Source organism: Hypanus sabinus (assembly GCF_030144855.1).
Source record: "Hypanus sabinus isolate sHypSab1 chromosome X2 unlocalized genomic scaffold, sHypSab1.hap1 SUPER_X2_unloc_26, whole genome shotgun sequence".
NCBI classification, from domain to species: domain Eukaryota; kingdom Metazoa; phylum Chordata; class Chondrichthyes; order Myliobatiformes; family Dasyatidae; genus Hypanus; species Hypanus sabinus.
The window spans coordinates 79,873-151,961 of NW_026778997.1; the positions used below are offsets into that span (position 1 = coordinate 79,873).

General features: G+C 45.5%; 2 protein-coding genes across 3 annotated transcripts; both read left to right on the plus strand.

Moving 5' to 3' along the window:
* Positions 1 to 18,260: 18,260 nt before the first annotated feature.
* LOC132385840 (zinc finger protein 420-like) lies at positions 18,261 to 34,835 on the plus strand. 2 transcript variants are annotated; one of them, XM_059958068.1, is made up of 2 exons: positions 18,261 to 18,310; positions 27,212 to 32,645. In XM_059958068.1, exon 2 carries the CDS (start codon positions 27,681 to 27,683, stop codon positions 29,430 to 29,432), a length of 1,752 nt encoding a protein of 583 aa, XP_059814051.1. In that variant the 5' UTR covers positions 18,261 to 18,310; positions 27,212 to 27,680; the 3' UTR covers positions 29,433 to 32,645. The 2 variants fall into 2 exon arrangements, 1 of the variants encoding a protein (XP_059814051.1); XR_009509311.1 differs by lacking the exon at positions 27,212 to 32,645 and adding an exon at positions 34,487 to 34,835 and having other exon boundaries at positions 18,270 to 18,310.
* A 9,357-nt stretch (positions 34,836 to 44,192) lies between these two features.
* Positions 44,193 to 56,972, plus strand: LOC132385838 (zinc-binding protein A33-like). Its single transcript, XM_059958067.1, has 7 exons — positions 44,193 to 44,750; positions 45,192 to 45,287; positions 45,689 to 45,922; positions 48,618 to 48,640; positions 48,715 to 48,833; positions 55,462 to 55,592; positions 56,967 to 56,972. Exons 1-7 carry the CDS (start codon positions 44,340 to 44,342, stop codon positions 56,970 to 56,972), a joined length of 1,020 nt encoding a protein of 339 aa, XP_059814050.1. The 5' UTR covers positions 44,193 to 44,339.
* The last annotated feature ends 15,117 nt before the right edge of the window (positions 56,973 to 72,089 follow it).

Sequence of the window (72,089 nt, forward strand, 5' to 3'; positions counted from 1 at the left end):
CAAACACATCACTGTCCCTAATTCCTAATCAGAATCAGAATCCTTTATTATCGCCGAGTATGAGGACACACACAGGGAATTTGATGCCGGTTTCCCTGAGCTCTCACTGTACAGAATTAAAAACAAACAAAACAATAGTGCAAATAGTCATAAACTCTACGCAATGAGGTCCACCTAGTTCGGGGGTCGGCAACCCGCGGCTCCGGAGCCACATGTGGCTCTTTTACGTCTGTGCTGCGGCTCCCTGTTGCTTTGGGAAATAATTGGTTGTGGCGACCCTTTTCCTGGCACATCCGAACCGACTCACAATAAGATAGCCTACGGGGGTTTGCGAGCACAGAGCTTTGGAGCCTCTGCGCCATTGGGGGGGGGGGGCAGGTTGAGGGAGGCTTAAAAGTGAGGCTGAAGATTTCGAATAAAGTTTTTTCCTTCGACTGCAGTTACCGACTCCGTGTCGTAATTTTAGCGCTGCGTGTAGCACACCGCTACATGGTCAGTATTTAATTAAAATGTATTTTATGTTAGTTTGTTAGTTTTTGAAATGTAAATCTAAATTTGAAGATTATGGTGATCTTGTACAATCTAAATAAGACGTTGTGGCGACTCATTTCCTGACACATCCGAACCGGCTCACAATTAGCCAGCGCTCAGGCTAAGGGAGATAGCCTACGGGGGTTTGTGAGTACGTGTCTTTTGCAGCATCCGCGCCCATGGGGGGCGGGTTGAGGGAGGCTTAAAAGCAAGGCTGTTTAGTTCGAATAAAGCTATCTTTGACTGCAGTTTACTGACTGCGTGTAGCAACCGCTACAACGTGTTTTTATCGCTGGCTGTCCAGAGGGGAGGTGCTGAAACGCTTTGTCGCGCGTCTGGAAGAAGTGAAAACTTCCCTGGGCAGCAAAGGGCTCAGCTTTCCTGAGCTGGAACAGCCAGAGTGGCTGGAAAAGCTACACTTCATGGTAGACATGACAGCGCACCTGAACACGCTGAACACAGCTCTTCAACGGGGTAAGGACGTACAGCCCTGCACATGTTGGAGGATGTTTTGGCATTCGAGCGCAAGTTGACGTTGCTTGCCAGAGATTTACAGAAAGGCACATTGTCTCACTTCCCCAATTTGAGAGAGTTCAAACAATGTCACGACATGATAAATTCGGAGTATTTACATTCTGCAATCATCGCAATGCAAACATCGTTTGGGAAACGCTTCTGTGAGTTCAGAGAGGAAAAAAAACACATTATCCTTCCCGGTCACTCCCCTAAGCATCGATCCATCCCTACTGAATACGACTGCATTATCAGGTGTGAGTCAACCTGAACAAGTATGATAAATATTTTAATTGCGTATTATTTTACGTATATTCATATGTTTTCATTGTTCAGTGAAATAGTCCTTTTATTTTTCAGGTTGACAGCTGGCTGACGTTATTTTTGGTTTGCTGCTGGCGGCAAATTTAAGTTTGGCGTTTTTCATAAATACAAGAAGGACTCAAATAAACGTTGAGTATTTTACTTAAAAGTAACCTTCAACCCAACGTCTTTTTTTCGGAGTTCAAAATGTTTTTGTTGCATGCAGAAATGTAATTTCGTTTTCTCTGCAGGAGTTCATCAATTTCATAAATGCAACACATTATAGTTTGTTTATACATAGCATAAAGGCAAAACAAAACGTTGTATGCAGTGTTATTTCATTTTAAATGTCAAACGGGTTTTGCGGCTCCCAGTGTTTTCTTTTCTGTGGGAAACGGGTCCAAGTGGCTCTTTCAGTGGTAAAGGTTGCTGACCCCTGACCTAGTTGAATGTACGGGTGGACTTGATTTATAATATGCTAAACGTCAAGTCTTGATAAGACTGATTGCATACGGACAGAAACTGTTCTTGTACCTGTTTGTCCTGGCATACAGTGATCTAATGCGCCTACCAGAAGGAAGGAGTTGGAACAGGTGATGTCCAGGGTGTGATGGGTCTACAATAATGCTGCTTGCTATCTTCCTGACTCTAGATGCATATAAGTCCTGGATGCAGGCAGCTTCACACCAATAAACCTTTCCGGTACTTTGAAGTCTATTCTTGTCTTGTTTGCTAACTGATCCAAACCAGGCAGTGATGGACGAACAGAGAGCAGACTGGATTATTCCTGAATAGAATTGAATCAGCAGTTCCTGAGGGAGGCTGTACTTCCTGAGTTGACTTAGGAAATACAACCGCTGCTGAGCCTTTTTGATAAGAGTGTCCGCGTTGGGTGTCCACTTCCGGTCCTGGGGGATTGTGACACCCAGAAATCTGAAGGTCTCCACAGCAGACACAATACTGTTGAGAATAGTGAGTGGGGGGAGTATTTTGGGGCTTCTCTTGAAGTCCACTGTCATCTCCACAGACTTGAGCGTATTTAGCTCCAGATTGTTCTGACCACACCAGACGGTCAGCCGTTCCACCTCCCGTCTGTATGCAGACTCATCACCGTCTCGGATCAGGCCAATGACAGTTGTGTCGTCTGCAAACTTCAGGAGTTTAACAGATGGCTCCTGTGAGGTGCAGTCATCACTGTAAAGGGAGAAGAGCAGTGGGGAGAGCACACTTCCCTGGGGGGAACCGGTACTGATTGTCCCGGTGCTAGAGATGATGCTCCCCAGCCTCACTTGATGCACCCTGTCAGTCAGGAAGATTGTGATCCACTGACAGATGGCGGGGGAGACAGAAAGCTGGGTGAGTTTGGAGTGGAGGATTTCTGGGACGATGGTGTTAAACGCCGAGCTGAAGTCAAACAAACAGGACCCTCACAGATGATCCTGGGTTGTCGAGGTGTTGTAGAATGTCATGCGGTCCCATGTTGACCGCATCATCCACTGACCTATTTGCCCGATAAGCAAACTGCAGGGAGTCCAGCAGGGGGCCCTGTGGTGTCCTTCAGGTGAGCCGACACTCGTCTCTCAAAGGACTTCATGACCACAGATGTCAAAGCAACAGGCCTGTAGTCATTTAGTCCCTTGATAGTGGGACCACTATCTGACCGCTAACACGTCGCGACCCTGCCAAAATCATCATCTCAATTCTAACTTCAATATCTGACGTCTAACGCTTCATGTGACCTCGAACTACCTGACATCGCTGTCCCTAAACCACATTGTAAGCTTTTACTCCACACATCCTGTCCCTAAACCCAAAATGATATCTACCTCACCCACATGCTTGTCATTAAACCAAATCCGATACTTAAATCGTTCACAAACCTGCCGTCTGCCTAACCTGAGTTCTAACACCCCAAAACCCCCAAACCAAACATGAATCTTTCCTTCCATTAATTCCATCCCAACCCCCGATCCTAATCTGCACTGTAACCTCCTTCATCCACGCCCCTTACCCTAATATGAAAACTAACTTCCAAACATCCCATTCCTTAAATCCTGAAGTGAACTCTAAGTCCCCTCAACACTGTCCGTAAACCTCAATCTGAACTCTAAATCCCCTCAACACTGTCCCTAAACCTCAGTCTGAACTCTGAAAACCTCCGGCACCCCACATCTCTCAGCCTAAACTCGGAATCTAAACAGACCTCCAGCACCACACTTCCCTCTCCATAAAACCTCACCAGACATCTAGACCACCACCACCATTTCCCCAAACGCCAATCTGACGGCTACTTCCCCACATCCCTGACATAAAACATAAGTGACCTATAACCCAGCCACATTCCCGTCCCTAAACGCTAATCAGCCCTGAAGCACTTCACATGTTTGACTATAAATCATCATCTGAAATCTAAATCCGCAGATTCCTGTCCCTTACAGCCCCCTAAGTCTCAGGGCTTAAGAGACATCGATAGTTTAGGGGAATGGGCAAAGAAGAGTCAAATGAAATAAAGTGTTGGAAACTGTATGGCCATGCACTTTGATGGACGAAATAAACGAACAGACTATTAATTAGATGGTGAGCGAATTAAAAATGCAGACATTCAAAAGGGACTTGGGAGTCCTTGTTCAAAATACTCTAAACGTTATCCTCCAGGTTGAGTCGGTGGTGAAGAAGGGAAATGTAATGTCAGCGTTTATTTCTAGTTGTGTAGAATATAAAAACAGCGATGCGGTGTTGATGCTCTACAAGATACCACATAAAATAATTCAAATTAAATAATATTTGGCAAAAGAGCCCATCTTCTTTCTAAATCGAACCGGGGATCAAAAGTTCTACTATTTTTTTTTCCAAACTGAGACATACCAAAGCTTGAGAAAACCATTCAATAAATGTAGGGGCATGAATCCTTATTTTAGAAATGATATACTGATATCGGAGATGGTTTAGAGAATATTCACGAGAATGATTCCAGGAATGAATGGGATACCGTATGAGCAACGCCTGGCAGCCCTTGGGCTGTCTTTCCTGCTGTTCAGGAGAATGAAGGGGGATCTCAAAGAAACATTTCAAGTGTTGAAAGTTCAGAACAGATTAGATATGGCAAAGCTATTTTCCATGGTAGGGGATTCTAGGACAAAAGGACACGACTTCAGGATTGAAAGACGACCTTTAAGAACGGACATGGGGAGAAATTACTTTAGTCGGAGGGTGGTAAATCTGTGGAATGTGTTGCCACGTGCACCTGTGGAGGCCAAGCAAAAGCTTACCTGACCTCTGACTCTCCACATCCCTCACCTTAAACATAATCTGACCTCATCCCTGTCCCTAAACGCGAATCAGATCTGTAACGCCCCACATGCCTGACCGTAAATCATAAACTGAAATCGAAATTCGCAGATCCCTGTCGCTAAATCCTAATCTGAACTAACGCTGATGCATGGGCCAGGACATCTTGGTAGGGTTGCGTAATACTGCATTTCGAGTGACGTGATCAAGAAACACAAGGGATGATTTTCCCACTGCCCCCATAATCACAACCGAATCAGGCAGTGACATGCTCTTCATTTTCCCAGTCAGTGAAAAAGCCAAGATACCAAGAAGGCGAGAGGGATCCGATTAGTTAAACCTGAACCACAGTAAACAAGTTGCCCTAAACTCTCAGTGACAGGGTGGAGTGACTCTGAATCTCCAGTAAACCCTGTTGATTTAAACCGGGCGACCCACCACACCCAGATGCAAAATACAGATTACCGTAAACTTAAAGTAAGGAGGTTACGTCTTACTTTGAGATGAAGCCTCAGACCGAAATTGTTAAAGTAAATTCAAATAAAGAGATCTGAAATAACTTAAACACGGGATGTCATGGTTCCCATTATCTTTGCCCATGGGAGTGTCACAAGCCTGGCCTGAGCAACCCTGCTGGGTCGCCCTGGTGAGGGCATCGAGAGATTAAAGTCCTGAATTACCCCCAGCGAAAACAGTTTACGTTACTGATGATGCGTTCCAGTACACACCTGGTTAATTAAGCCGTGTTTTTTGGACTGGGTTAATGAAAGGCGTGGGGCACATAAAAGTTGTTCCGCCAGAGCCCAACATTCCGTTTTACCCTAAACTCTATAAGTCTGTCTCCCCAGCCCAACATGTACATCGCTAGCCTTACCGTTAACCATAATCCTACAACACAAATATCCCGGACTGCACCCCGACCAACTCTGGCCACAGCCCCACGAACAAGCTCACTTAACACCAGCACTCATTCACCCCGCTCTCTCCCCTAGTGGATAGTGGAGACCTGCATCTCCATCTCCCGACCCTACGCTAAACTAAGACCTTCTCCCCTCCTACACACCCGGGTAAACCCGAACCCACACCTCGACACTCATTCCCTGCAATCCAACATCATCCCCCACTTCAATCACGTAGTGATCCTATCACCTTAGCATATTCATAACAATAAACCTGAAAATTTGTATAACGGGGAGGAATACTCATTAAGGCAGTGGTTAATCGCGGGCCAGAGCAAAGCGGCAGGTTTGAGTGACTCTGAATCCCCAGAGAAGAAATTATTAAGCATAAGAGTGATGAATTTCCCTCCACCCGAATAACAAATAACTATTGCATTGTGGTGAGCAGGTGTGAACAGACAAATGGATTATGCTTTACTCGACACATGGGACACAGAAGAGTTCAGCACAGGAACCAGCCATTCGGCCCACAGTGCTGCGCCGAGCCAGATCCAAAGCAAATCAAAAACACCCGAATACTAATCCATCCTACCTACTCCATGATTATTTCCCTCAACTTCGGGACATCCATGTGTCTATCCCACACGTCTCTTCAGAACCTCTCATGTAGTTCCTTCACACCACCACACCAGGCACCCACGAGTCTCTGAATAAAATTATATGTTTGCACACAGAAGACAGAATGCAGTGATTGAAGGGACTTATTGGAGCCGGAAGCCTGCAATTAGGCTGCAATTCACCAGGGTTCTGTTCTGGGAGCTCTGCTGTCTGTGATGTATATAAATGACCTGGATGAAGATGGAAATGGGTGGGGTGGTAAATTTGCCGGTGATACCAAGATCTGTACAGCTTTGGATCGTGTAGGAAACTGGCAAATAATTCAGCACAATATAGATCGGTTGCAGATAATTGCAGAGAAATGGCAGGTGGGAGTTAACTACGATAAATAAAAGGAGATGGTGCATTGTAAAGGCAAGATCCTCAGCAGTGTTGCTACGCAGAGAGACCTTGTGGTCGAAAGCAATATCTTGTTGAAAGTGGCTGTACAGGTCGATGAGGTGGTTAAAAAGGCTTATGGAATTCGTGCTTTTATTAGACCAGAAATTGAGTTCAAAAGTCAGGAAGTAATGCTGCACCTGTGTAAACCTCTGATTATGCCACATCTATAGGTTTGGATACAATTTTGATCACAACACTATAGGAAGGATGTTGAGGTTTCGGGGAGGGTGCTGAGAAGGTTTTCCAGGGTGCTGCCTGGTTCCGAGGACATGTGTTATCACGACAGTCCGGATAAACTTGATTTGACTCTTCTGGAGCGTTGGACGCAGAGTGGAGATTCGATGGAGATAAGATTATGAGATGAGATTATGAGATTATGAGAAAATGGAGATAAGATTATGATAAGATTATAATCATAAGATTATGAGAAAACATAGATAGAGTGGACAAAATCTATCTCTTTCCCAGGTTTGAAATGATTAATACCAGAGGACATGCATTGCAGATGAGAGAGGGTAGGTTCAAGGAGAATGTGAAGGGTGAGTGCGTATTTGGAGATGCACACAGATTCTGGAATGTCAGCAGATCCAGGGTTGTGCTGAATATCAAAATTGTACAAATTCTACATACGTTGATAACAAATATACTTCTAACTTTAAACTTTGCTCTTGCCATTTGCTTGACGATGGAGGAGGCCATGTTGGAAGACTGTACTGGCAGGCCTCCATTTTGAGATCAGTTTGAACGGATTCTTGCTCTGGGATAATCTGATGTGGATTTGGGTATCACCCGATAAGGATCTGTGCTCTCTTGCGGATGCTGAGAGATTCGGATTGTGGGCGGATATGGGGTGTGCATGGATAATATAGGTGTCGGCCTGTTTGGGGGGTGTCGGAGGATGAGAGATTTAGAACAGTAATGAAGCTTCTCCAACTGTCTTGGTTGTTGGCTGAAACCAGTTTCAGTGTGGGTCCCGGCGGTGGTCACAACTTCCATTATCGTGTCAATAGCTTTCACTCAGTTCACCAGTGAGCTATGCAAGTCCCTGGTGGAGACAGAGGAATACCAGCGCACACGGATGTTGGAGTGTTCTTCATTGCCGTTTCTGTGACTGTTCTGTTTGGCCAGCCCGGGTTGTTAGCCCTGAGCGAAACTCTCAGCAAATATTTAGTTGGAAAGCTATTGGAAGTTATTCTAAGGACCCGGATATATACGTCCTTACAGAGCCAGTGCCTGACTGGGGATAGTCAATATAGCTTTGTGCGTGATGCGCCCATGTCTAATCAATCTTCCAGAGTCTTCAGAGGTGTTACTAAGAAGTCTGATGGAAGAAAGTCAGTGGATGTGGTCTCCAGGTAATTTAGCAAGGCCATTGCCGAGGTCCCGCTTCCGACTTGGTTCAGAAGATTCAGTCACTGGGCATCCGGAAGGAGGTAGTGAATTGGAGGAGGTAGAGAGTGGAAACAGTGGGTTGCCTCTCTGACTGGAAGCCTGTGACTAGATGAGTGGCGCAGGGATGTTGTTGTTTGTCATCCATATCAGCAATCTGAATGTTAATGTGATAAACTGGATCAAATTTGTGGATGTCATCCAGATTGTGTTGTGTTGTAGACAATCAGAAAGGCTATCAAAGTTTGCCAGGGGATTTGGACCAGATGGACAAATGGGCTGAAACATTGCGGATGAATTTTAATACAGACCAGTGTGAGATGTTACACTTTGCGTGGACAAATCAGGTGATCAGTTCAGCAACGGGGAATGCGGTAGAAGAGAGTGATCTAGGAATACGGATTCATAATGACTTGAATGTGGCGTCACAGGTCGATAGGGCCCATCGGCATTCAGAAATCAAAGTACTGCGGACAGAAGACGATGTGGTATGTTGAAATTGGATAAGATGCTGGCGAGGCCGCATTCGTGGAGCTTTTGTCACGAACCTACAGGGAAAACATGAATCTGATTGAGAGAGTGCAGAGAGAATTCACAGGAATGTTGCTGGGAATTGAGCAACTGAGTTGTAGGGAAAGATTGAACAGATTAGGAAGTTATTCCCTGGAGTTTAGGAAAATGATGGGAGATTTCAGACAGATGTGCAGTCATTTTAAACTTGTTTGGATGTGTTACACGCGCAACCTCTCAGATTGTGTTGTGGTGCCATAAGGTGGTCCCCTGTTTCGGATTGACCGGCTGGAACGGGACAATGACTCTTCCGGATGCGATGGTTCAAGTTGATGTGAACGTACTGGAATGATTCGAGGGGCAAAGAAATGATGATTCTGTTAATTGTGTGGAAACGTCACAGGAAGAGAGGGTTTAGTATTGCGTGGATACGATTTAATAAATATGATTTAATAAATTCCAAGGATTCTGTTATGACTGGGAGTCTTTAGGGGTCATCAGCATTTTAAAGAAAATCATTATGATATGTTAGCCATTTTTAAAGGTGTTTCTAAAAATACTTTTAATGGGAACGTTGGTGTGACCGTTTTTGCGCCTGAATTGCAGAGACGATAAAGAAACGACGTACTGACCATTTTCCAGTTTGTACATCAGAATTAGTTGCCGTCATTTTAGGCTTAACGTGGGTGAGTGAAACGTCCTTGCAAAGTTGTAATTTGATTAGATTCCTTTTCGGTTTTGATGAGTCTTTAAGATGGTCATTCTAGCAGATCGGGTTTACTGTTGGAAGCTCAGCCAACATAATCTCATATACAATGTATTGGATTAACATGTCGATTTCCCTTGGGTCCCTGCATGTTGCCATCAATCAATGGGCTGATTGTTCTGCTACAAAAGCTGAGTTTGTCTGTACGCAGATTTGGGGGTGCACGCAGATTAGAGAGCAGCATTGGGTTCGCGGGTTGCCCTCCGATTTGGTGTTGAAGGCTGACATGAGGGTGCAGACGGGTTTGATGGTGCGCTCGGGATGGACTGTGTGCATATTTGGGGTGTACGCGGATTAGAAGGACGCACACAGATTTGAGGGTGCGCACGGATTCGAGGGTGGGCACGGATTTGAGGGTGTCGGCAGATGTGGACGTTCTAAATGAATTCCCTAATGTGTTACAAGTTAGCTGCAGCAATGGTAGTATTACTGATGTAGGATTTTCCTTCAGTAAATTTAAGAAATCTTTACTTAATGCAGGTCAGGTGTCGGCAGGAAAGAATTATGTGTGTTGCTGTATATGCCCTGACAACGCTCTTGTGATAATATTTCAATATATGTTTTAATCGTATTTGGAAGTTAGGGCATCTTCCTTTCTGATGGAATCTGGCCAATTCTAGTGCCGACTCTGAAACCTGGGAGCTCCCCGTCTGATTCTTCTGGTCAGAGGCTAAATCGTTCATATATCATTGATGTAAACTCATGGAACTTATGGTGATAGAGGGTTTGAATTATATTCTGGAAAGAGGTGGTACAGCATTGTATCAGAGTGCATTTCGGAAGTGTAGAAACCATTCGATTCAGTTTTATATTTGGAAGACTGTTAAATGAAGATGTTGTAACAGCAGTATTTTTTGATACTGTCTGAGATAGGTACCGGGGTTGGTAAATCACAGTATGTAGATGATGCAGTTTTATAGATTAGCGGTAAGTAAATCGATTTTGCTTCATTTAGGTTGTAATTAGCAGTTAATCCATTCGAACATCAGGTAAATCGTTCCGGATTTTAGACTTCAGTAGCTAATACACACATTGTGTGTTTTTGAAATCGGATGAATAGACCTGCACTTGATTTGAATTCTATGCTCAGACTCTTGAAGCCGCGTCTGTGGCAAGATTTCTGGTATTGGGAAAGGAACCTGGTCAGGCGTCAGACCTCTCGGTGGGAGAGTATTTTAGAGGTAGCGACAACAACTCTATCACCTTCACCATGGCGTCTGGAGAGGGATAGGAGCAGACAATTTGGGAAAGCATTTCACTGGGGTAAGGGGAAATACGATGCTATTGGGCAGGAACGTGGAAACATAAATTGGGAGCAGATGTTCTCATGTAAATGCACTGTAGAAATATGGCAAATGTTCAGGGAATATCTGTACTGCATTCTGCATAGGTATGTTCTATTGATGCGAGGGAAGGGTGGGAGGGTTAAAGAATAATGCTGTACAAAGGATGTAGCAAATCTCGTTCAGAAGAAAAGAAAAGCTAACAAAAGTTTCAAGAAATAGGTACTGTTGAAGCTCTGGAAAATTACAAGAGCTAGCAGGAGCCATGAGAAGGCCTTGGCGAACAGGATTAAGGAAAATCCACAAGGCTTTCTACAATAACGTGAAGAGCAAGGGGATGAGCCGTGTGGGAATAGGACTATCGGGTGCAATCGTGGAAACATGTGCATGGAGCGGAAGGAGGTAGCGGGGGTATTTAATGAATGCTTTGCTTCAGTATTCACCAGTGAACAGGATCTCGGCAGCTGTGGGGATGACTTACAGTGGACTGAAATGCTTGAGTGTATAGTCATTAAGAAAGAGAAGTGCTGGAGCTTTTGAATTATATTAAGTTAGATAGGTCGCCGGGACCGAATGAAATGTACCCTTGACTACTGAGGGAAGGGAGGTAAGGGATTGATGCTGGAGTGGTGATAGGTAGGTCATATCGAGAGAAGTAATTGCACCCAAGGTCACGGCACCAGATTCTGAGTGACCGTCAGGAAGGAGAGTGCAGCGCACCCCTGTGGTCTGCCCCTAAACAACAGGTATATCACTTTACACACCGGTGGGATGGGGATGACCTCGCAAAGGAAAGTCACAACAGCGCATCCCTGTGGCCATGCCTTGAACAACAGGTATATCGCTTTCCACACCGGTGGGATGGGGATGACCTCATAAAGGAAAGTCACAGCTGTAGGGCCTCTGGCGCTTGGTATGGCTCTGAGGCTCAGATGGGAACAAGGTTCTGCAAAGGAAGTTCAGGAAGTGAGGTGCAAAGTAAAGAGACAGCTCATACTGGGCTGTGATCTCAAGACTGCCATCTGTGCCATGTGCCAGGAATAGGAAGTATACACTGTTTAACACGTGGCGAAGGAGTTGGTGCAGGAGGGAGGTCATTACATTTGTGGATCATTTGAGCCCACAGGGATTGCAGTGTGCACAGAGTATGAGTGTGTTGGTGGAGAGAGCACATCGTTGATGGAGGGTGAGTGAGCATGCAGGTCTCTCTCTCACACACATACACATGCATTGGAGTGTGAGGGAGGGGAGTCAGGAGGGAAAAGGGGAATGAGGAGGATGGAGTTCCTTCACAAAGCCCCAGAGTCACAAAACAATTTTCCTCTGGAATTGGCCCCATTCCCGATCCCAGGCTGGGCAATGCATGACACTGAGTTGCCTCGCCATCGAGAAAATGAATTGTTCTATAGCATCTGGTTAACACTCTTTGTTAATAAATTTACTTTGAGCTTGATCATTGAAATGTATTGTTTATAAAACATGTACTGATGAGAAATGGTCTCAGTGAAGGTCCGAGAGTGGAAAACGAACCGGTGTTCAGCCCCACTGCTCCGTGCCGGACAAGAACCCCTGTCGGAATCTGTCCCATCTGTCTGTGCTTGACACGTCTCACTCTAAAGATTCCTCTTCCTGTACCTGTCCCAGTGTCTGTTATTTCCCTTCTCAACCCCGTTCCCTGACTTCTGCCCATGACCTTCGACGCCTTTAGGAATCCAGTACTGGTCAGTACTGTGATCCGGCCTCTGAACGGTCCATGGCAAAGAATTCCACAGCTCCCTCAACTCTCCAAATGCATGATCTCCGGGGTTAGACATTGTGACCCGGAAGGTGAAAATGGCAGCTGTCTACTATATCGAGATCTTTCGTCATGTGACCAAGTTCCGTCAGGTCACACTGAGCCTCCTCCACTCCAGAGAAAACAGCCCAAGTTTGTCCGAACTCTCCTTACACAGTAGTCCATGCCTCTAATCCAGACAACATCCCGGTGAACCACTTCGACTATCTCTTCATTGCTGCCCCAAACACCAGTGGGGTAACGGGCTTTACGTAAGTAAGTGATGTGTTGTTGATTGATAAGGGGGCAGTGTGGGGTTTAGAGGAAACATCCGGTAGCCATGATCGAATGGTGGAGAAGACTCGATGGACGGAATGGGTATTTCATTCCAAGACTTGTGGTACAGACGTAAGATGGCGAAGCCGTGGAGAGTGAGGTGCATGTGCAGGTAAGAGGGAGGGTCCAGGTAGGAGATGGTGTTGAGCACCTTTTCACTACGTATTGTCACCGAGAACAATTTACTCAGAGTGGATGAATATTAAGAGCGATTATGTATACTTGCAGCAAGGGAAGAGCAGCACTGCCCAAGAGCTGGCAATAGCTTTGTCAAAAAGAAACAGTACTACCACCCCTTTGAGCATCAGTTCAAGGACAGGGTGCATTCTGCTGAATCAGAGTAGTTGGCATTCTCCCACTGACACAGCTGCGGGTCTGCACTCAAGTGCTCAGGTACCATGTTGCACGAACATCTCTGATACAACACAGGTTCCAGCTGGTTACAGGCCATTTTGGTGTGACACCACTCGCCCCCTGTGAAATCCCTTCCAACCCCTGCACCACTCCCCAATTCTGTTAACACCCCCTGTGATAACCCTTCCAACCCCTACAACACTCCCCATTTCTGTTAATACCCCCTGTGAAAACCCTTCCAACCCTCACACCACTCCCCATTTCTGTTAACACCTCCTGTGAAAACCCTTCCAACCCCTACACCACTCCCCATTTCTGTTAACAACCCCTGTGAAAACCCTTCCAACCCCTACACCACTCCCCATTTCTGTTAACACCCCCTGTGAAAACCCTTCCAACCCCTACACCACTCCCCATTTCTGTTAACACCTCCTGTGAAAACCCTTCCAACCCCTACACCACTCCCCATTTCTGTTAACACCTCCTGTGAAAACCCTTCCAACCCCTACACCACTCCCCATTTCTGTTAACACCTCCTGTGAAAACCCTTCCAACCCCTACACCACTCCCCATTTCTGTTAACACCTCCTGTGAAAACCCTTCCAACCCCTACACCACTCCCCATTTCTGTTAACACCTCCTGTGAAAACCCTTCCAACCCCTACACCACTCCCCATTTCTGTTAACACCTCCTGTGAAATCCCTTCCAACCCCTACACCACTCCCCATTTCTGTTAACACCTCCTGTGAAAACCCTTCCAACCCCTACACCACTCCCCATTTCTGTGAAATCTGAATGTGCGCAGCGTACTGCATAACAGTGATGCAAACTTATAGCACAATGTGATTTGTATACATCACTGTATCGTGGCTAACAGAAAATTATAACACGGACCTTAACGTACAAGGAGACACGGTGTTTCCGAAGGACAGAGAGGTAGGCAAAGGGGGTAGGTGGCCCTGCTCGTAAAGATGAAATCAAATCATTAAAACTATTGATGACACAGGATCAGAAGATGTAGATTTTCTGTGGATAATACCCTGAAGGAACTTATATACAGACCCCAACAGTAGAAAGAATGCGGTCTGCAGATTACAACGTGAGACAAGATGTATGTCAAAAGGACAATGTTATGACAGTCATGGGGTTACCAACTGGGAAAGTCAGGTTAGTGTTGGTTACCATGAGGGGAATTTGTTTCGAGCAACTGGTGGCTGACCCCACTGGGGATCAGATATTCCGCATCGTGTGTTGAGCGATGAACCGGAATTGAGCCCTGAAGAAATGCTAGAGCAGACTCAATGGGCCGAATGGCCTGACTGCTCTCCTATATCGGATGGGGTTCTGGTCTAACAAACCCCTGCAATGCTGAGTGACCAGGGTTCAGTCCTGGGAGTGAGGAGCTGCTACTGGAGTTTAAGCAGGTGGGATGACTGAGTAAATCTCTGTGCTCACTCAGGACAGAAGTGTGGCCTCGAACTTACTGAGTTTACTTACTGTAAACTCGCTGGAGCCTTTCAAGGTGGGTCAATTGAAAGAAACTCTTCCCACACTCCGAACAGCTGTACAGCTGCTTCTGTTGCGTGAAATGTCTGGTGTTTACATTGCTCAGGTAACTGAATGAATCCTTTCCCACACACGGAGATGGTGGACGGTTTCTCCCCACTTTGAACTTGCTGGTGTATCTGCAGCTACAATGACCTTGTGAATCACTTCCACGATGAGAAAAGGAGAATGACGTCCCACCACTACCAATAGTCCGCCGTTCATTTCCGTCTTTTATCGGGCATGTACACATATTCGGGTTCTCCATGCCACAGCTGTGTGCTGTCTTCTCCAGTATCTCCTCCTCCACATTCGAGGACTGCCGGCATTTAAGTACCGGTGAACTTATAGACACAGCAGAACAGACGTGCTGTCCTGTTGGACACTCCCACACACAAACCCTTTTCCTTCTTCCGCACCGTCAAAATTCTGCAAAGTTCGTCAGTGGATGAAAGACAGCTACAATACTGTTGGCCTTAATGGTGACCTCTGGTATCAGACTGTTACAGCAAGGCTCAACACTGGTCGGAGGAGGAATACCTCATCTTCTAACTGCGCACAATTCAAGCATCCAGGCACAACATCCACAAATACGGATGCTATCACAAATGGTCCTGGCACACAATAATCCAGAATGACACGCAGAACGACATAAAATAATATGATAAACAGCAAAACGTAGAAGTTGCTGCAACTGGTGCAGCGCCATCTTAGAGAGTGAGTACAGGAGTGTCCAGTCTGACAGTGACTGGTGAGGGTAGGAGACAGCCGGAGAGACTACATCTGCTGACCCGTCTGACAGTGACTGGTCAGGGTAGGAGACAGCCGGAGAGACTACATCTGCTGACCCGTCTGACAGTGACTGGTCAGGGTAGGAGACAGCCGGAGAGACTGCATCTGCTGACCCGTCTGACAGTGACTGGTCAAGGTAGGAGACAGCCGGAGAGACTACATCTGCTGACCCGTCTGACAGTGACTGGTCGGGGTAGGAGACAGCCGGAGAGACTACATCTGCTGACCCGTCTGACAGTGACTGGTCAGGGTAGGAGACAGCCGGAGAGACTACATCTGCTGACCCGTCTGACAGTGACTGGTCAGGGTAGGAGACAGCCGGAGAGACTACATCTGCTGACCCGTCTGACAGTGACTGGTCAGGGTGGGAGACAGCCGGAGAGACTACATCTGCTGACCCGTCTGACAGTGACTGGTCAGGGTAGGAGACAGCCGGAGAGACTACATCTGCTGACCCGTCTGACAGTGACTGGTCAGGGTAGGAGACAGCCGGAGAGACTACATCTGCTGACCCGTCTGACAGTGACCGCAGGTCAGGGTAGGAGACAGCCGGAGAGACTATATCTGCTGACTCGTCAGACAGTGACTGGTCAGGGTAGGAGACAGCCGGAGAGACTACATCTGCTGACCCGTCTGACAGTGACTGGTCAGGTAGGAGACAGCCGGAGAGACAACATCTGCTGACCCGTCTGACAGTGACTGGTCAGGGTAGGAGAAAGCCGGAGAGACTACATCTGCTGACCCGTCTGACAGTGACTGCAAGTCAGGGTAGGAGACAGCCGGAGAGACTACATCTGCTGACCCGTCTGACAGTGACTGGTCAGGGTAGGAGACAGCCGGAGAGACTGCATCTGCTGACCCGTCTGACAGTGACTGGTCAGGGTAGGAGACAGCCGGAGAGACTACATCTGCTGACCCGTCTGACAGTGACTGATCAGGGTTGGAGACAGCCGGAGAGACCACATCTGCTGACCCGTCTGACAGTGACTGGTCAGGGTAGGAGACAGCCGGAGAGACTACATCTGCTGACCCGTCTGACAGTGACTGGTCAGGGTAGGAGACAGCCGGAGAGTCTACATCTGCTGACCCGTCTGACAGTGACTGGTCAGGGTAGGAGACATCCGGAGAGACTACATCTGCTGACCCGTCTGACAGTGACTGGTCAGGGTAGGAGACAGCCGGAGAGACCACATCTGCTGTCCCGTCTGACAGTGACTGCAGGTCAGTGTAGGAGACAGCCGGAGACTCTACATCTGCTGACCCGTCTGACAGTGACTGGTCAGGGTAGGAGACAGCCGGAGAGACTACATCTGCTGACACGTCTGACAGTGACTGGTCAGGGTAGGAGACAGCCGGAGAGACTACATCTGCTGACCCGTCTGACAGTGACTGGTCAGGGTAGGAGACAGCCGGAGAGACTACATCTGCTGACCCGTCTGACAGTGACTGGTCAGGGTAGGAGATGTCGTGGTTTCTCCTGCCCCAGAAATGACCAAGAGACGCAGAAGATTCTTCAAGAAGGGTTAAACTTTAATTTGCAAATCAAAGCTGAGACAGTCATTGAGCTAGTCGCTGATTGCCCACCGATCCTTGTACATAACATTTTTATAGCAATCTCTTGGTTTAGTTGCATTAGCATATCTGATCGGTCTACAGTTGCGTATCACAAGTACGTCCACCACTATTGTTTCTACCCATTGATTTAATCATGTTCTAAGCTACATCTCTTAGCTACCTCTCATTAACACACCATTGTCTTCTACATTCTTAAGATTTCATTCTCCTACTAAATTGGGTACATGTACTCAGCTCCGATGTCACTATTGGAGTATAAAAGTATAAATTTTGCTGTGTAACCAAAACTATGAAGTCAGTTTTGAAACTTGCTATTTGCTATTCTCCTAGTAGAATGAAATCTTAAGAATGTAGAAGACAATGGTGTGTTAATGAGAAGTAGCTAAAGAGATGTAGATTCGAACATAATTAAGTCACATAATCCTAGGACGACTAATTGCTATGCATGTATCCTAAAAATGCAGAAGACAATGGTGTGTTAATGAGAGGTAGCTAAAGAGATGTAGATTAGAACATTGGTCCGTTCTGAGTTTGCTATTTGCTATACATGTACCCAATTTAGTTGGAGAATGAAAATTTAAGAATGTAGAAGACAATGGTGTGTTAACGAGAGGCAGCTAAGAGATGTAGATTAGAACACGATTGGGTCAATGGGACGTACGTTTAGTACGTGTGAAACTGGACCAGGGGATTGATATAAAAATGCTGTGTCCGGGGATCGGTGGGCAATCAGCGACTAGTTCAATGACTGTCTCAGCTTTGATTTGCAAATTAAAGTTTAACCCTTCTTGAAGAATCTTCTGCGTCTCCTGGTCACTTGTGAGGCACGAAAAACCACGACATCACAAGGATTGTTACAGAAACTCTTTCCCACCAAATGTAATCAGAATACAACCGTTCATTTACTGCAACAGGAGAACACACATCGTAGTTCAATAGTCTCTGCGTTATTATTTAATATATAATTATTGTGTATATTGTAAATCTTTATTTTTAGTAAAGTCTGCACAGTGCTAAGTATGTTTTTATATGTTGCTGCTGTAACGAAAGAATTCCCCACTCTGGATTAATAGTATTTAATAATAATAATTCTTCACCCCTTTATCACTCTCACCAATCAACTTCTCAGCTCTTCACTCCTCCCCGTCTTACTCCCTCCCTTCCTTTCCAGTCCTGAAGAAGGGTCTCGGTCTGAAGCGCCGACTGTTCTTTCCTCTCCATAGTTGCTGCCGGCCCCTTTGTATTTCCTCCAGCATTTCCCCTCTTTTGCTTTGGATTTCCGCATCTGCAGATTTTCTCGTTTGTTCAAATGCGCATGCGCAGAGGTCTGAGGTGGTACGACCTATCGCGCATGCGCTCAGTCGGCGTGAGGCTCACAAGGACCGGCTGCAGGTAGGAGGGGCCTCCGGGAGGGAATTAATCTCCGGTGTCTGAAACGCGATTGAAGGGCTATTACTGTGAGCTCTTGCCGCACTGGTCCTGCATCCCAGGACAGCCCCGGTCCGGTGCCTCTTCCTCAGCCCCACGAACCGTACCCGGGCCTCGGGGAGCTGACGAGCGCCGGAGCTGCCGCCATCTCTGCGGCGCATGCGCATCGCGAGAACGTTCGGTGGCTGACAGACCGGTTTCTCGTTCGTGCGGCCTTCTGGGTAAAGCGGCAGCCATGCGTGACTCTGCCAGCGTTGTCCCAGTACAGTCGGAGGAAATGAGAGCGAATGTCTCTCTCAAACTCTGCCGAGGTCCAGCTGTATACATGCAAAGATTAGTAATTCGGAACAAAAATATGTTTTCTAGTTAATTTTGGATGAAAAGCCTGCCTTCCAATCAATTAAATTGTCAATTAGTGCTGTATGGCAAAAAAAAATCCTTCCGTCAGATTTAGTTCCCTCTGGGTAAGTAACCCCTTTGTCCTCGAGGACAAGTGACTTGTGGCTTTCACATCACAAAAGTGCCACACTCCAATGAGAATAACTGCTGCCCTCCCATTCAGGATTGCTGGCATTGACATTAATGGATTCATCACTATCAATCAGCTGGGGTGGGGATCCCAGTAATTAGGTAATCTCTGGGATTCTATGTTGTGACAAGTATTCTTGGTAGTGTTGTGGAGCATGGCCAGACCTTGAAATAATCCCAAAGGACAGAGACAAATTGAGCCAAGTCAGAGGTTGACTGAACGCAGAAACATCCTCGTACAGACAGGAATACAGAGAATTTGATGGTCAGCCAGGATAACTGATCCGTGCCTTGTTAGAAGATGAGGAGTTCATATAGAGACAGAAATCCACAGTGTAATTACAATTTCCCTACCACATAGCCCATGTACCTATCTAAAAGTCTCTGAAAAGTTCCTATTGTACCCACCCTTTGTGTGAAAAACATACCTCTGACATCACCCTTGTACCTACTTCCAAGCACCATAAAACTAACCCCCCACCCATGTCAGCCATTTCACTCTTGGGAAAAAGCTTCTTGCTATCCACACGATCAATGCCCCTCATCATCTTATTCACCTCTATCAGGTCACCTCTCATCTTCCTTCGCTCCGAAGTTCACTCAACCTATTCACATGAGGCATATTCTCCAATCCATGCAACATCCTTGTAAATCTCCTCTGCACTCTGTCTATAGTATCCACGTCCTTCCTGTATTGAGGGGACCAGAACTGAACACGATACCAAAAGTCAGGTCTAACTCAGGCCTTATATCTGTAAATGTCCTCTGCCCTCTGTCTATAGTATCCACATCCTTCCTGTATTGAGGGGACCAGAACTGAACACAGTACCAAAAGTGAGGTCTAACTCAGGCCTTATATCTGTAAATGTCCTCTGCCCTCTGTCTGTAGTATCCACGTCCTTCCTGTATTGAGGGGACCAGAACTGAACACAGTACCAAAAGTGCGGTCTAACTAAGGCCTTATATCTGTAAATCTCTTCTGCCCTCTGTCTGTAGTATCCACGTCCTTCCTGTATTGAGGGGACCAGAACTGAACACAGTACCAAAAGTGAGGTCTAACTCAGGCCTTATATCTGTAAATCTCCTCTGCCCTCTGTCTATAGTATCCACATCCTTCCTGTATTGAGGGGGCCAGAACTGAACACAGTACCAAAAGTGAGGTCTAACTCAGGCCTTATATCTGTAAATGTCCTCTGCCCTCTGTCTGTAGTATCCACATCCTTCCTGTATTGAGGGGACCAGAACTGAACACAGTACCAAAAGTGCGGTCTAACTCAGGCCTTATATCTGTAAATCTCCTCTGCCCTCTGTCTGTAGTATCCACATCCTTCCTGTATTGAGGGGACCAGAACTGAACACAGTACCAAAAGTGCGGTCTAACTCAGGCCTTGTATCTGTAAATCTCCTCTGCCCTCTGTCTGTAGTATCCACGTCCTTCCTGTATTGAGGGGACCAGAACTGAACATGGTACCAAAAGTGAGGTCTAACTAAGGCCTTGTATCTGTAAATCTCCTCTGCCCTCTGTCTGTAGTATCCACATCCTTCCTGTATTGAGGGATCAGAACTGAACACAGTACCAAAAGTGAGGTCTAACTAAGGCCTTATATCTGTAAAGTTACCTCTGGCATTTGAACTCGGTCCCATTGTTGATGAAGGCCTTCTTAACAACACTGTCAACCTACCCAGCAGCTTTGTGTGCACGATTGACACAGACCCCAAGGTCTCACTGGTACTCCACCCTGCCAAGAGTCCTAACATTATTGTTGTATTCTGTCTTCAAATGTCACCTACTGAAAGGAACCACTGGGTTGAACTCCATCTGTCATTTCCCAGCCCAGTTCTGCATCCTATTGATGTCTGGCTGTAACCTCCAGACTATCCACAACAACCCCAACATTTGTGTAATCGACAAACTTACAAACCCACCCTTCTAGAAACGTAGGAAACCTACAGCACGATACAGGCCCTTCGGCCCACTTAGCCCTCTATTTTACTAAGCTCCATGTACCTATCCAAAAGTCTCTTAAGAGACACTATCATATCTGCCTCCACCACCGTTGCCAGCAGCCCATTCCACTCACTCACCACTCTCTGTGTAAAAGACCTACGACTGACAACTCCTCTGTACCTACTCCCCAGCACCTTAGACCTGTGTCCTCTTGTGGCAACCATTTCCGACCTGGGTAAAAGCCTCTGACTATCCACACTATCATGCCTCTCATCATCTTATACACTACTTCCTCATCAAGGTCATTTGTAAAAGTTACAAAGAGGAGGGGTCCCGGAAAAGATCCCTGCTGAACTGCACTGGTCATCATCCTTCATACAGCATCTACATCCACCCTTTGCCTTCTGTGGGCAAGCCAATTCTGGATCCACAAAGCAAGGTCACCTTGGATCCTTGCCTCATTAATTTCTCAATGAGCTTTGCTTGAGGAACCCTATCAAAAGTCTTACTGAAAGCCACGTCCACTACATCCAATGCTCTACCTTCATCACTGTGCTTTGTTGCATCTTCAAAGAATTCAATCCGGTTCGTAAGGCATGACCTGCCCTTAACAAAGCCATGCTGACTATCCGTAATCGGATTATGTCTCTCCAAATGTTTGAAGTCCTGCCTCCCAGGATCTTCTCCAACCACTTGCCCACCACTGAAGCAAGACTTCATAAGACCATAAGATACAGGAGCAGAAGTAGGCCATTTGGCCCATCGAGACTGCACCGCCATTCAATCATGGGCTGATACAATTCTTCAAGTCATCTGCATTCCCCTGCTTTCACTCAATACCCTTCAATGCCCTGGCTAATCAAGAAACTATCTATCTCTGCCTTAAATACACCCAATGACTAGGCCTCCACAGCCACTTGTGGCAACAAATTCCATAGATTTACAACCCTCAGACTAAAGTAATTTCTCCGCATCTCAGTTCCGAAAGGTCGTCCTTCAATCCTGAAGTCGTGCCCTCTTGTCCTAGACTCCCCTACCATGGGAAATAACTTTTCCATATCTCATCTGTTCAGGCCTTTTAATGTTCGGAGTGTTTCTATGAGAACTCCGTCATTCTCCTGAACTCCAGGGAATACAGCTCAAGAGCTGCCGGACGTTCCTCATGCGGTAACTGTTACGAACACAAAAGTCTCAGCAGCAGTGGAATGCCTGGAGTCTGGTTTTGCTGTTAACAAAACGCTATTTTATTAGTAACTACATCATTTAGTAACTTAAACCAGGTAAATCAAGAGGTAATGCTGTTATGCATATATAGGTGTAAATGCATAAATCCCCGAACTTCTTCAAGCTTAGGTGGTAAATGATACAGTCTTACGATGGTGTGGTAAGGAAATTCAATTTGGTCCACGGGATTGAAGTGAGAGAGAGAGAGAGATGTGTAATCCAAGTAAACAGATGTTGTCAATCCTCCTCGATGTCCTCCAAATCTTCCAAGTTAGCCAAACGTGACCAGCTTAAGAGCGACATCTTCAAGTGATAATCTACCAACCCAGGCAAGGGTTAGACAAGGGTTAGATTCCACAGGGTTGCCCTCAAACGCACTAATAGTCATGGATCGATTCTTCTAATCGATCCTCAGCCCCACCCTTGTGGGCACTTAAAAATTCAGTGGCAATTACGCCACCAACCTTTGTGCATCTGCGTGTACCACGAAAGAGATAGTTACACTTGTTTAAATGCTGGTGTACTGAACAACAGCTGTGTATCATGTAGCGTTCTCTCTCTCTCTCTCTCTCTCTCTCTCCTCCCCCCCTCCCTCTCCCGCTCCCCCTCCTTCCCCCCTCTCTCTCTCTCTCTCTCTCTCTCCCCTCCCCCCTCCCCCTCCCCCTCCTTCCCCCTCTCTCTCTCTCTCCCCCCCACTCTCCCTCTCCCTCTCCCTCTCCCTCCCTCTCTCTCTCTCTCTCTCTCTCTCCGTCCCTCCCTCCCCTTTCTCCCTCTCACTCCCTCTACTTGCACTGAACTTCTCTCTCTCTCTCTTACAGGCGTGATTCTTAAAGGCACAGTCCATAATGAATAAAACTTAAGATTTCATCGCATTAACCATTTCATACCTCGTGAATCTTCGTTGAGCATTCACCAATGTCAATATATCCTTCCCAAAGTGAGGAGCCCAATCCTGTACACAATACTCCAAGTGTGGTCTCCCGAGTGCCTTATAAAGCCACAACATCACATCACTGCTCTTATATCCTATACCTCTAGAATTTTGCCTTATTCACAACCGGCTCAACCTGGAGGTTCACCTTTAGTGCATCCAGCACAAGGATTCCCAAGTCTCTTTGCATTTCTGCATTTTGAATTCTCTCCCCATTGAAATCATAGTCTGTCCATTTATTTCTTCCAGCAAATTGCATCACCACACACTTTCCAACATTGTATTTCATTTACCACTTCTTTGCTATTCCCCTAAACTACCTATGTCTCTTTGCAGGCTCTCTGTTTCCTCAACACTACCCGCTCCTCCACCTATTTTTTTATCATCGGCAAATTTAGCCATAAATCCTTTCATATCATAGTCAAAATCATTGACATGTATCGTAAAAAGCAGTGGTCCCAACTCTGACCCCTGTGGAACTCCACTGGTAACAGGAAGCCAGCCAGAATAGGATCCCTTTATTCCCACTCTCTGTTTTCTGCCGACCAGCCAATGCTCCACCCACTTTAATAACTTCCCTGTCATACCATGGGCTTTTATCTTGCTAAGCAGCCTCATGTGCAGCACATTGTCAAAGGCCTTCTGAACATCCAAGTACACCACGTCTACTGCATCTCCTTTGTCTACCCTGCTTGTAATTTCCTCAAAGAATTGCAGTAGTTTTGTCAGGCAGGATTTTCCTTTCAAGAAACCATGCTGGCTTTGGCCTATCTTGTCATGCGCCTCCAGGTACTCCATAATCTCATCCCTAACAATCGATTCCATCAACCGCCAACCATTGATGTCATGCTAACAGGTCTATAGTTCCCTTTCTGTTACCTCTGACCCTTCTTAAATAGCGGAGTAACATTTGCTATTTTCCAGTCATCTGGTACAATGCCAGAATTTATTGATTCTTCAAAGATCATTGTTAATGCCTCCACAATCTTTCCAGCTATTTTCTTCAGAACCGGAGGGTGCATTGCATCAGGTCCTGGAGATTTATCCACCCTCAGACCATTAAACTTCCAGAGCACCTTCTGAGTCGTAATTGTCAGTGCACAAACTTCACTTCCCTGATACTCTTGAATGTCTGCTACGCATTCAGTTCCTCTTACTTCTCAGCAACTCTCATTACAATAAGTCCAGCGATATATTGTATTGGTCCTAAATCTACCCTCGACTCTTTTTACCCTTTATATATATATATATTTAAAAAAGCTTTCAGTATCTTCTTCGATATTAGTCACCAGCTTACTCTCATAATTCATCTTTTCCTTCCGAATGACCTTCTGAGTTTTCTTTTGCAAGTTTTAAAAAGCTGGTGAAGCTGTCTTCCCACTAGCTCCAACTTCCTTGTTTGCCCTCTCTTTTGCTTTTACTTTGGCTCTGACTTCACTTGTCAGCCACAGTAGTGTCCTTCTTCCCTTTGAACATCTCTTCTTATTTGGAATATATCTGTCTTGTATTTCCCTCATTATTTGCAGAAAGTCCACCCATTCTGCTCTGCTGTCCTTCCTGCAAATGTCCCTTTTCAGTCGACTTCAGCCAGTTCCCCTCCCATCCATTGCAATTTCCTTTATTCCACTGAAATACTGACACATTGGTTTTATTTTTTCCCTCTCAAATTTCAATGTGAATTTGATCATATTGGGATCACCCAGTCCAGCATAGCCGATCCCCTCGTGGGCTCAACAACCAGCTGTTCTAAAAAGCAATCCCTTAGATATTCTACAAATTCTTTCTCTCGAGGTCCTCCCAATTCACTTTCATGTTAAAATTGCCAATGATTATCAATGTTATCATTGCCTTTCTGACAGGCCTTTTCTATCTCCTGCTGTAATTTGTAATCCACATCCCGACTGCTGTATGGAGATCTGTATACAACTGCCATTCCCCTCCCCATTTCGTAACTCAACCCGTAGAGACCCATGACCCCATCATGTGGATAGGGTGGTGAAGAAAGCTTTTGTTATGCTGGCCTTTATAAATCAGAGCATTGAGTATAGGAGTTGGGATGTAGTGTTAAAACTGTACATGGCATTCGTAAGGCTGAATTTGGAGTATTGTGTACAGTTCCGGTCACTGAATTATAGGAACGATATCAACAAAATAGAGAGAGTACAGAGAAGATTTACTAGAATGTTACCTGGGTTTCAGCACCTAAGTCATAGGGAAAGGCTGAACAAGTTAGGTCTTTATTCTTTGGAGCACAGAAGGTTGAGGGGGGACTTGATAGAGGTATTTAAAATAATGAGGGGGATATATTGAGTTGACGTGGATAGGCTTTTTCCATTGTGAATAGGGGAGATTCAAACAAGTGGACATGATTTGAGAGTTGGGGGCAAAAGCTTAAGGAGGGAACGTCTTTACTCAGAGAGTGGTAGCTGTGTGGAATGAGCTTCCAGTAGAAGTGGTAGAGGTAGGTTCGGTATTGTCATTTAAAGTAAAATTGGATAGGTATATGGACAGGAAAGGAATGGAGGGTTATGGGCTGAGTGCGGGCCAGTGGGACTAGGTGAGTGTCAGCGTTCGCATGGACTAGAAGGGCCGAGATGGCCTGTTTCCGTGCTGTAATTGTTATATGGTTAGACGGTCACACCTTACAATCCTATGTCATCTCTTTCCAATGATTTAATATTTTTTTATCCAGAGAGCCACACCACCCTCTCTGCCCAGTCACCTATCATTCTGATACACCGTGTATTCTTGGACATTCAACTCCCATCGGCAGCCACCTTTTATCCAAGTTTCAGAGATTGACCAATTTGCCAATTTGCAGCTGAATTTCAAGATCGTCCATTTTAATCCTCATGCTCTGTACATTCAAATAACTCTCTCAGCCCAGGATTTGTTGCTTTCTATTTTCACTGCCCCACATCTCTGTTGCCCTGTTGCACACTATCTTCGATTTATTTCTGTTTCCCGTTTCCTCAGCCCCATCACTCTGATTCCCATCCCCACGCCAAATCAGTTTAAACCCTCCCTAACAGCTCTATTAAATGTGCTGGCTAGGATATTGGACCCCTTTGGGTTCAGGTGTAACCCGTCCTTTTTGTACAGGTCATACCTCCCCCAGAGGAGATCCCAATGATCCAGGAATCTAAAGCCCTGCCCCCTACACCAGTCCCTCAGCCACACATTAATATACCTAATCATGCTAGTATTGCTCTCACCAGCACGTGGCACAGGCAGCAATCCTGAGGTTACTACCCTAGATGTCCTGCCTTTCAGCTTCCTACCGAACTCCCTGAATTCTCTCCTCACGCCCTCCTCTCTTTGTCTACCTGTGTCATATATACCAACGTGTACCAAGACTTCTGGCTGGTCACCCGCTCCCTTCAGAATACCTTGCACCCGATCTGAGAGATCCCGTACCCTGGCACCTGGGAGGCAACACACCACACACGTATCTCTATCAGGCGTGCAGAACCTCCTGTCCATTCCCCTCACTATTGAATCCTATGACTACTGCATTCCTCAACTTCCTCTTTCCCTTCTGCACCACGGAACCAGGGTCAGTGCCAGAGACCCGATCGTCGTGGTCGTCCTCTGTCAGGTCATCCCCCCTCAACCACATCCAAAGTGAGGTAACGATTACTGAGGGAGATGGCCACTGGGGCACTCTCCACTCACTGGTCTATAATTCCTGGGTTCCCTCAACTCCATTCCCTAACAAGGGGACAATGTCTTCCAATTCTCTGGTACATCTCCTGTCCTGAGTGGTAATACAAAGGTCATCGCCAGAGGCTCAGCAATCTCCTCCCTCGCTTCCCACTGTATATCTCAGGTTGTGTTGCTCCAGCTTGAGTTGAATTGGGTAAAATTGTGATTCCAGCGCTCACATTGAGAGGAGATCTTACAGAAACATGTAAAGTTATGAAAGGGGTAGATAAGCCAGAGGCGGGAAAGTTGCTTCCACTGGTAGGTGAGGCTTAGTACGAGAGGACATTGCCTCAAGATTGGGGGATGTGGGACGGAGATGAGGAGGAACTGCTTTTCCCTGAGGGTGGTGAATCTGTGGATTTCTCTGCCTAATGAAGCAGTGAAGGCGACCTCAGTAAATCTGTTTGAGATAAGGTCGGATGGATATTGTCCTTCTCCCATTGATGTATTTTGCATTGTTGTTGATCCAGTTGGAGTTGTATCTGTGTCTGAAGGGAAATTTTCTTTTGTAACTCCGTGTTGTCCACAGGAACCGGGGTGCTGAGAACACACCAGCATTTGTTCACTGGAGATCAGTTCTTCAACTCATTGATTGTACAAGGGATTCAAACATCTGACTGTCTGAATTGCCAGATGATTGATCGCAGTGAGATATCATTCTCCTTCTCTCAGTGTGGGAAGGGATTCACTCACAGCCTACCCACAGACACGCCAGTGAGTTCACAGTGGGGAGAGGCCATTCACCTGCTCTGTGTGAGGGAGGGGAACTACTCAGTCAACCAGCCTGAAGATACATCAGCAAGTTCACACCACAGTGAGATGCTCCACCTGTTCTGACAGCGGGAAGCAATTCATTCTGTCATTGATGCTGAAGATATATCCAAAAATTCACCAGTGAGGAGACGTTTCTCAGAGTGCAGGAAGGCACTGACACTATCAACCACACTACAGAGACACCAGCAAATTCACATGGTGCCATGGCCTTTCCCCACCTCTGAATGTCGAAACAGATTCATTTAGTCATCTCAAATGAACGAACGTCACCAGTTCACACTGAGAAGATGCCGCTCACCTGCTCAGACTGTGGGAAGGAGTTCACTTCATTATCTCAACTGAAGGTACATCGGCGAGTTCACACTGGGGAGAGGCTGTTCACCTGCTCAGACTGTGGGAAGGAGTTCACTTCATTATCTCAATTGAAGGTACATCGGCGAGTTCACACTGGGGAGAGGCCGTTCACCTGCTCAGACTGTGGGAAGGAGTTCACTTCGTCATCTCAACTGAAGGTACATCGGCGAGTTCACACTGGGGAGAGGCCGTTCACCTGCTCAGAATGTGGAGAGGCATTCACTCGGTCATCTCACCTACTGAGACACCAGCTGGTTCACACTGGGGAGAAACCGTTCAGCTGCTCAGAATGTGGGAAGCGATTCACTCGGTCATCTCACCTACTGAGACACCAGCTGGTTCACACTGGGGAGAAACCGTTCAGCTGCTCAGAATGTGGGAAGGCATTCACTCGGTCATCTCAACTACAGGAACATCAGCAAACTCACACTGGGGAGAAACCGTTCAGCTGCTCAGAATGTGGGAAGGGATTCACTCGGTCAACTGACCTGAAGGTACATCAGCAAGTTCATTCTGGGGTGAGTCCGTTCACCTGCTCTGAATGTGGGAAAGGTTTCATGCACTCATCCAAACTACGGAGACACTTGCTGGTTCACACTGAGGAGAGGCCATTCACCTGCTCTGAGTGTGGGAAGGGATTCACTCAGTCATCCAAACTACAGACACACTGGCTGGTTCACACTGGGGAGAAACCGTTTGCCTGCTCAGTATGTGAGAAAGGATTCACACGGTCATCTCAACTGAAGGAACATCAGCGAGTTCACACTGGGGAGAAACCGTTCACCTGCTCAGACTGTGGGAAGGAGTTCGCTCGTGCAGCTCAGCTGAGCGTCCATCAACGATTTCACACCGGGGAGAAACCGTTCAGCTGCTCTGAATGTGGGAAGAGATTCACTCTGTCATCTGACTTGAAAGTACATCAGCGAGTTCACACTGGGGAGAGGCCATTCACCTGCTCGGACTGTGGGAAGCGATTCATTCGGTCATCTCAACTGAACACACATCAGTGCTTTCACACTGGGGAGAAACCGTTCATTTGCTCAGACTGTGGGAAAAGATTCACTCTGTCATTTCGCCTACTGAGGCACCAGTTAGTTCACACTGGGGAGAAACCGTTCATCTGCTCAGACTGTGGGAAAAGATTCACTCTGTCATTTCGCCTACTGAGGCACCAGTTAGTTCACACTGGGGAGAAACCGTTCATCTGCTCAGACTGTGGAAAGGAGTTCGCTCGATCATCTGGCTTGAAAATACATCAGCGAGTTCACACTGGGGAGAGGCCGTTCACCTGCTCAGACTGTGGAAAGGAGTTTGCTGGGTCATCGGATTTGAAAATACATCTGCGAGTTCACATTGGGGAGAGGCCGTTCACCTGCTCTGTGTGTGGGAAGGGATTCACTCACTCATCCACCCTACAGAGACACCAGCTGGTTCACACTGGGGAAAGGCCATTCACTTGTTCTGAATGTGGGAAGGGATTCACTCAGTCATCCAACCTTTTGTCACACCAGCGAATCCACACTGGGGAGAGGCCGTTCACCTGCTCAGATTGTGGGAAGGCATTCGCTCACTCATCCACCCTTTTGTCACACCAGCGAATCCACACTGGGGAGAGGCCCTGAATGTGGGAAGGGATTCACTCGGTCATCCAAGCTACAGAGACACCAGTTAGTTCATACTGGGGAGAAACCATTCACTTTCTCAGATTGTGGGAAGGGATTCACTTAGTCATCTGACTTGAAGCTACATCAGCGAGTTCACACTGGGGACAGACCGTCAGACTATAAGACTTAAGACCAGAATAAGGCTGTTTACCCCATCGAGTCTGTTCTGTCATTTTATCATGGCTGATCCAAATTTGCTCTCCACTCCAATCTCCTGTCTTGTCCCTGTATCACTTCATGCCCGGATCAATCAAGATTCTATCCACCTCTGCCCTAAATGTACATAAAGAATTGGCCTCCACAGCTGCCTGTGGCACGGAATTCCCCAGATTCACCACTCTCTGTCCGTTCTCTGTCATCTCCGTTCTAAAAGGACACCCCTCTATTCTGAAGCTCTGTTCCCTGGTCGCAGACTCTTCCACCACAGGAAGCATCCTTTCCACATCCACTCTATCAAGCCCTTCCACAGTTTGATAAGTTTCCATGAGGTCAGCCCTAATTCCTCTGCTGATACAGGCTCAGGCCCATTGAACGCTCTTCATATGACAATCCATTCAATCCTGGAATCTGTTTTCGTGAACATACTCTGAACCTTCTCCAGTTTCGGCACATCCTTTCCAAGATCAGGGGCCCAGACCTGTCCTCCGAGTGTGGCCTCACCAGTGATGACCAAATTCCCAAATGACATCCTCGCTGATATATTGTAGATCTCTCGAAATGAATGCTGACGTTGCGTTTGCCTTCCACACCACAGACTCGACCTGCAAATTAACCTTCAGGGAATCCTGAACATGGACTCCCCGTGACCCTTTGCACCTCAGTTGTTCGGTATTTTCTGTCCATTTCGAAGAAGTTAACACTTTCATTTCTTCTACCAAAATGCATGAACATACACTTCCCGGCACTGTATCCCATCTGCTGTTTTTTTTTTCCCATTCTCTAAATCTATCTCAGTCCTTCTGCACCCTCTCTACCGAAAACTACCTGCCCCTCCTCATGTCTTCATATCATCTGCAAACCTTGTAACAAAGCCAGCAATTCTGTCTTCCAAACTATTGGAATATTACAAAAATCACCAGTCCGAACACAGAGCCCTGAGGAACACCACTAGTGACTGGCAGCCAACCAGAGTTGGCTCCCTTTATTCCCAGTCTTTGCCTCCTACCATTTAGCTTGTCATGGTCCGGTCCGTGGACTCTAGGCTTCGGGTCTTCGGGCTGTCCATTGTTTCATTTGGGCTGAATCACAGGCACCTGATTCTCAAATTGGGGCTGGAATATAAGTGGCCCTGGGTTCGACTGTAGGTGCGGGTTGGTCTTGTCAGTATCCTGTCCTTGCCACTGTGGGGTAGGTCAGGCCGTCTTTGCCATTGCCCTGCGGTTGATTCTGTCCCTCCCTGTCCTCGCCTCCGTTGGGTAAGACAGGCCGGCTTTGCCGTTACCCTTCCCTGGACTGTTCCCTTCCCTTCCCTTCCATCCCTTCCCCATCTTTCAGCAACCCACGCCTGAAGCCTTGCCTGCAACCTCGCCTGTGTCATCGCCTGAATCACCATCAAGTTTAACCGCTAGAGTGAGACTGGAGCCTTGTCATGCCAACAGAAGGAACTGTTTATCGATGAGCTTGGAACTGTCTCTTTGTGTCCCCGTGTTTAGTGTCCGTGTATGAGTCCCGGCCCTACGTCCTGTCCCCAAGGAGGGTTCCTGACTCTCTGTAAAGCCCCGGCCCTACGTCCTGTCCCCAAGGAGGGGTCCTGACTCTCTGTAAAGCCCCGGCCCTACGTCCTGTCCCCAAGGAGGGGTCCTGACTCTGTGTAAAGCCCCGGCCCTACGTCCTGTCCCCAAGGAGGGGTCCTGACTCTGAGTAAAGCCCCGACCCTACGTCCTGTCCCCAAGGAGGGGTCCTGACACTATGTAAAGCCCCGGCCCTATGTCCTGTCCCCAAGGAGGGGTCCTGACACTATGTAAAGCCCCGGCCCTACGTCCTGTCCCCAAGGAGGGGTCCTGACTCTGTGTAAATCCCCGGCCCTACGTCCTGTCCCCAAGGAGGGGTCCTGACTCTATGTAAAGCCCCGGCCCTACTTCCTGTCCCCAAGGAGGGGTCCTGACTCTGTGTAAATCCCCGGCCCTACGTCCTGTCCCCAAGGAGGGGTCCTCTATGTAAAGCCCCGGCCCTACGTCCTGTCCCCAAGGAGGGGTCCTGACTCTGTGTAGATCCCCGGCCCTACGTCCTGTCCCCAAGGAGGGGTCCTCTATGTAAAGCCCCGGCCCTACGTCCTGTCACCAAGGAGGGGTCCTGACTCTATGTAAAGCCCCGGCCCTACGTCCTGTCCCCAAGGAGGGGTCCTCTATGTAAAGCCCTGGCCCTACGTCCTGTCCCCAAGGAGGGGTCCTGGCTCTGTGTTCTGTGTTCCTGTGCTCGAGTCCAATGCTCAGTAGGAAGACTGTTTGCCGCTACTTGAGTGGACTGTCGTTGTTTGTTGTTCCGTGTCCAAGTCTCAGGCTTCGAGTCAAGTCCAGTCCGGGTCAAAGTCTCCGAGGAGGTTTCCACTCCATGTTCAAGGCTCCGAGGAGTTTCCCAGTCCTATTACCTTGCCACGTCCAGTCCTCGTCTGGATCCGGAGTCCGAGCCCAAGTCAAGACCCAGGTTCCGGGGCCCTGTCCAGTCTAGTCTCCAGATTCCAGCTGGTGTCTAGCAAGTGATGATAAAAAGCAGCTCTGCTGAGACACAGGCAGACACACCACGGGACACTGAAAGAGCGTTGTGCACCCATGTGAAGGTGGGGGTTTGTAGGATCGATCAGGGGCTCACAGTGTGTAAAAGGTGCGACCGGTGGGGGCTTGTTTGTGTGTCCACCCTTGCCTGCGTGACAGGTCCACCACTGATGAACGGTCGTACATGGTCATGGTCGATGACTACAACAGGACAGGAAGCCAACGGACAGTTCGATGGTAACGTGTGTGTGTCTCTCTCTCCCCCCTCCTCCCTCCACCTGAACTGAACTGAACTCTTCACCATCGTAAAACTAACCATTTACATCTAGACTTTGAAAGAGCTAGGTTTTGATTCCTATTTCCACACTTCTGTACATATCATTGCTAACCTGTTTCACATATTTGCATTTTATAGTACTGTATTGCTTAGTTTACTAATAAACACTATTAGCTACAGTAATACCAGACTCCAAAGTGTTTTTCATTTCCGCTGGTTCGGTAACCCGGTGACGGGGTACGTGACAAACCGATGACTTGGCCTCCGAGCCGGCCATGACAATGAATTTCACAGGATCACTGCCTGCAAATCATTGTGGGCAGGTGTTTTCAGGGAAATGCACGGCAGAAATGTCGCAAATGTTCAGGGAACACTGGCATGGCGTTCTGCACAGGTATGTTCCATTGAGGCAGGGAGCACACGGTGGGGTAGAAGAACCACAGTGTACAAAGGATGTAGAAAATTCAGTTAAGAAGAACAGAAAAGCTTATGGAAGCTCCTATAATCTGAGTACAGATGGATTTCTAGAGAATTACAAGGTTACCTGGAAGGAGTGTAAGTGTGAATTAGAGCCAGAAGGGGCCATGAGAAACCCTTGGTGAGCAGGATTAAGGAAAACACGAAGGCATTCTCCAAGTTTGTGAAGAGCAAGAGGATGAGCAATGTGATCACAGGACCAAAAGGATGCGATACCCGAGTTAGATCAGGTAGCGTTGGAACTGAATGAATAGTTTGCTTCAGTATTCACCAGGGAAGGGGACCTTCACAATTGTGGGGATGACTTACAGCGGATTGAAATGCTTGAGCATATAGACATTAAGAAGGACGACGTGCTGGAGCACTGGAAAGATATAAATTAGACAAGTCGCTGGGGCCAGGTGAGATATACCCCAAGCTACTGTGGGAAGAGAGGGAGAAAATTGCAGAGCCTCCGGCGATGATCTTTGCATTATCAACCAGGACTTGAGAAGTACCAGAGGACTGCAAGTTAGCAAATTCTCTCTTCAAATTTTTTCCAACCAAATATTAATGGTGAAACCCTTGGCAGTGTCGAGGATCTGTGTCCAATAGGTGCTCAAAGCTGCTCCGCAGTTTGACCGTGTTGTTAGAAAGGTGTATAGTGTGCTGGACTTCATCAACTGTGGGATTGAATTCCAGAGCCATGAGGCAATGTTCCAGGTATATGAAACCTTAGTTCCACACCACTTGGAGCACTCTGTTCATTTCTGGACACCTCACTGCAGGAAGGATGTGGATACTATAGAGAGAGGGCAGAGCACCGTAACAAAGATCTTGCCTGCATTGGAGAGCATGCCTAATGAGAGTAGATTGAGTGAACTTGGCCTTTCCTTCTTGGAGCGACGGCGGACGAGAGGTGACCTGACAGAGGTGTATAAGATGATGAGGGGTTTGATAGTGTGGATAGCCAGAGGTTTTTTCCCAGTGTTGAAATGGCTAACATGAGGGGGCATCATTTTAAAGGGCTTGGAAATAGGTACAAGGGGAGATGTTAGAGTTAAGTTTTTCACACAGAAGGGAGCACGGGACGCATTTCCAGTGAAGGTGGTAGAGGCGGATACAATAGGGTCTGTTAAGAGACTCTCATATAGGTACCGGACACGAAGCTTAAAAATAGAGGGCGATACGGTAGGGAAATTCTGAATTAGGATACATGGTCGACACAACATTGTGGGCAGAAGTGCCTGCAATGTGTTGTGGATTACTATGTTCTATGGTCAGTCTCCGCTGCTATCAGATTTTTCTTCTGCAGCCCTTGACCTTTCCCACCCGCCTGGCTTCAGCTATCACATTCCAGTTAATCCCTTTCCCCTCTGATTATACTGCACACCATTTGATTCTGGCATTTCCCCCGTCCTTCTCAGTGCTAAAGAAGGGACTCGTCCCGAACCGCTGGCAGTTTATTCTTTTGCACAGATGCTGCCTGAGCTGCTGAGTTCCTTAAGCGTTTTGAGTGAGTGGCTTTGGATTTCCAACATACACAGTCTCTCTCGTGTTCGCTCCAGGATTCACCGTGGCAAGGAGATCACATAGGCAAGCGTAAGGGTCGAAACCTTCCGGAAAATCACGCCTGCTCTCGGTAAACGGAAGGCTCATTGACTTGGCAGCATGTCGGAGCTGCGCTACAGGTGGAGATTTCCCGCGACTGAGGGACAATTACTGTGAGATGCCGACACACCATGGCTCCGCACCCCGGGACAGTCCGGGTCCTTTCCCTCTCTCTCGGCCCCACGATCCGGATGAATGAATTGACTTTATTTCTTACATCCTTCTCATACATGAGGAGTATAATTCTTTTTGTTACAGTAATAATAATAAATAAAATAAAAATAATAGTAATGAATAAATAAACCAAACACAATATGCTTATCTTGAATAAATTTTAAAAACGTACAAAAACAGAAATACATTATGTTAAAAAAGTGAGGTGGTGTCCAAGGGCACAATGTCCATTGAGGAATCGGACGGCAGAAGGGAAGAAGCTGTTCCTGAATCGCCTAGTGTGTGTCTTCAGGCTCCTGTACCTCCTACCTGACAGTAACAGTAAGAAAAGAACATGTCCTGGGTGCTTAATGTACCCAGAAGAAGCCAGAATAAAAATATGGGGAGGGGAAAGAGGCTAGCTGGAAGGTGGCAGGTGGGTAGGAATGGTCAAGGGTTGGAGAAGAAATAATCTGGTCGGTGAGGACAGTGCACCAGAGGGAAGAGAGAGAGAGGGAGGAGGGCACCCGGCAGATGTAATGGGCAGGTGAGAAGTAAGAGTGTGGAATAGAGGAAGACGGGGGGTGGGGATGGGTTTGGTCTATCAGAAGGCGAAATCAATATTCACGCATCAGGTTGGAGTACTCAGACCAAATATAAGATGTTGCACCTCCACCCTGACGGGGGAATTCATCCCGGCACAAGAGGAAGCCATCGATCGACATGTCAGAACAGGGATGGGAATCAGTATTGAAATGTTTGGCACTGGGAGGTTCTGCTCGGGACGTATGGTGCGAAGCTGCCCCACGAATTGTTCCCCTAATTGATGAGCTGATGCTCAGGAGGGAGGAGCAACACCTGATATTCCTGGTTCCCTCCAGCCTGATGAGCTGAACCATAGCACCAGTCTTGTCTGTTGAATCCAGAGCCCCAAGGGAAGCTGTCTCTCCATCTGAATGATGGTCTTTTTGACCTCCTGAAGACCTGTTTTTGAGTAACAGTCATGTTCCGCTGCTCTCCTGTGCCCACCTCCCCAGCTGGTCTCCATCCCACTGTAACCTCAGACAACCCTCACTTCCCCCACACACCAGTTCCGGTGCCATCCACAATCTCACTAATTGTTCAATCTGCATCCCCCTCCAAATCTCTCACACACGTGACCAGCACCAGTTCACTGCAAGGTGACAGAAAGAAGCGAGAGTAGAGCTCAGCTCAAACAAAGAGCAGGAGAGCGGTGGTGGGGGGAACTCGTTGGGCCTGGTGTCCAGAAGGAAACGGAGAGCTCTGTGACTTTCCTGGTGGGAGGGGGAGGTGTACATGAATGAAAATGATCATCCACAGTGACAGTAAGATCATCCTGGCCAGGGAACATGAAACCGTTGAAAACATTTCTCCAGTGTTGCTTGGATTTCTAGCGTCTGCAGAGTTTCGCCTGTTTGTGAGCGTGAAATTCCGTTTGTTGCGGACAGAGCAAAGGTACTTGACAAAGTGGACTCCCGATCTACATTGGGCCTCACTGACGTAGCGGAGGCTGAACCAGCAGCATCAGGTAGAGTAGATCAACCTGACAGACTCACAGGTGAAGTGTTGCCCCACCTGGAAGGACGAATGGAGCTGAGAGGGAAAGAAAATGGGAGAGTGTAGAACTTCCCTCGCTTGCAAAGATATGTTCCAGGAGGGAGATTAGTGGGAAGAGACGAATGGAATCCTTGTGGAAAGCAGAAAGTGGAGGGGAGAAGTAAAGATGGGGAGGTAGGAAGAGGTTTAGTGAAGATCACCATGCAAATCGATAGGTTTACTGAATCAGCCAGTGTGAATGTGTTTTGTGAGCTCTGCCACCTGCCACGGTCGGTGTCTTTCTCGGGTCAGCTGTCACCTGAATGCACCAGGGTGGATGGCGGAGGGTTTTACAGGGATGTCGAGTTGTGTAAGGTTCAGGTGGGTTTACAGAATGGTGATGAGTGTACGGTTAGATGGGTTTTCACAGATGGTGGGGCCGGCAAGGATCGGCGGTGTTAACAGAAATGGGGAGTGGTATCTGGGTTGGAATAGTTTTCACAGGGGGCAAGGGAAGTAGGAATGCTACTCCACCTCTGTGGAAATGTACTTCAGTACCAAAATGGTATTTTTGTCTGTAACGAGCTGGAACCTGGATTGTATCAGAGTGCTTTGCTAATAATCTTTGTGCAACATTTTGCAGATGTTTAATGCCAAACACACTAATTCCACAAACAACAGAGTGCACCCTGGCCTTGCACTTGTGTCTGAAGGAATGACCGTACTGTCTGTGTATTTTTTTGGACAAAGCTATTACCAGCTCTTGTGCATTGCTCATCGCCCCTTCTGCAAGTGAAAATGACAACACTTATGATCGATCCGCTCGGAGTGAATTGTTGTTGGTTGGAAGACGCAGTGAAAAGCTGCTGAACACCATCTCCTACCTGGACACTCACTCTTACCTGCACCCGCAGCTTCCTCCGCATCGCTTCGCCATCCCACCTCTGTACCGCTCGGCGTAGGAACTGAAATACTCATTCCGTCCATCGAGTCTTCTCCACCATTCGAATTTCCCTCTAAACTCCAGACTGCTGCTTTCCCCACGTCAGCTCCGACACCTTTATTGATCAACAATCCGCCCGGTACTACTCAAAGCCCGTTACGCCGCTGGTGTTCAGGGCAGCAACGAAGAGGTTCACCGGGATGTTGTCTGAGCTGCTGTGGAAGGAGAGTTCGGACAAACTTGGGCTGTTTTCCCTGGAGTGGAGGAGGCTCAGTGTGACCGGAAAGAGCTTGATCAGATTACAAGAAGGATGGAGAGAGTAGACAGCTGCCATTTGTAACCGTCTGCGTCAGAATGTCTAATCCCAGACAGCATGCATTTGGAGAGGTGAGGGACCTGTGGAGTTCATTGCCACGGACGGCTCGGAGGCCAAGTCATCGGGTTTATTTAAAACAGAGGCTGATCAGTGTTTGATCAGTAAAGGTGTCAAAGGTCATGGGGGGAAGGCAGGGAATGGGTTTGAGAAGGAAGATAAAAGACACTGGGACAGGTACAGAAAGAGGAAACATGAGAGTGAGACGTGTCAAGTACAGACAGATGGGACAGACTCCGATAGGGGTTCTTGTCTGGCACGGAGCAGTGGGGCTGAACACCGGTTCGTTTTCCACTCTCGGACCTTCACTGAGACCATTTCCCATCAGTACATGTTTTACCAACAGTACATTTCAATGTTCAAGTTCAAAGTAAATGTATTATCAAAGTGTGTTAAGCAAATGTTATCGAATAATTCCTTTTCTTGTTGGCAAGGCAACTTAACGCTCACCCCCAGCCTGGGGGAGGGAATGGGACCAATTCCAGAGGGGTAGGGTTTGTTTGAGTTTGGGACTTTGTGAAGGACTCCTAACTCCATCCTCCTCATAGATGCTGTCTGGCCTGCTGAGTTCCACCAGAATTTTGTGTGAGTTGTCCATCCTCCTCATTCCACTTTTCCCTTCCCTCTGCCACTCCACTGTGTGTGTGTGTGTGTGTGTGTGTGTGTGTGTGTGTGTGGTGTGTGTGTGGGTACCCATTGTCTGCATGACCCCCCTTTACCCCCCATGGTCACACTGCATCAACGATGTGCTCTCCCCACCAACACACTCACACTCCTCTGTACACAGCAATCCTCACCAGCTCGAATGATCCAAAAATCTTATCCCCTCCCTCCTGCACCAACTCTTTAGCCACGTGTTAAACTGTATAATCTTCTGATTCCTGCCACATCACACTGATGGCAGTCCTGAGATCACAAGCCTGGAGGAGCTGCCCTTTCAATTAGCACCTCACTCTCTGAACTCCCTTTACAGAACCTCATTACTCTACCAGCCCATATCATTGTTACCCACATGGACCACGACCCTCACTGTCCACCCTCCTGAGGAATGTTGAGCACTCGACCGGAGATGACCCAGATGCCAGCATGCAGGAGGGAACACACCATCCTGGAATTTCATTCTCACCCACAGAACATCCAGTCAGGTCCCTGAGCTAACAAGCCACGTATCACCACAGCTCTCCTCGTCTCCTCCTTTCCCTTCTCAGTCTCAGAGCCAGAGAGACCCTACTGCTGTGACTTTCCTTTGCCAGGTCAATCCACCATCCCCGACTGTACCTAAAGTGATATCTGTGTTGTTCAGAGGGATGAACACAGTGTAAACTGCACTCTCTATTTCCCCCTTCCCCTTCGTCACTGTCATCCAGTTTCCTGTGCCGTGCACCTTGGTTGCAACTACCTCTCAAATGTCCTACCTATCACCCCTTCAGCCTCCCGAATGATCTGGAGTTCATCCAGTTCCAGCTCCAACTCCGTAATGTGGATTGTTCGGAGCTGAAGCCGGATGCCTTTCTCACAGGTGTAGTTATCAGGGCCCTCTGCCTTCCCACATCCCACAAAGCAGCTTTCCACCACCCCGCCTGTCATCTCCACTGTTCCAACTGGAAAAATGTAAAGAAGGGGCAAAAAAAATTCTACCTCCATCATGATTTTGCCTTCTCTGACTGACTGCTCTCCCCACTGAAACCTCAAAGAATTAAAGCCTCAAAGTCTCCGCTCCAACTCTGTCCACTCCAACAACGACCGCTCCACTTGCTCCTGCTAATGAAGATTTTCTTGATAATCCATCCTGACTGTTGAGTGGCCACTGCTGAAAGCTCAAAAATAACCTGAACCACCATTGGCGAACCTGAGTGAATTAGGTCCTCTCAAGCTTCTGATCTCTCCCATTCACAATGAGTCAAAGCTTGATATGGCGACACAAGGATGAATTACTGATTGAAACCCATCTCTTTATTCAGTGACCACCAGTAAAGAAATTCATAAAAAGAGGATTGAACTTCAAATGGAGCACAGTTTGTCATTGTCCTCCTCGATTGAAAATCAGGTAATTAAATCCAAAACCCATGTTTTCTGTAAGTAGAGATAAATCTGGCAAATTATTGGCTAATCAATTGAAAACTGCTTCGGTTAAACGACAAATCATTAACATTCATAAACAACATGGCACTTTGACGATTGATCATAAAGAGATAAATAAAGCCTTTCAAGATTTTTATAATTTTTATATCAATTAGAATTTGTTGAGGATTCTTCCATAATGGATGAATTTTTAAGAAAATTGAATATCCCAAAATTAACAGCAGAAGATTGTGTATTTCTAAACTCATCTATTATGGAAACCGAAATAAAAGAGGCTATTTTTCAATGAATTCAGGTAAAGCCCCTGGTCCGGACGGTTATACTGCTGAATTAACTCCTTTTCTTCTATACTTGCTCCTTGGCTTTGTAAAATTTTTAAAGATATGTTAATTGTAGGTAAATTACCGCAATCTTTTTATGATGCCTCCATTTCTCCAATTCTTAAAAAAGATAAAGACCCTACTGAATGTGCATCCTATCAGCCAATATCCTTGCTGAATACGGATTCTAAGATTTTTATCAAAATTCTGGCCATTAGTTTAGAAAATATTTTACCTCAAATTATCTCTGTGTATCAGACCGGATGTATTAAAAACTGTTAGTCATTTTTAACATTAGAAAATTAATTAATGTAATTTATACTTCTTCATCTAAAATACCAGAAAAAGCATTCGAGAGAGTTGAATGGCCATATTTATTAAATATGTTGCAGAATTTTAATTTTAGCTTGAAATTTATATCGTGGATTAAATTAATATATTATAAACCTTTGACTTTGGTTCTCACCAATAATCAAAGATCTCCTTTTCTTTGTTTGTCACATGGCTGCCCTTTAAGTCCTCTAGTATTTGACATTGCTTTGGAACCTTTAGCCGTTGCCATTCGTGAATCACCTAACAGTTTTGGAATTACCTGTAGGGAAGGGACATGTTATCATTTTATGCTGATGATTTGTTACTAGACATATCTGACCCCGAGAGATCTATTCCTGCTATTTTATCCTTCCTTGCTCAGTTTAGTAGCTTTCCTGGCTACAAACTGAATTTTAATAAGAGTGAATTATTTCCATTAAATATGCAAGTTTCAATCTATAAACACATACCATTTAAAGTTGTCACAGATCATTGAATTTATTTGGGTATTAAAATTACCAAGAGACATAAGGATTTATTTAAAGTTAATTTTTTTTAAAATTGATCAAATCAAGCAACTTATTACCAGGTGGCCCCCATCATCTTTGTCATTGGTTGGTCGAATTAATACTATCAAGATAATAGTATTACCCAAATTTTTATATTTATTTCAAGCATTACCAATTTTTATTCCTAAATTTTTCTTTGATATTATTGATTCCAAAATATCCTCGTATGTGTAGCAGAATAGAAATCCCAGATTAAGTAAGAAATATTTACAGAAGCCTAAGAAGGAAGGTGGTTTGTCTTTGCCAAACCTTAGATTTTACTACTGGGCAGTTAACATCAGATAGTTAATATTATGGACACAATAATCGGTCATAGTACCTTGCCAACAATGGGTAAATTTCGAGTGTAAATCTGTACAAGACTTCTCATTGTTTTCTATTTTAGGATCTTTGCCTGCTTTTGCTTTATCTAAACTGAATAAACAAATAACTAATCCTATAGTTAAACATACATTAAGAACATGATTTCAATTTCGTAAATTCTTCAGCTTGAATGAGTTTATCTTATCAACCCCTATTATATCTAACTTTTTTGTCCAGCCCTCTTTTATCAGCCAAGCCTTTGTTATGGAAAACAAAAGGTATAACATGTTTTTGTGATCTATTTTTAGTTAACAGTTCTATGTCCTTTGAACAGCTATCCAGCCTAAAACTCATTTTTTTAGATACTTGCAAGTTAGAAATTTCTTGAATGTTACAGTCTTTTCTGAAATTATGTCGAATGGACATTACAGAAAAAAATTCTAGCTCTGAATCCTTGCCAGAAGGGTTAAGTAGACATCACTTATAATAATATCATGAAAATACAGCCAGGAGTATCGGAAAAAATTAAGAAGGAATGGGAAAAAGAACTTCACTGTCTTATACCCACAGAGCAGTGGGAGAAAATTTTAAAAATAGTCAATTCTTCCTCTCTTTGTGCTAAACATGCTTAATACAATTTCAGGTTGTTCATAGGGGTCACATGTGAGAGGATAAACTCGCTCGATTTTATTCTCATGTTAATCCAACCTGTGATGAGAATGTGGAGAGGGTAAGGGCTACGTGTAGGGGGGAACGAGGGGTAAGTGTAGTAAAGTATGCATAGAGGACTGGAGCCGGTATGTACTGGAGGAAGCGTAGGAGGACAGGGAACATGTAACTAAATTAGTGTACCAAACGGAAATGGCAACCACAAAGAAAGGGGAACATTGTCACCGCAAGACAATGTGTCTGGCAAAGTATCTGAGCTATATAACTATGTCGAGTGTTTTGCTTGCGTCCATAATTATTCCAAGGATTTTGCTTGTGTCTATACTTACTCCGAGTATTTTGTGTGCTAAGCCAATCAATCGATGAATTTGATTCGGTAACCATATTTAAGAATGTAGTGCCCCATTTTGGGGTATAAATATGACCTCTGTGACCTGACAGATTGGGAGCTGGCTACCTTACGCCCCAAGTGCGTGTGGCTGCGAACTCCTCTCTAATAAATACCACTTCAGAGGTAATTTCGTGTCTCTGGTGTTTTTTCCTCGACTGAGCAGGTTGAACAATTTCAGTTGAACAGTGACTGATGTCATTCTGAAGTCGCTTCATTGCCCCACATGTTCTGGTCTTGCCCCTGTTTGCAAAATTATTGGAAAGATATTTTTGGTATTATATCAACAGTTCTGAATATCAGATTGCAACTTCATCCTATTACTGCAATTTTCGGTTTACCAATGGTGGATAATAGTCATTTATCCCCCCGCCAGCCCGGCGGATGATTGCATTTGTTAAATTAATGGCTAGAAGATCTATCCTATTGAATTGGAAAGAAATTAATCCTCCAACTACATTTCAGTGGTTTTCTCAAACTATTTCTTGTTCGAGATGAAAAATATTAGAAGTGTTGTCTTTGAACCTTCAGTTAAATATGAAGAAACTTGAAGACCATTTATTCAATATTTTCATATGAGCTAAACTGACTTTTCCTGAACCTGACTTTTATTGTCCTTAATTATTTGGATGGAGGTGCGGAGTTATTGACGCTACTGTGTATAATTGATATAATGCAATGGCCCATGTTGGCTAGGTTTTTTTCATGGGGGGGGGGGGGTTATTTTCACCATTTCTTGCAACCACTATGAGATGGGAGGTTTTTAATCATCTATTTGTATCAATTATTTACTCTCAAGCTCTTTGTATTCATGTTTCATTTATGTTTGTTTAAAATCAATAAAAAGATTTAAAAAGGACTACTCTGAGGAAAGGCTGGAATAGGCGCAACGGGCCGAATGGCCAGACATGCTCCTGTTTGTTATTTTCTGAAGCACGAGTTTACCTTTGCGCCTGGTTCTCCCTTGGTTTTCAGCCGTTCGGATTGCACAGGGGAGCGGTGAGAGCTCCGGAGATCCACCGGCAGCCGCTGCGGGGCAGCTCCCGTCTCCCAGCAGGACGGGACGGGTCTGGGAGACAACTCCAGACAACAGGCCCCGATCCTCGGCGGGGAAAGGCCGGGCGCCCTTCGTGTAGCTGAAACATCTCACGGAATCTCCGCCGGTCGCTTCAGCTCTGCCTTCGAAAGGATTCACGACCCGCCGGTGGTGCAGCCGAAACCCGAGGCGCAGCTCCCGGTCTCCGGCCCACTCGGTCCCGGTCCAAACAGCGTCCCGCCCATTGACACCCCTCAGCCAATGGCAGCATCCCTCTCCCAGCGGTGGTCGCTGATTGGCTGTGTGTGTGAGGACGGGCTGTTGCTGGGAGCTGGAGCGGTCTGCGTTGCCGCGAGGCGCAGTTAGGTTATTGGAGAGGTGCCTGTCCGTCTGTGGCGCAGGATAAAGGGCTATGCCGAACCTACGGCGTTCATTTAACGCAGAAGTGTAACAGAAAGTGAAAGCATTCTGAATCAGGAAGTGCTGGGAGATAACATGGCTTCGAAAGGAGAGACCGAGAGTTTGAGCGAGGAGCTAATTTGCTCCGTCTGCCTGGATTTCTTCACCGATCCGGTTACACTGGAGTGCGGACACAACTTCTGTCGCTCTTGTATCACACGGTGTTGGGAAAGGGAGCAGAGAAACTCCTGCCCGGAATGTAGAGAGGAGTTTGCTGACCGCACCCTCAGGGTGAATCGGGCCTTAGCAAATCTGGCTGAATCAGGAATTGCAAACACGAGGAAATCTGCAGATGCTGGAAATTCAAACAATACACACAAAACGCTGGTGGAACTCTGGTCTCCCCTCCCCATCAACTCCTTTATTTCTCCTGAGGCCTCCCGTCCCATGATCCTTTCCCTTCTCCAGCTCTGTATCATTTTCGCCAATCACCTTTCCAGCTCTTTGTTTCCCCCCACCCCCTCCGGTCTTCTCCTATCATTTCGCATTTCCCCCTCCCCCCACTACTTTCAAATCTCTTACTATCTTTCCTTTCGGTTAGTCCTGACGAAGGGTCTCGGCCCGAAACGTCGGCAGTGCTTCTCACTATAGATGCTGCCTGGCCTGCTGTAAAAGCATTCTGAATCAGGAAGTGCTGGGAGTTAATATGGCTTCGAAAGGACCGGTCGAGAGTTTGAGCGAGGAGGTGATTTGTCCCATCTGTCTGGATTTCTTCACCGATCCGGTTACACTGGAGTGCGGACACAACTTCTGTCACTCTTGTATCACAAAGTATTGGGAAAGGGAGAAGAGAAACTCCTGCCCGGAATGCAGAGAGGTGTTTGCTGACCGCACCCTCAGGGTGAATCGGACCTTAGGAAATCTGACACAAGAAGTTCGGAATCTAAACCTAAATCCGAAAGGAAAGGAAAGTATACGTCACTGCGAGGAACATGAGGAAGAACTGAAGCTGTTTTGTGAAACGGACAAGACACTGATCTGTGTGATCTGTGCAGCTGCGCAGGAACACAGAGAGCATCGATTCGTGCTGATTGAAGAAGCTGTTAAAAACTACAAGGTAAAACTAACGTTAGTTTAAAACTTAACACATTTCCTTTGTCCTACAAACCATCACACGAGCCTTCATAACCAACACATCATTCTTTGCAACTTACATCATCTCCAACGGGATTCTAGCATCTCCGTCCCACGGCCCACCGCCGCACCCCGAACTCTCCGCTCTCTGTACGGATCGCTCCCCGTACTGTATCGTCCTGATCCACACGCTCCTCCCCACTGATCTCTCTCCTGGCACAGACACCTGCAAGCGGTGTCAGTTTCCCATTCCTTCCCAGTCCTGATGAAGGGTCTCATACCGAAACTCCGACTGTTTTATTTCCCCTGAATAGATGCTGCCTGACTCACTGAGTTCCTCCGGCATTTTCTGTGATAATCGGGTTTGATCACCTGTTTTTTTGATGCATCTTTGTCTCTATTTCCTTCACTCTCTGACTTCTAGGATCAGCTAAAATCTTCCTTAGACTCTCTCACAAAAAAGAAATCAGACTTCCAGGAAAAGGAGCAACAACAGAAAGAGAAGATTTCCGGAGTTCAGGTGAGGCTTCCTGAGCGGAATTTCTGATTTTACTGTCGAGTTTTGCTCCATTTAATGCAGAATAGCCGAGTATCGCAGCTCCAGTGACCTGGGTTCGATCCTGACCTCTGCTGCTGTCTGTGTGGAGTTTGCATGCTCCCCCTGTAACCATGACAGTTTCAGACACATTCCAGGGACATGCTGGATGAATGGTTAATTACAATTAACCCTGTGAAGATGGGGGAGGGTGCATGTGAATCAGGTGGGACTAAATGTGTCAATGGGGAGAATAGGTTTCAGGAAAACGTGATGGGAATGTTTCAGAGCGAGCATGGACATTGTTGGATCAAATGGTCCCCTTAATGTCATCAGGAAATACACACAGCAACAGAGTAAATTAATCTTCACCTTTCATTCGACAGGAACAGTCACACAGCCTTCAGTCCCACATCACATCCCAGTTTGCTGAACTGCGCCAGATTATCACTGAGAAAGAGCAGAGCTTACTCAGGGATCTTAGGGAAGAAGAGAAGAGGATTCTCGACACAATGGAGGAAAATCTTCTAGCTCTTCAAAAGAACATAAGGGTTATTCAGGAGGAAATCACTAAGCTAAGGGAACAGACAGATCAAAAAGACAGTGTGATATTTCTCAAGGTGAGGGATTATATTTCAATTTATTTCTGTCAAAGGGCACTGAATGAACAGTGGTATATTTGAAATAAACACAGCACAGCAACCAATTCTAACAAATCAATTGCCGCTGCTGGTGTCCTCACAAGATTGTGAGTCTTGTATGACGAGCCTCCAATCACACGAATAATGACCTTCCAAAATGTCAAAGATTTGTATTCGATCCTTTATCTGCAACATACTATCATGAAGCAATGAACCTTCAGCGTAATTATTTGTAAGTTAATCAGCAACAAAGCGGTTAACAAAAGATATGATATCCATCTGTCCTCATATCAAAACTGCCCAGAACAAAGCATGAATATGTAACTTATTCCCTTCACTATTACCACACACCCCCCAACACGTGACTAGTTACCATTACAATCACGTGACACGGAATACAATTGAGACAAGACTATCAAAGATAGAAAACAGATGCATTGATCCTACACACAGCATTTACAAATGGCAGTCAACTGTTTCTCACCAGACAATTGATGCAACTATTCAGCATTGATGTTGTCCCAAAACCGGACTTCCACAACTTCTGTTCATCCCAGGATATAATGAAATCTTTTTGAAATGATTTACTCTGATTATAACACAGAGCTACTAATTGTACCCTTAATTATCACATTCAATATCCTCTAAAAATCCCATTAACACCCAGTTCCAGTCAGGCTGTGAGTGTGGGGGTCTCTCTGTCAATCCGTGAGAACAAAGAATGTGACCCACACATCAAATATCCTGTATATCAAGTTTTTGTCAGATTAGGGAAACTTTCAATGTTTCTTGAAATTTTCAGATAAGTTTCACATTAGAAACTTAGAAATATAAACATGGAAAACCTAGAGCACAATACAGGCCCTTCAGTGCACAATTCTGTGCCGAACATGTCCTTACTTTTGGAATTACACAAGGTTCCCCATCGTCCTCTATCTCTCTGAACACAATGTACCTATCCAGGAGTGTCTTAAAAGACCCTATCATATCTGCATCCTTTACTGTCGCCGGCAGCCCATTCCACTCACTCACTCAGCACTTTCTGCGTAAAATTATTACCCCTGACATATTCTCTGTACCTGTTTCCATGCACATTAAAATTGTGTCCTGTCATGTTAGCCATTTCAGCCCTGGGAAAAAGCCTCTGACTCTGATCAATCCTCTCACCATCTTGTACATCTCTATCAAGTCACCTCTCATTCTCTGTCGCTCCATGGAGAGACGGCCGAGTTCACTCAACCTACTCTCATAAGGAATGCTCCTCAATCCAGTTAACATCATTATAAATCTCCTCTGCACCCCTTCTATGGTCTCCACATCCTTCCTGTAGTGACGCCAAGTCTTATGGGAATTCTCCTCCCATAGTCTGCCATCATATTTCACCTGCCAAAGTGAACCACTTCACACTAATCTGTGTTAAACTCCATCAGATACTTCTCAGTCTTCTCAGATCAATGCCCTGCTGTATACTCTCCACACTATCCACAATACCCCCAACATTTGTGTCATCAGCAAGTTTATTAACCTATCCTTCCATTTCCTCATCCAGCTCATTTACAATAATCACAAAGAGAAGAGGTCCCACAACAGATCCCTGAGGCACACCACTGGTCACAGACCTCCATGTAGAATATGACCCGTCTACAACCACACTTTGTCTTCTGTGGGGAAGCAAATTCTGGTTGAACAAATCAATGTCCCCTTGGATCCCTTGCTGAATTCCATATACACTACATCTACTACTCTACCTTCATCAATATGCTTTGTCCCATACTCAAAAAAATTCAATCAGGGTCGGAAGGCACGAACTGCCTTTGACAAAGCCATGCTGACTATACCTGATCATATTATGCCTCTCCAAATGTTCATAACTCCTGCCTCTCAGGATCTTCTCCATCAGCTTCCAAACTACTGAAGTAACACTCACTGGTCTATAATATCCTGGGCTATCTCTACTCCCTTTCTTGAAAAAGCGAATGACATCTGCATCCCTTCAATCCTCTGGAACCTCTCCTGTCCCCATCGATGATGCAAAGATCATAGCCAGACGCTCAGCAATCTCCTCCCTCACCTCCCACAGTGGCCTGGGGTGCAAATCGTCTGGTCTCCATCAGAAACAGGCCATTCGGTCCATCATCTTCTATCAATATCCAGAATTCTCCTCCCAACTACTCACCACACCCAGTAACAGAGCCCCGAGCTCGATGGTCACTCATGTGTTTATCCAGTTTTCCCATTATATTCAATCTCTGCTGTTCTGCTTCAACCACTCCTGTGGCACCGAGTTCCTCTTCACTAAATTTCTCATGGGATTTATTAAAATCCATCTGGAATTTCTTCGCCCACAATTCTTCCCATAAATAGAGGTACACCACCCCCAACTCATACAATTAAATCCATCACTGATCTTAAATTCCTCTATCTTATCACCCTGATGTCATATCCAGATGAAAATGCACAACTTGTCCTGTCTTCCTTATAAGTTTCATACTCTCAGCAATGGTCTGACATTCAGAAACATTCCCTGTAATTTACCCCATGGTTCTGGATTGTCCGTGAGTGCGAGTGTGACTGCAGGAGTGGGAATTTTCAACAACCTGTAATGATTTGGATGAATTTCAGGATGTGGACAGCAAGTCCAAGTCTAATCAGATTTATCTTTGATTTATTTCAGGAGGAAGCTCATCGTAACAAGAGGTAGGACATACTCTTTATTGAAAACCTGTATAGCTAAAAATTGCAGTTTATAACCAGCAGTTTTATATTTACAGGATTAATGACGATGTCCAGGAATTGTCAGTGACAGATGAGGCCCTACCGGTTGAAAAATTCGATCACCTCTATTTGTTGAACACATTGCTGAGAGAAACACTTGATGCCATTAATCGAGGTAAAACTTACAAAGATTCATTTCTCCTTGTTCAATTAAGTTCCAGGTTGAAGCAAGGATTGGCTGTGATAATGGACTGAAGGGGAACTGAAGTTTATTTCACATCAACCCCACCGACTGGCACTAACACTAATCCTACCACAGGAGCTGGGAATTTAATACTGACTTGATGTTATTGTAGGGAATAAAAGCGGGAATCAGTGTGGTGACTGGGATTGTCAGGAAAAAACACGTCCTTCGTGCGCTGTGAGTGCAGACTCTGACTGACACAGTTCCTCACCCCATCCCCTCCTGAACCCGCACCTCTCACTGATGTTAGATGGAGAAGTGGAGAGCTGGAGTGACAGGGGACTCAATCGTCAGGGGAGCAGACAGTATAATCTGTGGACGTGAACGGGACACCCGAATGGTATGTTGCCTCCCAGGTGCCAGGGTTAGGGACGACTCGGACCGTGTCCGTAGCATTTCAGAGAGGAAGAGAAAACAGCCAGATATCTTGGTACATGTTGGTACCAATAACACAGGATGTAAAAGCAAATTGGTCGTGAAGATAGAATTTAGAGAGCTCAGTAGAAAGCTGAGAAGCAGTACCTCCTGGGTTGTAATTTCTGGAATGTTGTCTGTGCCACGTGCCGGTGTGGGTAGGAACAGGAACAGGGACCTGTTCAAAAGTGACGGGTTGCACCTGAACCCGAGGGGGAACAATATTCTCTCAGAGAGGTTCGATAGAGCTGTTAGGGAGGGTTTCAACTAATTTGGCACTGGGGTTGGAACTAGAATGAAGGGACTCTGGATAAGACTGATGTTAAAAATACAAAGATAGCGTGCAGTTAGACTGTCAGATAGGGCAGACAGATGCAAGTACAGAATTGTAGCCAGCAGGGTGACTATCAGTGCTTTAGGGACACAGAATCAAAAAGGGTAGCAAATACATTACTCAAAGTGTTAGATCTCAATGCATGGAGTATCAAAATAAGGTTATAGATTGCCGGGTGTGATGTTGTAGCCATCGCTGAATCGTGACTGAAGGATGGTTGCAGTTGGGAGCTGAATGACCAAGGTTACACAATGTATCAGTGGTATAGAAAAGTAGGCAGAGGGGGTGACATGGCTCTGCTGGTAAATCAGTCGAAAGTTGTGACATAAGATACGAAGATGTTGAATCCTTGTGTGTTGAATTATGAAACTACAAATGTCAAAGGACCTTGATGGCAGTTATATACAGTCACCCCACCAGTAGCTGGGATGTGGAGCACAGATTACAACTGGAAATTGGAAAGGCATGTCAACAGGACAAATGTTATGTTAGTCATGGGAGATTTGAACATGCAGGTGAATTGGGAAAATCAGATTGGTAATGGATCTCAAGAGTGAGTTTGTTGAATGCTATGTGATGGCTTTTTAGAGCAGTTTGTCGTTGAGCCGACTGGGAAATCAGCTCTACTGGATTGGGTGTTATGTGTTGAACCGGAGGTGATTAGGAAACTCAGGGTCAAATAGCCATTAGGAGGCAGTGCTCACAACATGACTGAGTTCAACTTGAAATTTGATAAGGAGAAGGTAAAGTCTGACGTTGTAGTATTTCACTGGAGTAAAGGAAATTACATTGGTCTGAGAGAGGAGTTGGCCAAAGGAAATTGGAAGGAGATGCTGACAGGGATGAGAGCAGAGCAGAAATTGTGTCAGTTTCTGGGAAAATGAGGAAGGTGAAGGATAGATGTACTCCAAAAATAAATAAATACTCAAATGGCAATATAGTGCAACCATGGCTGACAAGGGAAGACAAGCTGATGTAAAAGCAAAAAAGAGGGTATTCAACAAAGCAAAAATTAGTAGGAAGACAGAGGATGGGGAAGCTTTGAAATATTTACAGAGAGGAACAGAAAAGTGAAATATGAAATTGAACTGAATTGAATTAACATTATTACTTACATCCTTCATTTTGTTCCATCTCCGTCTTAATGAGCAATGTGCATTTTATAGTAATTTATGATAAATAATCTGTATAACATGCTAGTTAATATAACATAGAAATACAGTTGTGTCCACACGAGTTAATTAGTCTGATGGCCTGGTTGAAGAAGCTGTCGCGGAGCCTGTTGCTCCTGGCTTTTATGCTGCGGTACCGTATCCCGGATGATAGCAACTGGTACAGTTGGTGGTTGGGGTGACTTGAGTCTCCAATGATCCTTCAAGCCCTTTTCACACACCTGTCTTTGTAAAACAAGCTAGCAAACAATATCAAATTGTGTTTCATATTGTAAAAAATAGAGATGAGATTGGATCTAGGATCACTTGGAAATGAGGCTGCATATATACTTACGGGGGACAAAGAGATGGCAGATGAACTAAATGAGTACTTTGCACCTGTCTTCACCATGGAAGACACTAGCACTATGCCTGGTGTTGAAGAGTGCGAGGGAAGAGAGTGACTGTTACAAGGGAGAAGGTGCTCAAAAAGCTGAAAGACCTAAAGCTACACAAGTCACCCAGACCAGATGAACTGCACCCTAGTGTTCTGAAAGAAGTAGCGGTCCACATTGTGGAAACATATGAAATGATCTTTCAAAAATCATTGGTGCCAGAGGACTGGAAAATTGCAAATGTCACTCTACTCTTTAGTAAGGAGGAAGGCAGCAGAAAGGAAGTTATAGACCAGTTAGCCTCACCTCTGTGGTTGGGAAGAAGTTAGTGTCAATTGTTAAGTATGAGGTTATGGAATACTTGCTGACACTGGATAAGATAGGACAAGTCAGCCTGGATTTCTTAAGGGAATATCTTGCCTGACAAACCTATTGGAATACTTTGAGGAGATTACAAGTAGGATGGATAAAGGGGATGCAGTGGATGTTGTATATTCGGAATCACAGAAGGCCGCTGACAAGGTGCCACACATGAAGCTGCTTACCAAGTTAAGAGCTCATGGTATTACAGAATGTTAATGGCTTAGTTAGAGCATTGGCTGACTGGTAGGAAACAGCAAATGAGAGTAATGGTATCCTTTTCAGGTTGGCCGCCAGTGACTAATGGTATTCTACAGGGGTCATCATTTTATGATGTATATCCGTATACCACCCTCTCTCTCTCTGGGAATGTTATCCCATAGATCCTTCATAAAAATGTTCTGTCTCACTTTGAATCTGAGCTCTCTGGTTCTGTACTCCCATTTCTCGGAAAAAGACTCACTTTATCTAAGTCCTTTATGAATGTGTTCAGGGGTCATCGCTCAACAACCTACACTCCAGCTAAATAGCCCAAGCTTATACACGCTCTGCTTTTAACCCAAGTCCCCAGTCCTGGTAACATCCTCCTGAAGCCTCCTGTCCAGTGTAATGACATCCCCCCATAGTCGGGAACCGGAAATGCAGACAATGCTCCAAGTGTGGTCTATCAACGACATCAAAGACCTTACTTCAGTTCATGTGGACAGTGTGGAATAGGCTGATGAATACAGGACTGAAGGTGTTGTGTTTGAATGCAGCAGTATATGGAATAAGGTAGATGATGTTGTAGCACAGGTAGAGATTGGCAGGGACAACATTGTTGGCATCACTGAGTTGTGGTGGAAAGGAGATCCTGGCTTGAAGCTCAACACTCAAGGATAAACCTTGTATTGAAAGGACAGGCAGGTAGGCAGAGAGGCCGGGGAGGCTCTGTTGGTAAAGAATGAAATGAAGTTTTTAGAGAGAGATGAGATAGTATTGAAAGATGTCGAATTATTATGGGTAAAGTTCAAAAACTGCAAGGGTAAAAAGACCCTGATGAGAGTGATGTCCAGGCCTCCAAACAGTAGCCATGAATAGAAATGGGATACAAATGACACCAGGAGATAGAGAAAAGGACAAGGAGTAAAATTGGGAAATTCATGAAGATGCTGCATTCCAAGAGAAATAATTTGTACAATGCCTCCATGATGGCTTTTTCGAACTGCTTGTGGTTGAGCCCAATGGGAGAAAGGCAATTCCAGAGTGGGATTTGTATAATGAACCAGATATGATTTGGGAGATTATGGTAAAAGAACCTTGATGATAAAATGATAGAATTCACCCCAGAGTTTGAGAGGGAGATAACGTCAGATATATCAGTATCAGAGTGGAGTAAAGTTAGTTATGGAGGCACGAGGGAGGAGCTGACCAAAGTAGATTGGAAGGGGACACGAGCAGGGACGATTGCAGAACAACAAGGACTGGAACTCCAGGGGCAATTTGGATAGATAAAACCCAAAGATGAAGAAGTATTATACAGGGAGGATGAGGTAATCGTGTTTGACAAGGGAAGTCAAAGACAGCATAAAAGCAGAAGAGAGGGCATACAACAAAGCAAAAATCAGCTGGATGTTGGAGTATCAAGAAGATTCTGTTCAAGGAATTACAAAGCAATAAGGAGTGAAAATGAGATATGAGGGAAGGCTCGCCAACAATACTCAAGAGGACACAAAATGTAAAGAGTAAAAGCGAGGTGAGACTGGATATTGGACCCCTAGAAAATGACACCGGAGGGGAGAAATGTGAGATAAAGCCATGGCAGAGTGTCAGGGGACAGAAATGAGTATTGTTGCTGTTACTGAGGAGAAAGTAAGTGGGACGATTGAAGATCTGAAGGTCCTGGATCAGATGGACTACACCCCAGTGTTTGGAAAGAGTTAGCTGAAGAGAATATGGGGACATTAGTGATGATCTTTCAAGAATCACTAGATATTTGGTCATTCAAGATGACTGGAAATTGCAACGGTCACTTCACTCTTTCAGCAGGGAGAGCAGTTGGGGGAAGAAACTTATAGGTGGGTTATGTGGATGTGGTGTGGTTGGGAATATGTTGGAGTCCAGTATTAAGGACGAGCTTTTGGGTACATGGAGGCTCATGATAAAATAGAGCAAAGACAGCATGCCTTCCCTGAGGGGGAAATCTTACCTGACAAATCCGTTGGAATTCTTCGAGGAACACAAAGCCAAGAGAGACAAAGAATGATTTGGCTGACAGAATTGTTGCCTTTGTGGCCAAGCTTGCAGATGATATGAAGATAGGTGAAGGGCCAAGTAGTGCTGCAGAAGCTCGGAATCTGGGGTAGGACAGAGACAGATCAGGAAATGGGCAAATAAGTGATAGATGGATTATTGCTTAGGGAAATCGTGCATGCACTTTGATAGAAAGAATAACGGCATAGACAATTCTGTAAACAGGAGAACATTCAAAAATCTGAAGTGCAAAGGGACTTGGGTGTCCTTGTGCAGGATTCCCGCAAGGTTAACTTGCAATTTGTGTAAGTGGTAAGATCGGCAAACTCAATGTTTGCTTTCATTTCGAGGAGATTAGAATACAAGTGGAAGGATGTAATTCTGAGGTTTTATAAGGCATTGGTCAGACAACACTTGCAGTATTGTGAGCAGTTTCTGGTTGCGTATATTGGAAAAGATGTGCTGGCATTGGAGAGGTTGGAGGAGGTTCACAAGAATGATTCCGGCAATGAAAAAGTTAAAAATCAAACAGGAGAAAATCTGCAGATGTTGGTAATCCAAGCTACACAGGTGCTGATGAAGGGTCTCGCCAGATCTCTCTTGACACCTGTCTGATGAGAATTGATGTTGGGAGGATGTGGGTGGGTCGAGAACGGGAAGCACAGCCTCCGACAAATGATTGTGAACATTGAATGAAGGGACTGTTCCTGTGCTGTACTGTTCTGTGTTCTCTGTTCCCAGTTTAGAAGAATGAGAGGAGATCTGAGGGAAACATGAAATTCTTTCAGGGGTCAACAGGCTGGAGCCAGGGAGGATGTTTCCCCTGTCTGAGGAGTTCAGGGTCAGGGGTCACTGTGTTTGGAATTCTCAGCACCCGTGGGGGGTGAGGGGGTTTGGGGTTCTTAGCCATTCAGTTCACTGAGCCATCGCTGTACATAGAAATGGCATAGAAATGTGCCCTTCGACCCTTCACCTCTGTGCTGACCTATTTCCCATACACATTCATCCCATTGGCCAGCATTAGGTCAGTCTCCCTCTGTGTCTTGCCTGTTGAAGTGTCTGTCCGACTGTCTCCTAAACACAGAGGACTGGAGGCCTGTGACCCGCAGAGGTCGGTACTGGGGCCGGGTTGTTTGTCATTCATATCAGTGATTTGAATGAGACTGTAAGTGACATAGTTAGTAGGTTTGTGAGAGACACTAAAATTAATGGTATAGTGGACAGGGAAGAGGATTATCTCTGTTTACGTGTGGCCGTTGATCAACTGTCGAGATGGGTACAGGGAGAATGTTTTAAAATACATCTTGCCAGGGCGGTGGAATAAGAAAGGTTGGAAGGAAAAATGGGCTTTTGTCGAGTCAAAGGTTCGTGTCGGCCACCCGACCGCGCCGGAGGCAGAGCGGCCTATCCCTCGGTCCCGGGGCCGCGCTGTACGAGTCCCCCCACCACGAACCCCGGGGCCGCGCTACCCGAGTCCCCCCCCCCCGGATCCCTGGGGCCGCGCTGCCGGAGTCTCCCCCCACCCACGATCCCCAGGGCCGCGCTACACGAGTCTCCCCCCCCCCCCATCCCCAGGGCCGCGCTGTCCGATTCTCCCCCCAATCCCCGGGGCCGCGCTGCCCGAGTCTCCCCCCGATCCCCGGGCCTCTCTAATTCTCTGCTTCTCCCCCCAGTCTCTGTCACCCTGGATGTGGAAACGGCGAGTCCGTATCTCGAGGTGTCTGAGGATCGGAAGAGTGTGAGACTGACCGGGACCCGGAGGAATCTCCCTGACACCGGGAAGAGATTCACAAACTGGTTTTGTGTACTGGGATCAGAGGGATTCACATCGGGGAGACCTTACTGGGAGGTGGAGGTGATGGGGAATAGGGGCTGGTGTCTGGGAGTCGCCGCAGAGTCTGTGGAGAGGAAGGGACCGGTCAGTCTGAGGCCGGAGACCGGATTCTGGGTCATCGGGCGGGTTGATGACGTGTTACATCGGGATTGTGACGTGTTCTGTGTCCCCCCCCCTCCCCCGAGACCCGTCTCCCGAGCGGTCCCGTCCCTGGGATGGTGGGAGTTTATCTCAGTTACGAATCCGGGACAGTTTCATTTTACAACGCGGAGACCAAGTCCCGTCTCCACACCTTCACTGGGAATAAATTCACGGGGAAACTTTATCCATTCTTCCGGACTGGGGATGTAAACCAGTGGCTGAGAATCTGCTCCGGTTCCGCTCCGGGTCTGTAAACGGGTCGGGTCCCGGGACCGGCGTCAGGAGTAAAGTCCCTGTAAATATAAATGTGCGGAGAGTGCAGCTAAATACGTGGCTAAGGGGATGGTGCAGGAGGGAGGGCTTCATGTTTCTGGACAATTGGGCTTTGTTCCCGGGAAGGTGGGGCCTGTTCCGACGGGTCGGTTTGCCCCTGAACTGGAGGGGGAATAACATTCTTGCGTGTAGATTTGCCAGTGCTGCTCGGGGGGGGGGGGGGGGGGGAGATTTGTTGAGGGAGAGTTACCAGAGTGTTAGAGCAGATAGTGAGGTGGAGGAGGATAAAGGTCATGCGAGGACTGCATGTACGGACAGAAATCAAAGGTTTTACATTAGGTTGTAAATTAATTTTCAGAACTTATTGTAGAAAACAAAGATTTCCAAAAATATTTTGATGAAGAACATGACCAAAACATATGTGAAAAAGCGGCTACTTCAGTTTTATACCTACCGCAATAATTGTCTATGTTAGGAAATATTTTGGATAGTCTGTCCTCTGTTAAATAGTAACAGTGAACAATTTTAAATTGAATTAAACACTCATTGGCACATATTAAAGAAGAATTGACCATCATTAACAAAGGTCATATTAAGTTCTCTCTCCCAATGTTGTTTCATTTTTAGTGATTAAAGGGATTTGTATTTTTGCAATTATTTTGCGATGGTCGATTGATGACTTTTGAAGAGCTAATTAGCAAATATTCTCTCTCTCATACACACTTACTGCAATGTCTTCAGGTTACACTTTTTTTTACAAAAATAATTATCTATGTTTCCATGTATGCAAGAATCTGATTTGCTGGATACTATTTTGAATATGAATCCTTTAGTAAGATGTTCCATTGGTAGAATTTATAATTTATTTTTAATACATTAATACAAAAAGATAACCTCTCACCTAAGGTTTATACATATTCGTTGTTTCAGACATGATAGAGGGGGAGGGATGGAAGGGGCTGGAGTAGCATTACTAGTCAGGGAAAACATCACAGCTGTGCGAAGACAGGACAGCCCGGAGGGCTTGTCTGCAGAGGCCATATGGGTGGAGCTGAGGAACGGGAAAGGTGTGACCACACTAATAGAGGTGTATTATAGACCGCCCAATAGTCAGAGAGAATTGGAGGAAAAAATCTGTATAAAGATAGTGGACCGATGAAAGAAACAGGAAGTTGTAATAGTAGGGGATTTTAACTTTGCACATATTGACTGGGACTCCCAAACTGTAATAGGGCTAGATGGAGTTTGTTAAATGTTTTCAGTAAAGTTTTCTAAATCAATATATAGAGGTACCTACGAGAGAGGATGCAATACTTGACCTCCTATTAGGAACCCAGACAGTCAGGAGACAGAAGTATGTGTAGGCGAACATTTTGGGTTCATAATGACCATAATGTCATCAGTTTCAAGTTAATTACGGATAAGGATGGGTCAGGTCCTCGAGTTGAGGTTCTAAATAGCAGAAGGGCTAATTTTGTGGAAATGAAAAAAGATCTAGGACGAGTGGATTGGGATGAGTTTTTTTTTTCCTGACAAGGATGTGTTCAGTAAGTGGAAGGCCTCCAAATGCGAAATTTTGAGGGTGCAGAGTTTGCATTTTCCTGCCAGGATTAAAGACAAAGTTGACAGGCATAGAGAACCTTGGTTTTCAAGGGATATTGGAGATCTGGTTAAGAAGAAGAGAGTAGTGTATAGCAGGTAGAGGCAACAAAGAGCAAATGAATTACTTAAAGAGTATAGAAAACGTAAGAAAATACTAAAGAAGGAAATCAGCAAGGGAAAAAAGACATGAGTTGGCTTTGGCAGATAATGTGAAGGAAAACCTGAAGGGTTTCTACAAGTATAATAAGAGTAAAAAGATAGTAACGGACAAAATTGGTCCCCGAGAAGATCATAGTGGTCGTCCATGTGTGGAGCCTTACGAGATGGGGGATATCTTAAACAGTTTTTTTGCATCGGTATTTACTCAGGAAACTGGCATAGTGTATATTTCCTCGGACCTTGAGAGAGACTAGAGTAGTAATTGCAGGGTCCCTGACAGAAATATTTATAATGTCCTCAGCCACGGGTGCAGTGCCGGAGGATTGGAGGGTAGCTCTTGTTATTCCATTGTTTAAAAAAGGCTCCAATAGTAAACTAGGTAATTACAGTCCAGTGAGCCTGACATGAGTAGTATGTAAATTATTGTAAGATGTTCAGAGAGATCAGATTTACAAGTATTTGGAAAGCCAAGGGCTGATTAAGGATAGTCACCATGGCTTTGTGCATGGTAGATCTTGTTTAATGAATCTTGAAGAGTTTTTCGAGGAGTTTACCAACAAAGTAGGTGAAGGAAAGGCTGTGGATGTTGTCTACATGAACTTTAGTAAGGCCTTTGACAAGGTCCCACATGTGAGGTTAGTTCAGAAGGTTCAGACATGAGGTATCCATGGAGAGGTTGGAGAGATTGAAATAGTGCAGAGATTTACTAGGATGTTGCTAGTTCTTCAGGAGTTGAGTTACAGGGAAAGATTGAACAGGTTAGGACTTTTGATAGTTTACAAAATTATGGGGGATATAGACAGAAAATGCGAGTAGGTTCTTTCCATTTAGGTTAGGAATGATAAATACGAGAGGACATGGCTTTAGGGTGAATGGGGAAAGGTTTAGGGGAACATCAGGAGGAACCTTCACTCAGAGAGTGGTGGGAGTGTGGAACGAGCTGCCATCTGACGTGGTAAATGCGGGCTCCCTCTTAAGTTTTAAGAATAAATTGGATAGGTACATGGATGGGAGAGGTCTGGAGGGTTACGGACTGGGTGCAGGTCAATCTCCATTTCACTCTTCATGTAACTGAAAACTAAACTTTTAGTATCCTGATTTATATTATTGGCCAGTTTGCCCTCATATTTCGACTTGACCATTCTTATGGCTTTTTTGTTGCCTTTTGTTGGATTTTAAGAGCATCCCAATAATCCAACATCCCACTCACCTTTGCTACCCTATATGTCATTTCCTTAGGTTTAACACAATTATTATATGCCATTTCCAGCTCAAACTGTGAATTGATTTAAAGTCAGTCTCATAATTTAATAGTTTTTATCTGAAAACTATGTACCCTCGCTAAGATTGTACTGAAGACTGCATTTGATTTTTCTTCAGCCTTGTACGCTTCACATTGAAATAGTATGTGTTTCCACAGTTTCATAATGACAAAATGTACACGGCACAGAATGAAGTTTTCCAATTAGTTACAAGGCATAATTAAGCATAGAATGGGCATTTCTCAGTCGAGTCAGTATCATTCCATCCCTTGTTTTAAGCCCTTCTTCTATAAACCCAACAGGTGTATGTATTCTGTAAAGGTGTCTGTCTTTACGTCTATTATCCTACGTCTTGCCATAAGCCCCTAATTCTTAACACTACCAACCCTTTAGCTTCTAATTTGCTAAGTGGATGGTTTATATCCACAGCTTAACATTTAACAGTTTTGTTGCTAAACAGTCAACATCATTATTTCCCTCAACAGTGTGATGTGCAGGGCCCATAATGTGCAGACATATTAATCAAACTTTATATATGAAATACCGTTTGACAAGCTGCCAACAGTCAATCTGACCTACTGCCAGAATGACCTGTTTAAGACTCATCAAAACCGAAATGTATTCTGAGCAAATTATAAGGACAAATTTCCTCCACTTGGGAAAGAATTCTGCTTCCTATGCTGATAAATGGCTATAAGTCATTTCTTTATCATTACCTGCAGTTCAGGCACACAAAAACAGCGACACCAACACCCCCAGTTAACTTATCTTTTGATGCATCTGTAAAAATGGCTACTGTATAATAATAACTTTCATTAATATACTGATGAACCAACAGACTCTCAGGCAGAACTGAATTCGATCGTGTAACCTGAAATCAACTGAAGTCATTGGAAAAAACAAGGTGGGGTTACGAAGAAAGCGACAGTGGGACATATGGTATCATCAAATACACCCGTATTCCCAGCGTGATAAGAACCCAGCCACCCAAAACAAAAAACACTCTTCTAGTGATGTCCCCAACCGTCCTCCAGCGCACCTTTAACAGGATGATCATTTCCTTGCAATCAGTAAAGCCAAAACAGCAGGCAACATTACTGCACCAGAACACAATCTTAAAGTCTGTAATTGTATCATATACAAACATTTTCAATTTGAAGATGATGCTGATCTATAAGCCACACAGATATAATCAAGAACAGATGAAATTAAACAAATATAATTGGTCAACAAAGATTTTCATGTTGCACCCAAGAATACCCACATAGATGTCTGAGGAGATTTAAAGCTCCTTTACATATATCAATTATTTTATTGATAGGTGCTTCCACGTCAGCTTATTATCCATCCACATACTGAGAAATCTTACCACTGACACTTCCTCAAGACATTAATCATATAATTTAAAATCAAGTGCAAGTCTATTCATGCTGTTTGTAAACCACGTAATGTGTTTTAACGACTAAAAGCTTAAAATCCTCATCAATCTGTCCACCGTTTGACCTATTAATTGTAAATTGCAATTAATACCTCTAATCTATAAAGCTACATAATCTGTATATTGTGATTTACCCAGGGTATCTCATTTTCCCATCTCAGAGAAAATATCAGTAATCATAATATTAAATAATGAAGGCTACAAATACTGCTTTGTGGGATTCCATTATCTCATAGAAACACAAACATAACATGCCCTGTATTTGGACAGTCCATCCAAAAAAAACTAAAAAAAATTATACAATGTCCCCTTCACTCCTAACTTAATCAAAAGTCATTTCTTCCATTTCATTTCCCTTTTCAGTATCAAGAAATACTGCTATTACATCTTTATTTAATTGTGCTTTCCGAATATCATCTTCCAAACCTAAAACTGAATCTAATGTCATTTCACCCTTCCAAAATCCACTCTGATAAAACACTTTATCACCACTCTTTCCAAAATATAACTCAAGCGCTTGATTACCATACATTCCATAAGTTCACATAAATGAGACATTCACGATATAGGCCCTTAACTAGAAGGATCAAATGGGGATCTGCCAGGTTTTAGAATAGGCACTACTGTTTTCATTTTCCATGAGGAAAGTAGATGCACAATTCAAACATTTAATATTTTCACAAAAGTGAATTATATACAATTACAATTTCAAATATCACTCTTTCCTGGGGACACCTGACCTGCATTATCAATAGACTTCTTAAATTCATACAAAGAAATCTCTCCATCAGTGATACTATCATTGCTGCAGCTGACTTCCAGCACATCAGGGTATTCACTGAAAAACATATCCCTACATTGCTTAACTTCTTAAATTATCATGATTATGAATCTCAGCAAATGACACAGCCAATAACACAACCTTCCCTGTTTCAGTAACAATCATTTTGTCCTCATTAATCAACACTGGAATATTATGATCCCCACTAATCACCCCATTTTCTAAATCATATCCCAAACAATTTCAAGTTTGATATCCCTTCCAATATTATCTCCATATAACCTCCAGTAAATCACCTCCTTCCTCACCACGGCCTTTGCACTTTTATTGTTAATAATGTAACTCGGAGACTGATGCACCATCACATAAAAACTCACATTTCTCCAAATTTTCTTCCTGTCCCTTTATAAATCCGAATCCAAACTCATGAAGACAGGAAGGCTGACTGACGTTAACGTCAACTAATCACCCTCCGAGTTCCCACTTGAGCGACAGGCACTATAGCCAATGACAGCAGGGGTCTCTGTTCAGCCTGAGCTACGAAAGGCTGGAGGAAATCGGCCCATGATCAGCCCCTCCTCTTCCGCTCCATCGCCATGGCGGAGATCAGCGAGTCGCTTCTGTCGGTGTCGCCGGCCTCGGCGCCCACAAGGACGGGTGTGATTCCCCTTCGCGCCTCGGTGGGTCTGTTTCGGTGACGTCTGTGGTGGCTGACGAAACATGCATTGACATGCTCCGAGCGAGGAACAATGACTACAACTCCCAGAAGGCCCCACTGATGACGTAGTGCGGTTGTTTCGGGGTAAGGTATCAAAGCAAAATGGAGGAAAATGTAATGCATTACGTTTTCTGTACTGTGTCGTGCCTTCAATAAAAAAATAAAGTAAAAGAGAGATCCCAGCGAGAAATAGATAGAACATAGAACAATACAGCACGGTACAGACCCTTCGGCCCACAATGTAGTGCCGACCTTTAAACTCTGCCTCCCTCACCTTAATATCCTCCATATACCTGTCTAGTAGACTCTTAAACTTCACCAGTGTATCTGCCTCCACCACTGACTCGGGCAGTGCATTCCACGCACCAACCACTCTCTGACTATAAAATCTTCCTCTAATATCCCCCTTGAACTTACCTCCTCTTACCTTAAAGCCACGTCCTCTTGTATTGAGCAGTGGTGCCTTGGGGAAGAGGCGCTGGCTGTCCACTCTGTCTATTCCCCTTAATATCAACTATACCTCTATCATTTCTCCTCTCATCCTCCTTCTCTCCAGAGAGTAAAGCCCTAGCTCCCTTAATCTCTGATCATAATCCATACTCCCTAAACCATGCAGCATTCTGGTAAATCTCTGTACCCTTTCCAATGCTTTCACATTGAAGAGAGGTGACCAGAACTGGACAGAGTACTCCGTGTGGCCTAACCAGAGCTTTATAGAGCTGCATCATTACATCGCGACTCTTAAACTCTATCCCTCGACTTATGAAAGCTAACACCCCATAAGCTTTCTTAACTACTCTGTCTATCTGTAGCCCCAGATCCCTCTGCTCCTCCACACTTCCAAGTATCCTTCCATTTACTTTGTACCCTGCCTTGGAGTTTGCCCTTCCAAAGTGTACCACCTCACACTTCTCCAGGTTGAACTCTATCTGCCACTTCTCAGCCCACTCCTGCACCCTATCAATATATCTTTGCAATCTTTGACAATCCTCTTCATTATCCACAACACCACCAACCTTTGTGTGTTCTGCAAACTTGCCAACCCATCCTTCTACCCCCACATCCAGGTCATTAATAAAAATCACAAAAAGTAGTGATCCCAGAATTGATCCTTGTGGGACACCACTAGTCACAACCCTCAAATCTGAATGTACTCCCTGTTGGCAGAGTTGTTAGGAAGGCGTCTGGTGTGATGGCCTTCATCAACCATGGGATTGAGTTCAATAGCTGTGAGGTGATGTTGAAGCTATATTTCTCCTAACCTGTACATAAATAATTGTACCCGAACACGGCAGGGCTGTGGGCTTAGTTGGACCCCACTTGGGAGTCCTGTGTTCAGTTCTGGTTACCTCACTACAGGAAGGATGTGGATACTTTAGAGAGTGTAGAGTAGATTTACAAGGATGTTGCTCTTGGATTGGAGAGCAGCCTTATGAGAATAGTTTGAGTGAACTTGTCCTTTCCCTCTTGGAGCGATGGAGGATGAGATGTGACCTGACAGATGTGTATAAGATGATGAGAGGCTTTGACCGTGTGGATAGCCAGAGGCATTTTCCCAGGCTTGAAGGGACTAACACGAGGGGACGTAGTTTTAAGCTGCTTGGAAGTCGGTACCGAGGGAATGTCAGGGGTAAGTTTCTTACACAAACAGTGGTGTGTGCATGGAATGCACTGCCGTCAGCGATGGTGGAGGTGGATACAATAGGATATTTTAAGAGACTCTTAGAAAGGTTCATGGAGCTTCGAAACATAAGAGGGTTATACGATCAGGAAATCCTAGGCAGTCCCTAGAGTAGGTTACATATCGGTACAACATTGTGTGCTGAAGAGCCTGTAACGTGCTGTAGATTTCTGTGTTCTGTGTCAAAGACAGGCAGAGGGATTATTTAAGTGGACAGGAGGACAGCGTGGAAAGGTTGGGCCAAAGGGCCTGTGTTAGTGCCGTAAGGGAGGGGTTCTGTCCCGAACATCAACTCTATTCCCCTCAACAGATGATGCCCGACTTGACAACGTTCTTGAAAAGTTACATTCAGTTCCGCTTAGCATTCTGTACAAAGGATGTTTTGTGCCTGGAAGAGTCACCTTTCCATCATGGCTGATCCCAGATCGCACTCAATTCCAGATATTTGACCTCCTGCCATATCCTTTGATGCCCTGACCGATCAGGAAACGATCAACTTCCGCCTTGAATATACCCACACACTCGGTCTCCACTGCAGTCTGTGGCAGAGCATTCCACAGATCCAATACACCTTGGCTAATAAAAAGAAATAAACTGCTTACCTCTGTTTGAAAAGTTGGCCCCTCAACTTTGTGGCTGTGCCCCACCACAGGAAACACCTTCTCCACATCCACCTTATCCAGTCCTTTCAGCATTCAGTAGGTTTCAATGAGATGCCCCCGAATTTTTCTGAGTTCCAGTGAGCACAGGGTCAAAGCTGCCAAGTGCTCCTCATGTTTTAACCCCATTCATTCCCGAAATCATCTTTCTGAACCTCCTCTGGATTCTCTCCAATGACAACACATCCTGTCTGAGAAGTGGGGCCTAACACTGTTGACAATACTCCAAGTGTGGCCTGACTAGTGTCTTATAAAGCCTCAGCATTTTCTCTTTGCTGTTATATTCATGGGGCGAGATTGGACTGTGTTGCTCTACTGGAATGTGCTGTAGATTTCTGTGTTCTGTGTCAAAGACAGGCAGAGGGATTAGTTTATGAACTCCTGGAATCCGAGTTCATAACTCCCAGATAGTGTTCCATTATCAGGCAGTAATGTTGCAGCTGTATAAATCTCTTGTTTAACCACATCTGGAGAATTGCATTCGAATGCAAGAATAATGCGGAGGTTTTGGATGGTGAGCCGAAGAGGCTTAACAGGATGCTGCCTGGATAAAGTGAGACCGGACAATCTCGGGGAATTTTCTCCGGAGTGGCAGAGGCTGAGGGAGGTCTGACAGACGTTTACAGGAATGTGAGAGACACAGACAGAGTGGACAGCCGGGATTTTTTCTCTAAGGAGGAAATGTCCAATGCCAGTGGGCATGAACTTCAGGAGAAAGGGGGAACACATCCTCTTTGGACCTTTTCGCAGTATTTGAATATTTTGTAATTTAGTGTAATTTTATATCTTTTCTCTGCATTGCTGCTGATGAAAAACAAAACAATTAGAAAAAGAAAATGATGTTAAAACCTGACTAGGGATGTTTAAAGGAGATTTGAGTTTCCAGTTTTGTTTTTCATTCCCATAGTGGTGGGAGTCTGGAGTGAATATCGGGTTGTGGTGGAGGTAGATGTGATCAAGGCTACTAGATCCCACGTGAATGTGAGGCGAATGGAGGGATGTGTTCCTTGTGTAAGCAGAAGGGATTATTTTGTAAGGCATGAACTGACCAGTTCAATTGGTTCAGAACAACACAGTGAGCAGAAGGGCCTGTTCAAGGACAAGTACAGCAAGCAGAGCAGGTAAACTGGATAAAGTGATCCCACTCAGAGAACTGACTGTGACGTCAGTGGATAAATGTCGTCATCACAATTCTCTCACCACAGATACTTCACTGCTGGATAAAATGAAGTTTGTGATGTTTATAAACAAAGTGGTGAATTGCACTTGTAACCCCCTGGGTCGCCTCAGGCTCACTCAGCTCGTTCCTGTCTAGGGGGAGCAGCCTTCGGCCCCGCCAAACTGGGTAATCAGCTGGTGTGGATGCTGTGTGATGTCCCCGCCTCGCCCAAAAACAGACAGTACACCATATGCGATTAAATGAGTACAATTTATAAAGGTTACTATAACTAAGTGATTAATAACGATACAGTATATATGAAGAGAAAATTAAAAAAAAGGCGCCAAACTTATCAAAGTCCAAACCACTTCGTGCACAGCCGTTGGAGCTCAATTACTGAAGTCTTCTGGCCACCATTCGCTCCCCTCCGAACTCCTCGACTCTCCAAACAGCTCAGGACCCTCCGAGTGGTCAACCAAGCACATCTAGCTTCATCCCCCCCCCCTCGGAGAATCTCCCGGCCTCGGACCCCCCTTTGGGGTCCGATCCTCGCCCAGCTTAGAGCATTGCGTCCTCTCTCTCGACCCCCTCGCGCCAATCTGCCCAAAAGCCCGTCAACAAAAGCTTACAGACTCAGAAGAAAGAACATTAATCCCCATTTGGTTTACAAAGGAATACCATTCTCGTTATCAGTAAATTAGCATTCCTGCTAGTTAACAAAAAGAAGAAACCGTCTTTACACTCTCCCTCCACCAAATAAAAGTCATGTCCTCATGACTACTAAATAACTCGCCACCTTTCCTGCCAACACACCGTAACCCAAGCGAAAACAGTGACATCTTCTCCCCACACAGTAATCCTCACGCCCTGTTTTTCAGGCGCTACTTAGGCCAACTATCTGGGAGTTCCCTAACCCTTTTGAGACCTCCGTACCCCCTCACCTAAACCCTTCAGGCTCGGACACAACTGGGGATACCTTGGGCCCACTACCAACTCCTCTCTCAACCTCTCACTCATGCTCCACACTGCACACAGCTAACCCTCCCCGCTACACCTGACTCAATGGGAGAAGGGCCAAAGGTCTCTTCCTCAATCAAGGGAAAGTCAGCAAAAGGCAGCAGGTACCACACATCCAGCACATCATCCATCAAATCTGTATTCTTCCTCATTCCTGTGATCGGTAGCTGCTGTTTGATCTTCTCCAAACGGAAACACGTGGCCTGCACTGCTCCCGCAGTCTCTTCAGCATCCTGTTCAGTATTCACTGCACTTCTCTCCAGCTTTTTCTTCCTCATGACTTCTTCCAGATCAACTTTCAGGTTTTGCACTTCATTTGAACTGTCGATGGTCATCTTCAGGTTCCCTTCAAGCTTCCGCTTCTCTCTTCTGAGATTCATCTGTAATTTCTTCACCTCCGCAAACTCCCCTCTCCGGGTTCTCAGTTTGCTATTACCCTCAGTCAGACAACTTTCTTCATTCTCTCCAACTTGTAAGTCTTCCGAATGGTTCCAGATCACTTTCTCCAGTCTCTCCGTCTTCATTTCAAACTTGGTTCCGTAGAGACAGTCTCTCACGAGCTGCGACCTTCGCCAGCCCTGGCACGTGTCCCGAAAACACTTTAACTCGGTAGTTCTCAGCTGCTCCTGCAACGACCTCACTTCATATTCTCCTGAGGCAAATCCAAATACCAATAGATCATCCGCATACACCAAAACTCCAAACGCCTCCACATCCCCTATGGTCTTCCACCTGCCCCGCAGGCAGGTTGCAAGGGCTCCAGATATGCCCTGTGGCATCTTTTCGGACCCGAAGACTCCTAGGGAATTTATAACGGCCGTCTTCTCCTTGTTGGGCCCACTCATCGGGATCTGGCAACATCCACTCCTCAGATCCAGCACCTTAAACCACTTCACACCACTCAGACAGGCCATCGCCTCTCTGGCCCTCAGGGCCATATTCTGGTCACTGACAGTGCGCCTCTTCAACGCAATATAATCCATACACACGCTGCCTACATCTTCCACGGCTGTAGGGGCCAGTCGCTGCAACCTCTCTCTCTCCGAGGTGTCTTCAGCAGTCAACTCCCCTCCCTTGTGGTATTTCGCAGCGTCCACGAAGAGGGTCTCACCATCAGATACTTCCCCCAGGCCGTACCGCCACTGGCTCTTGTTTGAATTCGGTATCAGCCCAATGCTGCTACACACGTCCGCACAAGCAGCTCGAAACTCTGGGTGCATCGACAACGCCTCCAAACAGCGCTCACCCGCCTCCTCCGGGCAGGCTCCCAAGCGCACCAGCAGGGTATTGGTTCTCTCTAGAACAGAAACGCTGCCCGTCTCAACAGGGTCCGGACACATCAGCATTAACGATTCATGAACCTCAGTCTCCTCCACATTTGCCTCTAAGAACTCCATTTTCACTGACCAACAACCGTTGTCTGGATAATCACCGGCACTGGTACCCCGAATCTCCACTGTCCTCAATGTTGTCAAGGGTAAATGCTTCCAATAACTGTTATGAAACAAACTGTACAGCAACTTCACCGGCGCCCCGGTGCCGAGGATGGCTTTAACTTGACTTCCATCCATCCGTAACAACACCTGTGCGCGTGGCCCCTCTAAACCTTCAGGAATAGGGTCTGCTCCTTTCGGGAGTTCCTTGGTACATTGCTGGGAACGTGCTCCCCCAGAGACCCCAAGCCATTCCCCCACTGGGCCTCCTCTAAGTTTCCCGACACCTCTCGAATCAACGGAACAACTGATCCCCTTGACAGATCCCCTTGGCACCACAAGCAATTTATCTGCCCCCCTAGGCAAAAAGGGATACCCTAAAAACTTCCCACCAATCTCCTGCCACAGATATAATAAGACCCCCAGCTGCGGCATTTGACTTCCAGTCGAACCACACGCATTTTCCCACACTTTCCCAGAACTGGCAGCGGTCACTTCGAGGTAATTGCGCCCGACAGTTCTAACAAAGTCACCAGCCCGCCGACTCAAACTTTCAACCCGTCCCTGTCGTTTTCTCTCAGCCAAGCACTGCCACTCACCCAACAACTGAGGAATCCGCTCCGCCCACGCCTCCGCCCCTTTAGGGCTGGACGTTATTCCAACAACCGGGCGGAGCTCACCACTGCTGAAACATCCCAACCTGTCTCTCCTCAATCTCCAAACAGTACGGACAACCCATGGTCCCACCACCATTTCGTCAGCACTAGTCGGAACTCGAACAACGACCTCGAGGCTAACAACAGCTACCACCCCACCCAACACACACGCAGCGATAACCAGCAATCGCACACCCACAAAGGCACACCAGCTCTTCGCCGCAGACACAATTTAAAGAGGGTGATCACACAGCTTCCACAGAAATCAAACCCGGACGAGCACCCCACAATGTAACCCCCTGGGTCGCCTCAGGCTCGCTCAGCTCGTTCTCGTCTAGGGGGAGCAGCCTTCGGCCCCGCCAAACTGGGTAATCAGCTGGTGTGGATGCTGTGTGATGTCCCCGCCTCGCCCAAATACAGACTTTACACCATAAGCGATAAAATGAGTACAATTTATAAAGGTTACTATAACTAAGTGATTAATAACGATAGAGTATATATGAAGAGAAAATTAAAGAAAAGGCGCCAAACTTATCAAAGTCCAAACCACTTCGTGCACAGCCGTTGGAGCTCAATTACTGAAGTCTTCTGGCCACCATTCGATCTCCTCCGAACTCCTCGACTCTCCAAACAGCTCAGGACCCTCCGAGTGGTCAACCAAGTACATCTAGCTTCACCCCCCCCCCTCCTAGGATAATCTCCCGGCCTCGGACCCCCCTTTGGGGTCCGATCCTCGCCCAGCTTAGAGCATTGCGTCCTCTCTCTCGACCCCCTCGCGCCGATCTGCCCAAAAGCCCGTCAACAAAAGCTTACAGACTCAGAAGAAAGAACATTAATCCGCATTTGGTTTACAAAGGAATACCATTCTCGTTATCAGTAAATTAGCATTCCTGCTAGTTAACAAAAAAAATAAACCCTCTTTACATAAAGAAGAACCACTCCCGTGACGCAGGTCAGTTCGTGTTTCAATTCGTCAGCGACTCAGTAACTGATTTTACGGCACAGTTTTGTTTTGAAAAGTGGAGTTTTAGTTTCCACTGTAAGATTAGGCTGTTCTAAAAATCGCTGCCAGTTAAAGTCCGGTCGGAGAGTGAAGAATTATCGAATTTCAGACAACCCGAAGGATCGAGGAAAGTTGGTGTTTTCGGTGCTAAAACTGGTTTGACCTTATTTGATCTTCATTCAGAAGGAATTATTAACTTGAATCCAAGATAGTCCCTGCTAAATAGCAGAAAGGACAGGACCAAGATTTTGCCAAGCCAATGTAAATGCCTTTAAGCCGTTTTATGTCCTTCATCGAAAACTCCTTCCGTCAAGGAATATTTCGGCTGGGATCAGAAGTAACGCAACGTAAAATAATTTATTACTTCGATGAAAGTCTCTCCACACTGACTGTGTAAATCATTTGTCCTTTTGCATCTACTAATTTAAAAAAACTGAGTACGCATTTCTGGATTTAAGAACTGTTTCTGCAGCCGTATAGCAGCCAATTTAAGGTTAAGGTAGTCGCTTGTTTACTTTTGGGATTTTTTGAACAGTGTTTCATATAGGTTTTGTTTGTTATAATAAAAAAACGCTGTCTCCATTCTATTCATTGTTGCTGGATCGTAACAATTGGGGGCTCGTGGGATGTAGCATCCTTGAGTTTAAATGCTTGTTTAATTGCCGATCGGTGTTTTGGAAAAGGGGAATACACGATTCTTTTGTTTGCTTGGCTTTTGAACCTATATGCTTTTGAATTTGCTCAAGATAAAGCTGTGTGTTTTGAGACATGGGTTTCCTCGAAAAATGTAAATAGGGACTATAATAAATTGAAAGAGCTGATTCGAATGGAGGAGTTTATAAGCCACATCCCTGACGAAGTAAAGACATACATAAATGAGAGAGACACTGCTACATTGCAGGACTCTGCTAAATTAGCTGATGAGTATGCTTTAATCATTAAGAATAAATTTCCTCAGGACAGAACTTTTAAAAGGAAAAAAATATGACAGTGAATCAAGGTAAACCAGAAACTAAATCAGATATTAGTGAGAAAGGTAAGGAGGAAGGAAAGGCTGTGAAGCAAAGACAGTTTGGTCACATTTGTAATTACTGTAAGAAACATGATCATGTAATAGCTAACTGCTTCCCATTGAAAAATAAGGAGAAGGAAGCTCTCCCAGATGCCTGGGTGCAACATACTGAAACACCTGTAAATCCACAGGGTGTGATAAACACAAATGAGGCTTTGTTAGAGTCTGACCAAGGTAGGAAGGGATCTGATCATTTTGTAACTGAAGGGTTTGTATTCTTGAAAGGAGGATCTACTCTGGTGCCAATAAAAATCCTCAGGGATACTGGAGCTTTTCAATCACTGATGTTGAAGAGAGTTTTAAAGTTTAATGATGAGTCTGATGCTGGTGAGATAAATTATATACGATGTTTAGGAGTGTCCTTATGCCTGTACATTTAAGGTCAGGGTAAGTTACAGGATCTGTTAAAATAGGACTACAAATTAGCTTACCTGTGTAGGATACTTATTTATTGTTAGACAATGACGTGGCAGGTGGACAAGTTTTTCCTGAGGAGCATTTTACAATAATGTCAGAGAAACCACGGATGGATTTCAACACATATTCCGCCTGTGCTGTAACCCGAGCAAAAAGCTAGATATGCAGTATGAGGTTGTTACCCGTGGCTTTTCAACTCAGGATTTGAGTTCTGAGGATGTGTGAGAAGCTGTCTGACCTTCATTGTTTGAACAAGATTCTTGGAGTAAGTCTGACCATGAAGATTTGCCTCTGTCTTGGAAGGAGATGATAGCAGAGCAGAGTAGAGACCCTAAGATTATCAAATTAATAGAACAATCTCTACAGGATAGTGAAATTGATAAGGTGCCAGTAGGATATTATTTTCAGAAAGTAGTGTTGATGAGGAAGTGGAGATCGCCTACAATTCCAGAAAGCGATGAGGGGAATATTGTTCACCAGGTAGTTGTTCCTAAAGTTTATCGAAATGAGATTTTTAACTTTAGCCCGTAGTGTGTCCTTGGGTGGACATCAAGGGGTAAGGGAAATCGGGGATAAGATTTTAAAACAATTTTATTGGTCTTGTTTAAGGAAAGATGTGACAACGTTTCGTAGAACGTGTCATACTTGCCAAATAGTGGGTAGACCAAAGCAAGTTTGTCCAGTGACCCCACTACAACCTATTCCCGCATTTGGTGAACCGTTTGTGTAGGTCCTTTAACAAAAACAAAAACTGGTTATCTGTACTGGCTGACTATCATGTGCACTAAGTCTAACCTTCCAACGGTAGTACCACTTAGTAATATACCTGCTAAAACTGCAACAAATGTTCTTATAAAATTCTTTACATATTTTTGGTTGCCTAAGGGAATACAATCTGATCAAGGCAGTAATTTCAAGTCTATATGGTTTCAACCGATAGTTTATAAATAGTGAGCTACGCAATTCACTTCGTCTGCATGCATCCAGAATCGCAAG

Coding starts and splice junctions, on each gene's coding strand:
- LOC132385840 (XM_059958068.1), top strand. CDS start 27,681: ATGTCGAAACAGATTCATTTAGTCATCTCAAATGAACGAACGTCACCA.
- LOC132385838 (XM_059958067.1), top strand. CDS start 44,340: ATGGCTTCGAAAGGACCGGTCGAGAGTTTGAGCGAGGAGGTGATTTGT. Junction 44,751..45,191: donor AAGCTGTTAAAAACTACAAG/GTAAAACTAACG, acceptor TCTGACTTCTAG/GATCAGCTAAAATCTTCCTT. Junction 48,641..48,714: donor GAAGCTCATCGTAACAAGAG/GTAGGACATACT, acceptor TTATATTTACAG/GATTAATGACGATGTCCAGG.